At 31.4% G+C, this 72,089-nt stretch overlaps 1 protein-coding gene across 1 annotated transcript; it reads left to right on the top strand.

Annotated features, from left to right (window-relative positions):
* The first annotated feature begins 39,126 nt into the window (after positions 1 to 39,126).
* Positions 39,127 to 56,394, top strand: LOC134721863 (iroquois-class homeodomain protein IRX-6-like). Its single transcript, XM_063585124.1, has 5 exons — positions 39,127 to 39,549; positions 41,224 to 41,472; positions 45,572 to 45,684; positions 46,263 to 46,630; positions 54,553 to 56,394. Exons 1-5 carry the CDS (start codon positions 39,490 to 39,492, stop codon positions 55,227 to 55,229), a joined length of 1,467 nt encoding a protein of 488 aa, XP_063441194.1. The 5' UTR covers positions 39,127 to 39,489; the 3' UTR covers positions 55,230 to 56,394.
* The last annotated feature ends 15,695 nt before the right edge of the window (positions 56,395 to 72,089 follow it).

Below are 72,089 nucleotides of genomic sequence, written 5' to 3'. Positions count from 1 at the left end.
AACTGTGATTAAGTACCAAATAAATAAATATTATTTCTGGTGTATCGTGTACAATGGCGATCTTTTAGACGTTTAATGAACGTTTATAGGTAGGATCGATACTATCGATCCACTCTATCTGGTAAATGACGCCATAAAGGCGCACATCATTTACGTGTTTTCTTTCCGGTGACGGACAAACTCGGAAGTGTTCTATTGAATTTACGTCAATAATTTCCAAGACAATAATAATGTTTAACGTTCTTGGCCTCAGAATTTTAACATAGACTACTTCCTTTTTGTTTTCACAATAACTGTAACGTTGTCATACTCATGGCGTCATAGTTAGTATTTTCAAGTTGACAATTTAAATAATAAGTTAAATAACAAACAGATGAGAGTGTGATAGAGAAAATTGGTACCCCTGTCGATGAATCATTGTCAACCTTTGCTCTACCTCGGTTGACAATGGGTTTTTTCATGATAACAATCTGTAGTTTCCCTCTCTTAGCTATGTTTTATTTATATAGTGCCAAGTAACAAAGTACCAGCATGTTTACAATAAAATGTTATGATGTGGTCTTCAAAAATGAGTTTAATGACAAAATGACAAACAATTCAAAAGGGGAAACCACTGCCTGATTCGTCCTAAAATTAACAAATTGAAGACCTGTTGGTGACCTTCTGCTATTGTCTGTTCTATGGTCGGGTTATTGTCTCTATTAGATATTCCCCATTTCCATTTTCAATTTATACTAGTAAAGTAAAATTTAAAAAACAAATAAGACAGACAGTATAACCAACATAGACGATACTCCGAATTACAAAGCTCCTGGTTTAGGACAGGCACATACAAATTGTGGTGGGTTAAATCATGTTAGTGAGCGCTCAACCATACCTCACACTGGACCATTTCCACATTCTTATATTATAAGATATTCTTGAAATGGCATTTACAATTGTGTTTTTCTTTGTCATTGTTGCTGTTGTTGATTCAAAGGTAAAGATAGTTATGTTTTACTGGATCGTCGAAGTAAATCGATTAATTGTAGATGCTCTTAAAGTTATAGATTATATCGCAGACATGAAGGAATAAAACAAAACATTGTGGTTTCATTTGTCACTTTGAAAATGTTCGCGATACGGTGTATCTTTCTTGACAATCCTTGCATGTGAGCATAATTTACTTCGATTTTGTTTGTCTATTGCATAAAACGCGGCTATAGGTTTTGATACAAAAATGCATACTCATTTTGATTTCCAGGTGCCTTGTATAAATATTTTTGTTACATGTCTATCTATTTTGTCTGTTTCTTTTGTCCACGCATCGTTGTTAATAAAAATTGTATGCAACTGTCATACAAGTGAGGGGTTAAGCTAGTTATAAAACCAGGTTTAATCCATCATTTTCTACATAAGAAAATGCCCGTACCAATTCATCACATGATAGTTGGTATACATTCGTTTGATGTGTTTGAGCTTTTGATTTTGCTATTTGATTAGGGACTTTTCGTTTTGAACTTTCCTCTGAGTTCAGCATTTTTTTTTTAAATTTACTTTTTCTGTGCGGTGTTTGTTTTTGTTATCGTTCAAATCTTGTAATTGTTTACATACCAGTTGTTTTTGGTCTTTGTTCAAAAGGTTGTCGTATGTCATATCATACATGTACCACATCTCGTTAATAAAATACATTATTTGTAAATAATAGCGAGTTATTTCACAATTAGATACTGTGCGAAGGGGATAATAGTCATCAACAGTTCTACAATAGAAATATCAATTCATATCAAATCTTTGTTCACATGACAAATAAAGGAACAAATTAACCTGTTAATCACGTTTTGAAAGAAAAATAATCTTATTGATGCAAAAATAAATATTTTACACCTAAATCTGCTCGCTTCTGTTCATCTAAATAGTTCGTTGTGTGGTCTTCAATAGACAAAATACAACATTATTATAATATCATTAGTCAAGTACCTGTGTCGTTATAATGGTGTTTTGATTGTTCATTTTCAATTACTGATTGCTGTTTTGAAATTCTTTGAAATCGTTAAGCTTACCACTAATTCCTGTTCTTGTGAATTGTAAATAATAATCTGAATCATTGATTTCACAGGTAATGAAATCAACATATTTTACACCTGTATGGACCATCCCCCTAAATTTACCCTGATCGGTGCGGAAATATTTGATTAAATGAAATCAAAATTTTTCGATTGATGTCAATGAAACTTACATCTGGGAACGAGCTGATCTTATAAAGACCAATAGGTGCAAAGTTGTTACACACAGTATTTAATATGTATTTACACCTGTGAAATAAGACGTTTCCTTCTGAAAATATTTCCCAAAGTTTAGATGTGAATCTCATAACTTAAATGCATTTTATATTTTTAAGTATATGTAAAATAGATATCGAAACATTTAAATTTTCAATATAAACACACAATACAAATAAATTGCAAAATCAAAATGAATGCACGTAGCATTTTGGAATTACAATTAAATATACAAAACAAATTTCATCACTATAAATACCTAACGTTTAAAGGAAATCATAAATATGTAGCTCCCATGAAACGAGTCATGACATTCTTATGGCAATCAATTATAAACAGTTGTCTGCTCTATGGTCGGGTGGTTGTCGCTTTGACATATTCATCATTTCCTTTCTCAATTTTATTAGGATTAAAAGATGGCAATTCAACAGTTATTCTGATATGACGTGCTTCTTTTGCTTTATGACTAAACCCATGTTCTAAATCCAATAAAATTTGTACATGCGTATATTAACTAATGCAGAATAATGAATTTTATCAAACTGACATATACATTTGATATATTTCATGGCCTTAAAACACTTCCAAACTATTAAGTGATGCACATGTTATCACTTCTTCATTTACCAAAACTGTAATGTGTTGCAATTCGAAATCAACACACGAAAACCGGTTTATACTGTATGTTCAAACCTCCTTTCCCTGAAAAAATCACATAACCAGACGTTTGCTTGTTTCACGTGACGCCCTAGAATATACTTTAAAATGAAATGTATCTGTAAAATACAATAATAATAGAACATTCAGCATGATAAATTATATAACACATAACTGAGAGGGTGATACAGTAGATTGGTACCACTGGAATAATTATATAACACATAACTGAGAGGGTGATAGAGTAGATTGGTACCACTGGAATAATTATATAACACATAACTGAGAGGGTGATAGAGTAGATTGGTACCACTGGAATAATTATATAACACATAACTGAGAGGGTGATAGAGTAGATTGGTACCACTGGAATAATTATATAACACATAGCTGAGAGGGTGATAGAGTAGATTGGTACCACTGGAATAATTATATAACACATAACTGAGAGGGTGATAGAGTAGATTGGTACCACTGGAATAATTATATAACACATAACTGAGAGGGTGATAGAGTAGATTGGTACCACTGGAATAATTATATAACACATAACTGAGAGGGTGATAGAGTAGATTGGTACCACTGGAATAATTATATAACACATAACTGAGAGGGTGATAGAGTAGATTGGTACCACTGGAATAATTATATAACACATAACTGAGAGGGCGATAGAGTAGATTGGTACCACTGGAAACATTATATAACACATAACTGAGAGGGTGATAGAGTAGATTGGTACCACTGGAAAAAACACTGTCAACCTTGGCTTCGCCGCGTTTGATAAGGTTTTCTCGGGGTACCAATCTACTCTATCACCCTCTCAGCTATGTTTAACTTACATAATATTACCATGGAGTTAAAATGCTATTTAACAGTCAAAATAAATTATTAAAATTGTCCAGTCGTTAACGGTATATTCCACAGTTGACATATAAATAACACATAGCTAAGAGGTTGATAACGCAAATTGTTACCCCGAGAAAACATTGTCAACCGCGTCGAAGCCAATTCAAGGTTGACAATACTTTTTCGATGGGTGCCAATCGCTCTATCACCCTCTCAGCTATGTGTTATTTAAAGAGCGATAAATCAAATTCCGGGAAATATATCTAAGAATATATTTAGGATAACAGTCTGTCATTTCTTTGCCAAGGGTGGGATAGTTCTTTATTATTTTAGCAGTTTTTAAATGCTATATAAACCAAAATTGATATTAATGCTCCAAAAATAAGAATTGGACTGCTGGTATCATTAAAGATGCAAGGGGTTAATATCCCATTCACAGGGCTGTGGTTAAAACATTTGCAAAAAGCAAATGGAATTTTAATATTTGATGCCTAAATAATAATTTAACGAGTTTATAAAACTTTGACATATATCCATATATTCAAACCATTGTTCGTCGCTTGGAATAGCTGTTGTCAAACAGTATAGATACAGTAGCAAATTTTATGTATATGTATGGATTGTGAATGACTTCATACAATAACATGCGTAATATTACTTTGTATCTAAATGACAAAATATATGAAATCTCTACCTTCAAAAGAATATTGGTTTTGGTTAAGAATATCATTTTCATTCGTCCTTTCGTTAATAACTTTAGTATATAATTCAAACGGTATCAAAATGGGAATTTACGCCAACTCTCGGCGGGTTTAATTAGTTATACATGTAAGGCATATGCTAAAATGACTGCAGTACCCTTCTTGTTGACATTTTTACCTAGTACGTCTGTTTGGTTTATTCAAACATCGTTGTCAATATAATGAAATTTTATGCGACTGTCATACAAGTGAGAGGTTTTGCTAGCTGTACAACCAGGTTTGATCTACCATTTTCTACATACGAAAATGTATGTACCTAGTTAGGAATATGGCAGTTGTTATCCATTCATATGATGTGTGTGAGCTTTTGATTTTTCCATTTGATTAGGGAAACACGTTTTGGATTTTCCTCGGAGTTCAGTATTTTTGTGATTTAACGTTTTAGTACATTTTAGTACACATATGAAGCTGTCATACTATGAACTCTCGTAAAAGTTGAAGGACATTTTTATAATTGCTGTGGTTTAAAACAAATTAAGGGCAAATTGAGCCCTACCTCTTTTTATATAATAAGAGACATACGTTAAGGACATCTGTGAACCAACACCAAAATAAGTAAAATCGATCTGGAATAGTCTGAAGGTGAATTTAATTGTAAACGATCATCTTGTTTTATATTCATTCTGTATACGTATCTCTTGAGGTGTAAACAATCTTGTTATAGCCATATATGATTTTTGAAGTTGGCTGCGCACGGTGCGTTTGCAACTATATATAAATACGTAATGGATTTAAGATTTACAGAAGCTGGCCACAGATGTGTATTATATTCTGAATGTGAGATGACCAAAGGAAAACAGGGATATGATTATATTATGTACAATGAATCAAAAACAATTTAGAGGCTACAAACAGGTGACGAAAACAATAACAAAAATTAAGTTTCCTATGCAACAACAACACCAAAATCTAGTTTGCGATGGATCAACATGTTAGGTTTGGCATTCTAATATAAACTTTTAAAAGACACATCTTGTCTAGACACATGCGAGACATGGTTAAATATGTAAAATAGATACGTGCATACTGTGAGTAGATATGTCCTGCCCTCAAGACGAGTTTCGTTGGTTCTTTGGGTTTTTGTCTCACTGACAAATACGCCACACCCCATTGTGTATAAATTGACTGATGCACATTTTCTTACTTTCCAAAAATCATTTTTTTTATGAATTGCTAATAGTTTTTCCAATGATACTTTACTTTGGTGTGTTTTATTCAAGTCTCACTTTCTTGATAGAGTGCTAACTTTTTTTCAAAGATATTTTACTTTGGTGTAATTTATTCAAGAACTTGTAAAAAGACTGAGTTATTATATCACAAATATTGGCAGTGAAGACAGAAAGTTAATAACTTCTGATAACATCTTGTGGCAAATATATGAACATTTCGTAAACATCTAAACATACAAACAGGGAGAACGTTAACACTATTGTTTATAGTATAAAGTTAATGATCAATTCACATTTGAGTATCTTACTTTCTACAACAAATTATGTTAATTTGTTAATGAAAATAATAACAAGACCAAACCACGAAATATCAATTTATGTTAATATAATACTATACTTATGTATTTTCGGTTTTTAAGGTGACGTCATGCTGTTTCTAAATTTCATAAATTCAAATGTGACGTAATGTTTGTGCCTTTTCACCATCGTATGTGACGTCATTTTTATGATTTATTGCGTTGAGGCCTGGACTGAATCGGGTGTGTCTATTCTGTGTTGGTCTTACATTATGTATTCGGGTTTAGTTTTCTGTAATTAGTTAATACTTCATTTTCATTATGTATATCTCTTTCATATTCGTTTGATAAAATTTACTGGTTGCAATAGCATTAATTGTTCTAAATAATAAGGATGTTCTTATCCCAAGCATAAAAAAACGCCGTATTTGGCACAACCTTTTTCAACTTTTGATCTTCAGTGCTGTACAACTTTGTACTTTTTTTCACTTTCGATCTTTTATATCTGGGCGTCACTGGTGAGTCTTGTGTGGACGAGGCTCGTTTTTGGCGTATTGAATTTTAAACCTGATGCTTTTTGTTATCTATTAATCATGTGTTTCTTTGTCTAATATGTTCTCCTATTTATTTGTATTGTAGTCCTGTAATTTTATGTTGTCATTTCAATTTTATATTTAATATTGCCATTAAAGTGCAAGGTTTGGCATGCCACACAACCAGGTTCAACCCACCATTTTTTTCCCTTTAAAAATGTCCTGTATCAAGTCAGGAAGAGGGCCATTGTTATATTATTGTTCGTTTCTGTGTGTGTTGCATTTTAACGTTGAGTCGTTTGTTTTCTCTATTTTTGAGATATTAAGATAAGACGTGGCACGGTACTTGTCTATCCCAAATTCATGTATTTGGTTTTGATGTTTTATTTGTTATTCTCGTGGGATTTTGTCTGATGCTTGGTCCGTTTCTGTGTGTGTTACATTTTAGTGTTGTGTCGTTGTTCTCCTCTTATATTTAATGCGTTTCCCTCGGTTTAAGTTTGTTACCCCGATTTTGTTTTTTGATTATGGATTTATGAGTTTTGAACAGCGGTATACTACTGTTGCCTTTATACATCGATGAATATATAAGAGGATCGAGCTGATAATATGTTGTAGTTCTTTTTGGGATATCGGTATAATGCGCAACATCACAGATAGTCCATTCTATGCTTCTGGCGTAAATGTAAAATTTTATTCCTGGTATCTATGATAAGTTTATTATAAATTATTACTCTTGCTGTTTAGTCTATTTTTTGTAATACCAATTTGATGTTGCTCAGTACTTATTTATCCTGTCCTTTTGTTACTGTGCTATCATGGTCATTTCTTGCTTATGTGCCTTGGTTATTTGCATTCTCGTTTTTCTTTGTTTACATGTTCGTTTGTTTTTATAGCGATTACGATTAAAACACAATGTTGACTGCTGTACCCCCATATTTGACATCTTTTCCTATTATGTATGTTTGTTTTTTTCACACATTCTTGTCAATATAATGGAGTTTTATACGACTCTCATACATGTGAGAGGTTTAGCTAGCTATAAAAACAGGGTCAATCCACAATTTTCGACCGTGCAAGCTGTATGGCCAGTCAAGGTCGTTAAAAACTTCCATCCTGATCTTTTTCTACTTCTAAAAATGTACCAAGTTAGGAATATGAATGTCACAGTTGTTATCCATTCATTTGATGTGTTTGAGCTTATAATTTTGCCATGGACTTTCCGTTTTGAAGTTTCCTCGGAGTTGGGTATATTTTTTTATCCATTTCTAACAGTGAATGATTTCCAGTCATAATCATGCTAAATAGCAACAACTTTATGTATCTATCATAACCTATATAAGAAAACTGTGTGTTTCGTCGTTAGGTTTTACTGCATCAAATAAGTTAGGTATTTTCAAAACATTTAGTGGTGAAAATGTTAAAAACAAATGTTGGTATCATTGATAGAAGTTTATAGCTGTGATCGGTTAAAGGCTTCTTACGTTGTAGTAAATATTCTAAACCTTAGATAACAGCTTGCACGGCTAATTTCAAAGTTAACCTTTAGTGCACATATAAAAAAAATACTCTATCTTAATACTAACGAAACATATGCAATCCTTATAGACTGCCTTATTAAGGTGATTCAGTACAATGACTTAATATTGTTTGTGTGCAAAAATAAGCTGCATGTCAAGTGTTGACAATGCATGTTAAAATCGAACCAAAAACCACAAATATTATATAGAGACGTGGATAAAAATTAGCTGTTACTCTATTCTGACTGTTGGACTTGATATTTCAAAAAAAGACCCTTCACTTGAAGTTTAATCTGTTGTATGACTTGTTATCAAGTTTTTAATGGAATAAATATTATTGATGTGTATTAAATGCTAACTGGAAAATTACGATTCTCCACTTGGATCTTAATATGTGCAGCTATAACTTTTTGGATTTACTTTTGTTCATACGCCCATACATGTATATATGAATGTACGCAGAGAAATTGCGTTCGTTCTTAACTGGTAATCCGAAGCCAGAAGCTGTTTTGGTGGCATTTTTATTTTTTTATTTATGTAGGCCTACCATAAGGCAGAGTTTTCGTTTATTTGAATAATAAATCAAGAAAGTTCCTGACTTTAAGAACTTGTTGAAATTTTGAAAGTATAAAGACACTAAAGCAAATATGACCTTAGATGAAATTGACTATTTGTTAGGTCCATAGGTCTTCAACTGTGTCGGTTCTCAAACATCCTTGGCTTTCAAATATTTTACTTTAATATAAAAAAAGAAGATGTGGTATGATTGCCAATGAGACAACTATCCACCATAAGACCAAAATGACACAGAAATTTATAACTATAAATAACCGTACGGCCTTCAACAATGAGCAAAGCTCATACCGCATAGTCAGCTATAAAAGGCTTTCTTGATGACGGTTAAGCGCCTCTGACGTATGCAATATATAATGTGTTGTTTTCATTTTTGATATTTTAGGGGTAAATACAGTAGAATGATGTGTGTAGTTCTATGTTCTATAGAAATATTGTATGAACACTTGTCTATTGTGGAGGACCAGTTTTTGAAATCAAGTTTTTTATTCGTTTTTTCCCCTATTTTTGTGTTTTGGATTGCTGTCTCAATGACGGATATCGTACATCCCGTTTCATAAATCTTCAACCAGGCATTTGTCGGAAATGGACTTTAAATTCTTGTCAGCAGAAACAATATGATGTTTAACATAAGCAGAGGGCAGAATACCCTGTTTAGAAAGACAAAATAATCTATCTTAATGCATGTAAAATTAATTGACACTTTTTTTCAAATATTAATGAATGAAAATATGTGTGACTTTTACGTCATAATAGAACAACTTGAACCCAACGAAACAAAGAAACAAATAATCAAAATACTTGTAGAAATTAGAATGCAGTCCATTTTGTAATCTAAATTACCCAAAAAATAATGTTTATGAATTTATAATTATTGGGCACTTCTTCTACATCGATTTAAATGACATGACATTTACTTCATTTGGTCAATGACTTTTAATTTAATGGAAAAACCCTATTTCCATGTGTGTCATGCAATGACACACCTGTTCTATTTACATGTATATTATTGGTCATCTATCGGTACTAATTCTAACTGCCAATTATACTGAGAGCAGGACATAACTAATACAATAGCTGAATATACGAATAAGGAGAAACAATTGTATTTACCTCCATACCTCTTTAAATAAAATACAGCTCTAATACACAAAGAAACCTAATTAATTGAAATATTTCGTTGATTTTCTTAGACCATACCATGGTTCACTTAGAGCTCCTCGATGATCACCTTTTTATTAAAATTGTCTGCTTCGATATTAGACTAATGTATATAAAGTGCTGTTAAACATAATGAAAGAAAGAAACAGATTTAGCAAAACATTTTACGACACCTCTGACCGAAATTAATCAGGAATAAATTTGTATTTACACCAATTGGATGAATTCGATTTATTTTTACGGATGTATCTTAAACATTTGAAATGTAAACCATCACGGTCATAACATTATAAAACAAATTGTAAAGACCAAATAAATTCTGGGGTTTTTTTTAACAAGTTAGTTTCAGCTTTGGTATATAAACTGCTATATAAGACTTCTATGAAAAAGGCACTAAAACGTAAAAATAGTATGTTATTGCACTGAATCATCTGAATCAAAAACAGCTTCACCGCTACACACCTAGCAAAAAAATAGGCTTAGATTAGACTAATAAGGATAATGTGTTACATCTTTATATATTCATGCTAGAAGCTAGTACAAAAAAGACATTTCATCGTGAGAAGTTTTTCAAAATGTATAAAGCCATTCTAAGATATAAGTCTTAACTTGAATACATAAATGTTACATTTATAAAAGATTTAATTGTTTTCAATCTCCCTTGATGACCCCTATATTTCGTTCACTGTATAGTTTCACCTGTTGTCTTACATATGTTAGCAACTATTCCTAATTCCCTACAAAATTTTCATAAATAATCCGCACAATAAAGAACTTTATGCTAATATATGTATATCTTTCAAAATTACCAGAAAAATTATGTCGACAGTTGCAAAAAATCCCTTAATTCTTTTTTCATTAAATCAAATTTGGTCTAGTAATAATACCTGAAACATGGATTTGGACTTTAACAACATGTTAACATGGACTTGTTTTCTGTTATGTATTGTGTGCGTGTGGTACGGTTGTACATTGAATCCCGTGTAATACACGATAAGGATTTTAAGAGAAAAACATTAACGTTATTTTGCTTTTTCCTCTTTTCTATTTACCTTTATTGGTAACTATAGGTGTTTTAAAGCTTATGTATCATTTTCCGGGATATCATTGCTCTATTCAAATCACTTTGATTGTAATACAACATGTTATATAGAACGTTTTCCTTTCATCTTAGTATTCTTCTTTTATCTCCTTTACTTCTTTTATGTCTGTTTAGTTATTTACATATTTTGATGTTTAATCGTATGATACCGATGATGTGATTTATAAACAGATTTCACTGAATTGACTTTGCTTCACACATTTTTATTGAATAAGCCTTTTAATGTCTATACATTATTTATTTAAAATGAGCTTTGCTGTTCAAAAATTTAGAGTATATACAATATTATTTACGTCAGCTTATCATGATATGAATATGGTAATCAACGAATGAAGAACAACACTCATTCCAATGCCAAAAAAAATGAAATGAAAGTCAATACGAAAATGTATCAAGCATTTAAGACGAAGAATGTTTTAGTGCGCCAAACTAAATTTTATAAATGCTTCTGAAGGGTACTTCATTTCTATATATCAGTCGTACTTGTCAGGACATGTCTGTTGTAAACCGTGCTGGTTACTAATCGCCAAAAGTGAATTCGAAAATGGGACTTTATGTACAGGAATCTGATGTACAGTAGTTGCCGTTTGTTTATGTAATTTATACTTGTTTCTCGTTTCTCGTTTTTCTATATATATTAGACCGTTGGTTTTCCCGTTTGAATGGTTTTACACTAGTAATTTTGGGGACCTTTATAGCTTGTTGTTCAGTGTGATGCAAGGCTCCGTGTAGAAGGCTGTATGTTGACCTATAATGGTTTACTTTTTTAAATTGTTATTTGGATGAAGAGTTGTCTCATTGGCACTCACACAACATCTTCCTAAATCTATTATACAAACTTATCAGTATGTGAAAAATCATTTATGATAATATTCATTACTGTAACAATCAAAAACGTCAGTTAGCTGACTTTAAAAAGGTAACTTAATATCACTGCAATCAAAAATCCCATTTTGAAGAAAAAACACAAAGCATCATGAAAAATAAAGATGAAACAACGAGCAACATTTCATAAAACTCTTACATTAAACAAAAGAGTCCAACAAAACGCTAGTGTGAATTAAAGATAAAAAAAGAATTTAGTTCACTCGTTGCACCCATCGTGTTACTCTGTAAATATAAGTTAATTATGCGTATTATTCAAACTAGGAAATTGGCGATCGGTTTTCAAAGAAAAATGGCAACAAGATTTGGGCTATGACAAATAAAAGATGTCTGCGATCATTTGTAACAAATATTCCGTTAACAAACTCATCAAAGATAACAGGAATAAAATTGGGATTAAAAGTTTTAAAGGCGAAATAAAATACAAAATCAACAGAATATAATGATTTCTTTTTTGAAAGTATGATTGTTCACGTCCTAAAATATCACCAATCATACTAGGCTTATAGCTTATTACGACAGACGCACAGTCAAATAAAAAAAAATCTTGTCTAATGAAAATATAATGAACAATAACCTGACTAAAACTATTAATGGACAATAACCTGACTAAAACCGATGTAAACTCATATGCTCTGGATCGGTTAATAGTTTAAGCTTGTTTTGTTAAATAAACTCATCATAGATACAAGGACTAAATTTAGTAACGTGATGATTAGTCTTATATCAAATAAGGCATCCAACATTAGTAAAAGAGTATAAGTCTCTTATTCAAGCTAGAGTTTTCCTACACCATTGGTCATGTAATTCTATTCCAATTAAGCTGGTATTTTCTGGAGCACTTAGTTCTTTCAGAAATATCACAGTTTTGATTCTTTAAAAATAACCATTAAGATAATATGATTCTATACTGAACACAAATAGCGTAATATACTATCAACTGTGTCTTATATGCTCCAAATTCAGAGAATCTGATATCAGGTTCAGTTAAATCAATAAGAGGTAGCGAAATTCGTAATAACATGCTCAACTTGAATGGAGACATTAATATCAATTTATAAAGAATATTACAATGTCCTTCAAAGAGGAAATAAACAAAAAATACCTAACTTCGAGAAAAATTCAAAACGGAAAGTCCCTAACTAAACGACAAAATCGAAAGCTCAAAAACATCTAACGAATGGATAACAACGATTAATTTTCTGACTTGGTACAAGCCTTGTCCAAGGTTGAAAATTGCGGAAACCTGGTTTTATAGCGAGCAATACCTATCACTTGTAAAGTAGTTGTATAAAATTCCAACAATTTTGGAACAACAATGTGTGATGTGAACAAAACAAACAGACATAATAGATGTCAAATTTAGGGGTACACTGTCATCATTAAGTACTATTAAACAAATATTCATGTAACAAAGCAGCACAAGCAGGCATATATACAAAGCAATATTATTAGCAAAAATGAAAGACAAAGAATACACAATTTTAACAAACCACAATAACAAAATTACGGGATGTATAAATACAGAGCCAAAACAGACGAAACAGTAACAGTAAAGGTGGTCCAATATGATGTCGTAAGTTACACATGTCATTGTGAACCATTATCATGAATGCTTCAAGAGTTAAAGTTTGGAAAGCGAAACATTATACGTTTGTACATATAAACCCTATGGGCCTAAACACAAACTCCAGTAGCGTCTTTTTTTTATATATATAAAAGCAATCTTAATACACAATTACTTTATTTCGTATGTTTTCGTAGAATAAACTTGTTGTGCGTATATTTATGCATTTATTTATATGCAAAATGGAGGAGTAACACATAATCACAGAAGCTGAAGAAATAACAGACAAAATCATCCGGTCAAAAGAAACAAGACAAAAACAGTTTTCAAAACATTACACCGGAAACAAAACATTTGACAACTTGAACCCCTATTAAAAAGGCAAAATTTAAGGTGATTCAGAAATAGAAGTAGTTTCGTAGCATCATAGTATTGGTATGACAAGTAACTGCAGTGGAGAGGCGCAGTTGGGTAATTTAAGACATAGACTTAATAATCAACTCCAAAATAGGACACATTTATACGATAACGGTCATGTATGAGTCCATAGACAGCTAAAAGGATATCATTCAAACATTGGTTAGTTTAAACATATTTTATTGTTAAAAAATGACGAATTGATTAGACACAAGTTTTTCAAATTAGTAACGTTTTCTCCAATAAATACATGAATATACACATGAAAGAACATTACATATATCTGACTCTAACTAATTAATATTTTATCATAGCATTGAATAAAAAGAATCAACTATCTATCAGAGAATATATCAAAAGTCCTGGCATATCGTATCAACAACTACATTTGTTTTAAACAGCAGCTTAAAATTTTCAAAGTTATACAAAATAGAAACACAAAATTGATGTCCAGCAATTACTTCTGGTAAATCTCCCAAAAGAGGTAAAATAATCATAATAAGCCTCACACTTTTGTTTTCTTGGTATCAGGTCAATAAAACAGTGCATGTCATATTGTTCTTCTTGGGCATTACAATTGTTTAAATTACTGCTAGCACTATCAACGATTTTCATTTGATTCCGTAAGATAAGAATATTCCGATGAATACAGGCAACAGTAGTATACCGATGTTCAAAAGTCAAAAATCGAAAGAGGAAAACACAAATCCGATTATTAACTTAAATCGAGTGAAACACATCAACTATGAGAGGAACACAATTCAACCACACAACACTAATATGCAACGGAAAAAAAAACGACAATGCAACATACGTAGAAACGAACAATTAGATAACAACCGATAGTAACTAAAGGATAACTGGAAAAAGGCCAAATTCAAGGAAGCGAAAGACAAACCATTGACTGCAAATTATGAGACAGAATGAGAGTTTTACTATAAGAAGTGGATATCCAAATTCATTAGACGTAGACAAACTGAGACTGTCATGGTAGCAAAAAAAAGAAACTACTAAAACGTGCAACGGTTTTCCAAACAAATCACAGACAACTAAATACGAAGCAGCATCAACCCTACAAAACATTAAAATGACCTGGATGTCTTGGGCATACAATTATTTCGTGCTCCTCGTATAAGTACACAGAATGTGATATTCGAATAAAAGAGTCCAAATTTTTGGCGATTTGGAAGATATTTTGATTATTTGTACTCCATCATATCTTAGTAATTTGTATTCACATCTAGTTCTTATCATCACTTGAGTAGGTATGTCCAGCTTTGGTTTCTAATAAATATTATTTTAATAGTTTGGAAAAACGTTTCGGGGAGCACGTAGCAGAAAAATTAATAACACGTTACATTTCTATAATTTAGGTGTTCCAAATACAATGAAGACAGATCCAGTTTTCCATCTATGAATGGCATTCCAAAGAAACATAAAAAGGACTAATATTAGTATTCAAGATGTCCTCCTCGGTAAGCGTCGTTGGGGTTTGTGTTGAGATTTAATTTAAATTCTCAATAACTAATTCCTCTATCAAGCTCTATTACAGGAGTTTCAAGACCCATTCTTCCTAGACAGCATTCTGTTAGAAATTAAAAGACTAGTATATAATATGCTTCTTTCTAAAACAATTTACTGCATTGTCCTCGGTACTAAACAGAGCCAAATAAAGAACACATGAAGAATAAATGCAATAATCAATTTCTCCTTCCTTAATACAATATTCTACATATGCAGTCGTCATTATTTATGAAATTGATATTCTGTAACGGCCAGTCAAGTCATGTTGACATTATTTTTATCAGCAGTGTTATTGTATTTAAACCATCCTTATAGGTGAGAAGAATATGAAGGAAATTCGAAAACAAAATATCAAACAACCTGCAAAAAGACCTTTCTGTTACTTCACATTTATTGCTTGAATATACATAGTATTGTACTGTACTAAATTCAACTTATAAAATAAAAACATGTTTAAAGTGCATGATACATTTCTGTGGAAATCCTATTCGGAATCAAATTCCAATTATAGTAGAGCAGGAAAAAATCTGATTTCAATGTAATAAGGTTACCGGAGATTCTTTTACTTCTTTTTGTTGTTTTAATTCTATTATTACCATACATTTAAATGTTCTAATTGCAATATTTTATAGACTTAAAAATTGTCACACTGTTAAGCAAGAAAAACTGTATTGAAAATCCATAAAATGACAAATCGTGAAAGGAAATAAGAAATCTGCCACTCAACTTTTAGTTTTCCCACAGTTCTCGTTTTTGTTTTGTTTCAGAATCGCAGTCAGACCGGATTGAAAATTGATAACCGAGGTCCAAAAATGAAAAGCTTCGGAGACGGGATACTGACGCTGATGGCTGACAGGACAGTTAGAGAAAGCTTAATGTCACCGTCAGAAACTTGTCAAGAAAAACGACTAGGGTAATTCCAGCGTGTTAATAACTTGTAACCGCGGACAAATGGCTGTCAAAAGCATTGAAAACGTGATTGAAGATTAGAAAACAATATCCGTTGATATGGGTAGGATATTAAGTACGATGTCCTCGGACTGGCTAGGTCAAAGTTACCGTAGTTCCCTACTGTTATATTAGTTGAGGGTCTTTCTGATATTCAATGATGGTAAAATTGTCTGCATTGTTTTGTTTCAGGGTATGTTCTATCGAGCATGTCCAAATAACCGATCACATTACTGTGATAAAAAGATGATGGTCTATACGGGGAAGTCAAAAATAGTTCGAAAAATCTCCTTTCAGTTAATTGAGGTATAGCTAATGGTGTTTATAGCACAAGTATCAAGTCAATTATTCGGTATAGTGTAGATGCATTTTTTTTTTATTGAGAACGTCAATGATAGATACAAAATTAAGTATTTGAGCTAAGAATTGGGTTAACATACTTACATTTGTTTGTTTCCAACTATATATATATAAAAGTGTAATAGGGACATTTTTCACAAGGCTCCAATGTTCTCAATTAATTTTTTTGGCTCCACTATTTAATGTATTGCATTCCTGACCTATGACTTAAAAGAAAGCATTTTGAAAAATGTTGCGGTATAGATATAAAGTAAAACACGTCCGGTATGGTATGTCACTGTTAAGGTTACAGAATGATGTCTAGAAATCAATTTTTGACACTTTTAACAGATTAACACCTTTTATTCACTTTTAGGGTTTTAAGATTGCTCCTGATCAAATAATATATGAATAAATGCCTAAAGTTTCAATACTCAAATGAGTAAATGAGATGGAAACATTTTAATTCTAACACATATACCTCATGTCCGTTATATCATTCATATGAAACTATAATAGGATTTATCATTTTCATAGGTTGGTCACTTTCAACTGGTAAAATGACTTTGAAATTTCATTTTTGTATATCAGGAATTGCGAACCATTTTTTTACAGAGTCATACTATTATTCTTGGTATTTTACCCCCCAAATGTGTTCCTTCATTGCACCAGACATCAGTATACTACTGTAAACCAATTTATTTTCGCGAGCGATTTATTTTCGCGACTTTCGCGAGTAGAAAAATAACGCGAATATAATTCGTCGCGAATATGTAAACCTTGGATCTTTCCTTATTAAACTTCATCAAGTAAATAAAAAAATCGCGAAATTAAATAGCCGCGAAGTTTTTCAAGAAAGGGTAAAACGCGAAATAAAGTATCCGCGAAAATAAGTTGGTTTATAGTATTTGAATAATATTTGCTACTCTTTTATGAGGAAGGCACTTGATTAGGTTGAGCATTTGACACCTCATATATACCTTTTTGTAGCGCATTTTAAATTGGATTGAAACAACTTTTTATAACATAAAAGGAGAAATGTTTTTGACATAGTTGCTACAATATTGTCCAGTCCATTCCCAATGGATGTGTCCCATAAAGAGCCACTTTGATCGTATCGATTTCAAATCCAATATGTTATCGCTATTAGCAATGCATTTGTAAGTTCATTCTGAAAAAGATGTAAATGAACAGGAAAGAACTAGTCATAACAGTGAGCACTAAATGAAAACGGCAAGACTCGATGTACAATCAATTAAAGTGCCAACTTTTGTTTCTAAACGCTGCAAAAATCATTATTAAAGTTTATGAGAGATTTGAACAGGGTTGTTCATAAAGGTCAATTAAACGAATCTAAACATTTGAGATTTTCATTAAAACGATAAAAAAGTTAATAAAGCGTTTAGTAAGAGGAGTGAAATTAAAAGACAGACGGATAGAAACGCACTTGTAGCTAAATATATATGCACTAACATGATCTCGATGGGCCTTTTGATGCTGGCCTATTATTTTTTTCTATTCATTTGAGTCTTTAATGTTTGCTTTTCGGGCCGTTAAACAATTGAAGCAGATTCGCTTGACTTTATTTTATTTTAGTCAGAACAGAATTAAACTGGATACATTCATGCTAGGTATTGACATGCATTAATGCTATTCATTTTTAATTCACATGTACATGTGCATTATAGTAGGAGACAGAAAGTTATGTTTGTTTATAACCTGGAATGTAAACAAATTACTTAAGATATAATTAATATTATAAACTGGTTGCTCTATATATAAAAAATGTGAAGAAAGAAAAGTGTATACCAACATAATGTCGGAAATGTTTTAAAATGTTTTAATATGCTAAGCTTATACATCTCGAAAGTCTTCTTGTTGTTTATTTATTTTTTATTTTTTTTTGCATATGTTAATGTCATAGTTGCATAGTTGTGGACACACTAAAATTGTTATTTTACCTTTAAGCTTCAAGCTTTTTGCAGTATGTGATATGACCCGAGAACACAGTTATTTTGTAGTGCATTTCTTTTAGACAATAAATTCAAATTAAAAAAATCGCACCTGCTCTTTCTCAAAAAGATTTTTACAGTGTAGTGTACTACCAGTGAGACAAATAATATCAAAATTATAGAAACTACTACCAGTTCTAACTCATAATATTGACAATTCTGTATTAAGGGGGTGTAAAATTCAGTTTGACAGCTTCAGACGTGATAAAATTTGACCTTTTTGAACTGGACCAAATTACTACTTAGCATAAAGATTCAGCACCCAAATTTTTAAACACGTACTTACATCCCCGTTCTTAATATTTCATGCATTTGATATCAAGAAATAAATTGAGAAAGTGTATCAAACAAAACATGCAAGTTATACACTGTTTACACTAGGGACTATATTCCCAGACAACGAAAACCAAAGAACGATAACTGTGTCCTTGGACCATATACACATATAGTACAGTAAGATGACGTAAGAACTATACAAACTATTTTGATTATTGGTAGCATGATAGTAGTTCTAGATATATTTTTCTTCATTTATTAATTTTGTATTTTAATTTTCTGTTGTTTGATTTTAATGATTTCTCTGTGCATTTAATACCTCTTGTCAGAGTAGTATCGATCTCTATTCGTTAATATAGCAATTGGCAAATAACATCAATTAATTTCCATGAAATAAGGATGCCTTTTCTGCATCCCAGGAGCGCATTTTGGAGTGTTGTTCTTAGTTGGAAGATGTTTGATATAAATAACTGATACGTATTCTTTTATTGGAATTTTGTTGAGATTCTTTTTAACTGTTCTGTGAATTACTGCAAAATGCTGGTTGCTTTAGATACTATGGACAAACCTCCAATAATTTATTTCTAAAACTAAATGAATTCTTTTTTTTCACAAATACCTTTCTTTTCCAGTGTTTTAATGGTTAAGTTGCGACATCAGGAAAGATCGTACAACTGGCTATATAGCTTTACTGCAAAATATGCAACTATTTCTCCTTTTGTACATGATTGGCGTAATATGCAAGTTTTTCAACTTAATTCTTACATTTGGTTATAGTAGTTATCAAAGGTACCAGAATTATAATTTAGTACGCCAGACTAAATCTGATAATCTATCTGATTGAACAAAAAAGAACGCATTTGAATCATGAATATATTACATGCAAAGAGGTAACAGACAACAATAGAAGAGTTCCTCTAATGGTTGATGTGTGTGGTACCGTTAAAGTCCACAATTCCTCTAAAGTCCACAATACCGCTAAAGTCCACAACAAGTTTCCGCTAAAGTCCACAACGCCGCTAAAGTCCACAAACTTTCCGCCAAAGTCCACAAAATGACCTCCGCTAAAGTCCACAAGAAAACGCCGTTAAAGTCCACAATAACAAGTTCCGCTAAAGTCCACAAAAAAGCACCATTAAAGTCCAAGTTTATTATCAAAAGATTAATTCGCTGGTTTTTTACTCCCAACATTATGTATATCTAATAAAAAGCATGATCCCTTATTTTTTCAAAGTATTTCTTACGAAAGCGTATTAGGAACATAGTAAACATAGAATTTGTAATGAAATATTTTTCAAAGTCGAAATTTTGACTTAATCTCGAATTTTTTACCTTCTCAAATTTTTAAATTACGACTAAGTAAAAATTCAAAATTTTGATTTTTTTTAAAACTCGAAATTTAGACTTTTCTCAAACGCAAAATTTCGCCTTTTCTCAAACTCAAAAAATCGACTTTACTACAAACTAAAAAAATGACATAACGTACACGTGAGTGATTTTGATAGAAAAAAAAAAAAAAAAAAGCAGACATGCAAATTTCTCATATATCGTTTCATTTAAGCTGGGGTCACACATTCACGATTTTTACTACCGTTCTTGATAGGACCATTCCCGATTAAAATTTATTAAAAGTCTGATCAAGATCCTGTGAATCGTGGATGGAAATTCAAACTTAAATTAAAATTTGTAAAAAAAATAATTTGATCACGACAACAATCAGATAGTATTCAGGAAGCACCGATATTCAACCGTTTCTAAGCGAATTAGTCCCGATAATACCGTTCTGAATCCGCTTCTAATCCGATTTGTATTTTTCGCCAGGTAAAATTCGACCGAGTCTGTCACGACTGCGTCCCGACTCTACCGAATGTTATCCGACTGAGATCAGACAGTGACCGGACAGTGAACCGACGCTGACGGAAGTTATCCGTTCGAAAACTGTCGGCATATTCGGGATGATCAAGTACTGTCGGAACGTAATCCTATCATAGTCCGCTCTATCGCATTGCAAACGGCTTTGTCTGGTCTCAGTCGTATTGTATTCTGTAATTGTCGGGACTCTGACGTGGGTATCATTGACGAATTTCGTATTAATAATGGGACTGTTGGAACGGTTTCGGCAAAAAACGGTTCGCAATCGACAAGATCTGGATGCAATCTGGACTCAATCGGCAGAAAAACAACTATGAAAAATTACTCCGGATCATTCCCGTTCCACAGGACACCGTCCAGAATACACAAGACATTGTTCGGAATTCGATCCGATACAGCAGAATCTGTCACGACATAGCCATGATTGTAATCCGACTAGACAAAATCGGCTGAGTTGCCCCGAATGTTACGGGACGCACCTAACTGTCGGGATGCTTTGCCGAACTATTCGGACCCTTCCCGATCCGTAGGAATCTGTTACGAACTAAAACGAATGCGTTCAGACAATGATAGGACATTCCAGATAATTGAGGATACTAATCCGACTTTTTCACTTTTCGTGTCGTATTGCTATCTGATCTCAATCGGGAGCAATAATCGGCAATGTGTGAACCCCGCATTAGTTTTAAAAAAAAATTCAATATAAGCAAAAGGTAAATTACTAAAAATACTATGTTTAAAGTTAGCCACGCTCATCACGATCTTGAAGACCTCACCACGACCGTGATACGACCTTACTGCGATCTACGCGATCGTACTACGATCATCAAAATTTGCATTTTTTCACAGATCGTAGTGCGATATTAATCATGCTCATACCGCGACCTCACCACGTTCTGATTTTTTTAGATCGAGGTGAGCATGGTGCAATCGTGGTTTAGTGGGACTGGGGCTTTAGCTGGGGTCACATATTCACGTTTTTTTACTGCCGTCTCAGTTTGACTTGACCATTCCCGATTAAAATTTGTCAAAAGTCTGATCAAGATCCTGTGAATCGTGGATGGAAATTCAAACCTTAATTAAAATTTGTAAAACAAATAATTTAATCACGACAACAGTCAGATATTATTCAGCAAGCTTTTTTATTCAACCGTTTCCAAGCGAATGTATCCCTATAATCCCGTTCTCAATCCGCTTCTATTCTAATTTGTATCTTTTAAGCAAGGGTCGCACATTCACGATGTTTACTGCCGTCCTTGATAGGACCATTCCCGATTAAAATTTATTGAAAGTCTGATCAAGATCCAATGAATCGTGGATCGAAATTCAAACTTCAATTTAAATTTGTGAAATAATTTTTTAATCACAACAGCAATCAGATATTGTTAAGGAAGCGTCGATATTCAACCGTTTCCAAGCTAATTTATCCCGATAATCCCGTTCTAAATCCGCTTCTAATCCGATTTGTATCTTTCGCCAGGTAAAATTCGACCGAGTCTGTCACGACTGCGTCCCGATTCTACCGAATGTAATCCATCAGCCATCAGATAGTGACAAGACAGTGAACCGACGCTGACGGAAGTTATCCGTTCGAAAACTGTCGGCATACTCGGGATGACCAGGTACTGTCGGAACGTAATCCTATCACGGTCCACTCTATCGCATTGCAAACGGCTTTGTCTGGTCTCAGTCGTATTGTATTCTGTAATTGTCGGGACTCTGACGTGATTATCATTGACGAATTTAGAATTAATAACGGGACTGTTTCGGAACGGTTTAGGCAAAAACGTTTTGCAATCGACAAGATCTGGATCGAATCTTGACTTAATCGGCAGAAAAACAGCAATGAAAAATTTCTCAAGATCATTCCCGTTCCACAGGACACCGTAAAGAATACACAGAACATTGTTAAGCTGGGGTCACACATTCACGATTTTTACTACCGTCCTCGACAGGACCATTCCCGATTAAAATTTATCAAAAGTCTGATCAAGATCCTGTGAATCGTGGATGGAAATTCTAACTTAAATCAAAATTTGTAAAAAAAAATAATTTGATCACGACAACAGTCAGATAGTGTTAAGGAAGCGACGATATTCAACCGTGTCTAAGCGAATTAGTCCCGATAATCCCGTTCTGAATCCGCTTCTAACCCGATTAGTTTTTTTCGCCAGGTAAAATTCGGCCGAGTATGTCACGACTTCGTCCCGACTATACCGAACGTAATTCGACAGAGATCAGACAGTGACCAGACAGTGAACCGACGTTGACGGAAGATATACACAAGACATTGTTCGGAATTCGATCCGATACAGCAGAATCTGTCAAGACATAGCCACGATTGTAATCCGACTAGACAAAATCGGCTGAGTTGTCCAGAATGTTACGGGACGCACCTAACTGTCGGGGTGCTTTGCCGAACTATTCGGACCCTTCCCGACCCGTAAGAATCTGTTACGAACTTAAACGACTGCGTTCAGACAATGATAGGACATTCCAGATAATTGAGGATACTAATCCGACTTTTTCACTTTTCGTGTCGTATTGCTGTCTGATCTCAAACGGGAGCAATAATCGGCAATGTGTGAACCCCGCATCAGGATTTTGTTCCAATACAGCATAATCTGTCACGACACAAGCACGACTATAATCCAACTAGACAAAATCGGCTGGGTTTCCCGAATGTTACGAGACGCCCATAACTGTCGGGGTGCTTCGCCGAACTATTCAGACCCTTCCCGACCCGTAGGAATCCGTTACGAACTTATACAACTTTGTTCAGATAATGATAGAACATTCGAGATAATTGAGGATAGTAATCCGACTTTTTCACTTTTCGTGTCGTATCGCTGTTTGGTCTCAAACGGGAGCAATAATCGGCAATGTGTGAATCCCGCATAAGGGACATAGTAAGGCCGTTAGTTTAAGGCCCCACATAAGGGACGTAATAAGGCCGTCTCATTGGCAATAATACCACATCTTCTTTTAATATATAGTAGAAATAAAATTAGCAGTGAACTCCTTTTTTCAAAGTCGAAATTTTGGCATTTTAAATCTGTAAATGTTTACTTTAATTCGAAATTTTAACTATTCAAATCTCGAAATTTGACTTTAACTTGAAACTTTGACATTCTTAAATCTTGAAATTTATTCAAACTAAAAATTTCTGTCAACATGCATGTTCTTTCCGAATGAAACTCTTCAATATAAAATGATTATCCTTATCATATTTTTAGAACCAAACGAATTTCTGAAAGTAAATTGCCAAAATTTGTAGATCCTCGGTTGCTTTTTAATTTGCATCCATGTCTTTTCCTAAAATTGTAATACTAGTCGCTGTGTTTGATTACTAAAAGCCTATGTTTAAATAGACTAAGTGAGGAAACGACGAAATTTTCAGTTTTAAAAGTTTGGGTTTTTTTTGTTTTTTTTTTAGAAGTCGATATGTTGAGTTTAATGCCTTGTCCACACGTACATTTGGTTCGATTCGAATGTCAATCGAATTGGCTAATCGTGTTCACACACTCTTCCTTTTTAATTCGAATTGATTTGAATTGTCTAATTCGAAATAACCAATTCGCCTTAGAAATCCGTTTTTGTTGATACGAATTAAAAGTTAACGACGTTCGGACAGTACAGCGAATTACGTGTGAACGCATCATAAGAAAAGTCAAAATTTGGAGTTTAAGAAAGTAATTTTTTTAGTTTGAAGTAAAGTCGAAATTTTGAGTTTGAGAAAAGTCGAATTTTGCGTTTGAGAAAAGTCGAAATTTCGAGTTTTAAATTATTTTTTTATACTTATAGTCGGAATTCGAAAATTTGAGAAGGTCAATAATTCGAGATTAAGTCGAGATTTTTAAATTTGGAATGTCAAAATTTCGACTTTTGAAAAATATTTCATTACAAATTTTATGTTTACTATGTCCCTAATACGCTTTCGTAAGAAATACTTTGAAAAAACAAGGGTTCATGCTTTTTATTAGATATATATACTATTGGGAGTAAAAAAACAGCGAATTGATCTTTTGATAATAAAAAACAAATGTTTGGACTTTAACGGTGCTTTTTTGTGAACTTTAGTGGAACTTGTTATTGTGAACTTTAACGGCGTTTTCTTGTGGGCTTTAGCGGAGGTCATTTTGTGGACTTTAGCGGAAAGTTTGTGGATTTTAGCGGCGTTGTGGACTTTAGCGGGAAATTGTTGTGGACTTTAGCAGTGTTGTGGACTTTAGAGGAATTGTGGACTTTAACAGTGCCACAGATGTGTTTCCCTCGGTTTGTTTCTGACCCGAATGTGTTTCGGCTAAATCGATTTATGACTATTGAACAGTGGTATGCTACTATAGCCTTTATCTACCCCCAAAAAATCATATGTCGGGGGAAAACAGTACAGTGGTGGCTCTTTAAATAAAGCGGTGTCAATCAATCATGGCGACAGTATAGGTATTGTATAGGTAACCGATGATCAAATCTCGTCGATCTACAAAGAAGTTTCAAATTACTGCATCAGCAAAACATAAACTGACAAAATAGCAATAGCAGAAGTAAAAACGGAAATATAAGGGGGGTGTCAGTGTCCGTGTAGCTTGTAAAAATAAGAAGGCTTTGCAATATCAATAACTTAACATTTATTATCAATATCAAAAACTTCAAAGTAGCCTCTGAACCCTTTCAACTGATAAGAGAAATCGCATCTCCTATCCATATGAATTTTTCGGAATAGTTCTTAATGCTCTTCAAATGGTTACTTTTTTTTGCCCTTTCATTTTTTCCCTAGTGATTCAAGTGGGTCTTGTGTAGACGAAGCGCACGTTAGGCGTACAAAATTATAAGTAGATTTGTTTATGAAGACATATGTATTAAGCATGTTGAACATATAGATCTAGAATTTGATAAATGAATATAACCTTTTCATAAGAAGTCGTCATCAAACGAAAATCGATAACGATTGCTGACCAATATGACGTAGGGCACGTCATAATAAATATCTACAAACATTTCAGATCAGCAGATGTAGCCTATGTAATTAAAGGTGTACTTGATAACGATATTTACCGGCGTTTCCTGATGGTAAATTGTTAATCCAGCCGGACAGTTCTTGACATTGGTAAATCAACTACCCATGTGGATCTATTTCTATTCAAATAACATTGGTATATGTTTATTTAACAAAACATACTACGTTCCAATGTTAATTTTCACTGCTACCATGAAAAAATGGAGAAAAAAAATAATATGCATGTGGATAAAAAAAAAAGAGTAAATAGTTGACACACTAAGGGTCTTAGTTTTATACTGATTGAAACAAAATTCCTGACCAAAGATATCAAGGTCAACTGCGTAGCCGAATTTAAAAACAAATAGATTATGCCATAATGCATCGTTTCTGATTTTGCAATCTAACTGTTAAGTGTGATTTTAAAACTAACTTAAAGAGTTGTTATGCTGAAATATATTGCATGCCTTGTTGTGTCTTATTAAAATCAACGTCCTTAATCGTTTCAGTGTCCAGCTATGTACGACATAATCGTGGTTTTGGTCAAATTCTTTTGAATTTTTGTTTACTTTGATTATAGTGCTATTGGGAAGTCTTATAGAGATTCAGATAACGTAATAAAATCATAAGATGTGTATAATTGGTGAGTTTTACTTCTGGAAATGTAACATTGAAATCAAGACTGATGAAACATCAAATCAGATTTTTTTTAATATCGTGTGGATGATCTGAATTTTTTTTTTAAAGTGTTGATAATTTGTTATAGAAGAAGAACTTTTTTCCACAACGCATCAATGTGTTCATGTTTGTGGGAAATATGAGGTTAGTATATTGATGTTTAGATAAACACATAAGATCATGTATTGAACATACAAAACATGGATTGAAAATTATGGGATCGCTTGGGCTTCCAACAAGTGAAGTCCGGTTTGTCTCCAGTTTTGCATGCATCAGCCTTCCAAAATTACATCCATTTATGGACATATATTGAAACAAGTGAAAATATTAGATTGAAGAAAATTTGCATCTTAGCTCAATAAAGAACAATTCACAATAGGAAAACTTTAACCATTATGTTTTGCATATACAGTCATGAGGAAATAAAAGAACAATAAATAAATGCATATTGATTAGTGGTTGAATGTCATAAGTGAATTGGGAAACCGAGACACTTTACCTATCAAATTATGATGGCATGTATGGGGAATATTCCCATATGCATAATGTGGAAGATGTCATTTGGAAAACAGACATCCTCGCTTTGGTCATTTACAAAACAAATTTAAATAGTAGATACTAACAGACTTACTTAATGCAAACCTATATAAATTCAACAAATGTCGTAATTAATAAAGACAATACTAGGTGCCAATATATTTGAAGATTTTAAATTTATAAAAAAAAAAAAAAAGATGAAGGGTATATAGACCAAAAAGGGTAAAAGGTATAGCCAAAATCAAGGGAAGGAATCGGAGTTTTGCATGAAGGAGATATATATTACGATAATTTCCAATTGTTTTAACGAGCAAATATTAACACTGTATCCGTTTTTCATTGGCTGGTGGTGCAGCTTTATACACTTTTTTTTTATAGTTTGTTACAATTAAAGACTTTTGCTCTTATTATGATTTTAACTCTGGTGATAGTTTTCAAATATATATGTTGTTTATGACAGTTGGTTATATCGAAGCTTAAACAGTATTTATATAATATTAAGTATAATGAAATCCATAATCATTCATTGACAGAAAGCAAAAAAAGTCTCGTATACACTAAACCGTATAATGTGTACATTGATTATGCAGCAACTGGTTGATATTGCTTGTGTTGGTAACGTCCGCCTTGCTGTTAATAGATCTTTATGGGTGTGTCCGTCTAGATTCGTTGGTATTTCTATATGCATGACTTTCTAGATTTGTTTTTTTTTCGATTATTCTTTAAAGTTGATTCGATTAAGATTTCCTATCAATAGTTTTGGGTTTTTTTTAGGTTTTTTTTTCGAGGTTTTTGAGTTTTAGTGCAGTCTCAATTATATCATTAGAAAAAAACATCACATTGATGATACTTTACGTTGTAAGTATCCATCATTATATACGACTGACAAAACAGCAAATTATTAAGGTATTCATCCTTGATACATCCGGCAAGGAAAAACAAAAAGGTGTGTATTTAAGTGGTTTAAAGTAGTATGACACTGTGCATACAGGCGGAGTTGCCATGAAGTCACGGACACATGGGTTCAAATCCCGCTAAAAGAAAGACATTTTGCAAATCCCGTTTAAAGAAAGAAATTTGCATATCTTTATAAATTATATATTGTCTGGCCATTTTTTCAAACGATTATAATTGTAACGACAAACGGTATACTTGGATAGAAGACAAAATACAGTGAATTTGAGCAATTATAAGTCACCATATGACTTTCAGCAAATGTATTTATTCCTGTATGAACGTTGTTCCTCTGTTTTAATCTTGTTTTAGAGAACTGTAAATAGTAAATCAGCTACGTATTACAACGTTTCAGTTAAAGTTGATTTTTTTCTTCATTGTTACATGCCCGAATACGATTTTTCATCGATTTTTAATTTTCAATGAGTAACTCGGCGAAAGCTGCTAGTCAAGCAGAAACTGGCTTTCTTTTGTGTAGGCTTCCAATCTTTAGTTAAATGTGTACTGTGTTGTAGGATGATATATTAGTTTTGTCCCCATCTCATGGTATAATCAACCTGTATCATTATTCACTTGATCTTTTTTTACCAGTAATAAACCTATTTGTTCATTGTTTGATCCTTACCTATTACTACATGTAGGTATAGTTAAATTCTTATTCATCACTTGAATCATCATCGTATTATATAAAAACAAATTGTAACCAATACCAGGTTGATCCCTTAACATTGTATACGATTCCTCTTAATCCCCTTGCTTGTGTTTATAGATTTGCAAGTGGCCTCAAACAGCTTCTCCCTACATCATACATCACTTACTACAAAATATATTTTTAATTTTTGGTATCGACTGTTCTGATGAATAAAAATGCAAGAAACTTTTAAAACGAATTCGAACAGCTGTTTTCCGTTGGGTTTTTTTCTGCAAAATATCTAGTCTATTTGATATTTACCTGAAAATTGAGTAGGGAAAGAAATCTAGATTCTATTAACCGGAATATTTTAGTCCTTCTTCGTCAACGATCTCTCTTACTAGCGGGGAGTTAGAACTCATAATCAGGGATAACTTATTTTAAAACTTTTTCTGTTTATAGGGGAAATATGTGTCTTGGTTCTGGTCTTATAAGCAGACAATCCTTCCTCGTCACCTTATTTGTATGTAAATTTCATATTTTTTTTTAAATATTTATATAAAAGAGGGTCGAATGATACCAGAGGGACAGTCAAACTCATAGATCAAACTCATTTAAGTCTTTCATATTTTAAGTATGAATAATTCAATATTGCATTAAAACATTTTGAAAGAAATTTAAAACGTCAATTCTTATTCAGAGAGTCGTGTAAACAGTATCCATAGTTACATGACTTCTTACATTGTGGTTAATGTTAATATTGTGCATATTTTGAAGGTGTTTGTGTATTTTATAACATGTACGTTCGTGTATTACTTCTTTTAATGTACTTAAAATAATATTTTTGATTTAAAATTTGTCGTTTCTATAGAGCCGCAAATATGTGTAACATGCAGAACATAAATTCATATTTGTTCAGACATGTTCAACTACCTTTGTATTTTCAATTTTTACTTCAAAGTGTCGGCGTTTTCACTACTGACCATTCAAATATACTATATATTGTCATTTCTGTAGTCGGATGGAGAGAGGTTGTGTGTTAATTGAGTGTTTACAATGTTTAATTGAATGATTGTATGAAACCGCCCTACAATAGGAGCATCAAGTTTCCCGCGAAGGGCGTTATAAATATCCTATATAGCATTCTTGGATGCTAAAATATCCCATTATTTATATAACAGTCAGCCATGTTACAACCATATGGGTTTATGTTTAATAAGTATGCCGTGCAGTTTTATACCAACACAATATCTATATCAAGATATATTAAAATGAAAAGACAATATGTTTATTAAATATTTGATAAATTGTTTTGAATATACATATACATGAATATAAGTTGCTTGTATGTGTATATGTCCTTTTTAAATTGTCTATCATAATTCCTTTAAATGTGGCGTTGTGCGTGTTGAAGATTTATTTAATTTTTATGGATTATATATTGGTATGATCGGTTACTTCTAAGCTAAATATAAATCTATTCATTGTGCTTTTTTGACACATTTTTTAACTCAGAAATTTATTCCTGAATGACTTTTTTACCCTTTTCTTTATTTTTTTTCAGTCTAGTATTCCATTTTCTCTTTTTGTGTTCCGTCTTTCCGTTCCCAAGCCTAATTTGTTGTATCCTTCGCGATTTTCGATATAGTCCTTTATTTAAATGTTTTTGCATTTTTTACTACAGAAAGATCTGTTTATTTTAATTTATTCCCATGCTATTCATGCTACAATTATCAAGGCTTATTAATATTTTGACTTTTACAAACATACATGAAAAGAGGCTTAATCGCATCCTTTAAGGAGGACCCATTTTAATTTATTTCAATGAAATTGATTTGATACTTAATTTACAGAGCATAATACAGGACATCTGTCTATTTGATAAATTCTTTTACCAAGACGAATTAATAAACTGTCCATTCTCATTAATCCTAACATTTGTAAAGCACGAGATTTTCACAATATTATTCTTTGTCAAATCCAGGTTTTAATGCTATTAAAGAATTTTGGTGTTTGTAAACACACAATTGACCATCTTCTTCTAGTATCCGACATATTAGAAATCATTGTCATTTCTGCGCTTCAAAAAGCAGAAAACTAGCAGAATATTAAATAGCAATAAAATGATTAAGCCTTTGAAAATGGGGATCTTAATGAGTGGACATTTTACAGTATATGAATTTAAACTGTGTATGTTTACAGAAACGTGTTCTTCTGAAAATACAAACTTTGAAAATGATATCTATTAATATATTGTATGAATTTACCGTCGAAAAAAGGAACCACCGTTGTATATATATTGTATTTTAAAGTTTACAAAAATATATTAAAATAAAACACATAATATGCGTACAGAAAGCTATGATATATAATGAACTTAAAAAAAAGTAATTATTATGTATCTATGTTGTGTAAGAGTTAAATAACTTGTTTTTTTTTATATTCAAATATTTTACCATTGGCCACAGGTGAGTGTGGTTTATAAAATTTATATAAGTGGTAGCAAGACTTGAATAAATTGAAAATCGTTTTTCAATTTAGTATTTCAGAAAAGAAGTATAAAATTTCCCGTCAAATGAAATGATTTTTTACTTGAAAATGTACCATCTCGTGATTGCAAAAATATCAATTATTACGGTTTCAATAAAAATTTAAAATTACAACAATCCAACGATCTACGTTAAGTAAAACAGTGGCAGAATAAGAATTGCTGACATTTTATACATCAAATCATTCTGCTGTATTCAGTTCTCAGAGTGGTAGAAATGTTTTTTTCTATAGAAGACATTGTAAAATTATATATGCTAATAAGTACTGACAACATATTTCTATACTTTCAGTGCTAAACAACAATTGTCCATCTAAATTTGTAGTGAGTCTTTTTAACACTTTCTTAGCGTAACAACAAAAGTCTTACTGATGTTGTTAATAACAAACGGCAAGAAATTTAATATTTTGAATTTCTCAAGTGGATAAGGCTGACCCCAGCTGCCCTCCTACTTAAACTGTATAAAAGTCAATTAATAAAGCATCTTCTAGCAATAAACGGGTCCAGGTGATACCGATACTCTAGATTTCTTTTGAAGCTGGAGATTATACTTTACATTTGTCTAATTACCGCCAAATCACTCGGCCTTTATTAAAATCAAGTTATACGCGAAAAAATAAATATGAGTTTTTCTGAGTATTGATTGAATTGATTGGGAAAAGCCCACCCCTTGTTTGAAGTTAAATCTTATATCAATGTGGATTATTTTTGGAAGAATTTAAATGAAACGGATTGTGGGAATTAACCATGAAATCGACAGCTTTTTATTCTATAAGTTGACTGACATCCATCCACTGATATTACATAATTTTGATTAAAATAACTAAATAAACAGGTGTACAGAAAGCACATGCATTTGATATTTTAACAATTGAGTGTTAATTTTATTCAGTATAACCTCATTTCAAAGGAAGGTACATTTGATTTTTTCATTGAAACTCTGAATTGAAAATCTGTTTTACTTAACAACTGTATGTTGCGTCCGCCTGGGGGAAACCTGTGGCAAATTTAATATTTGATATATGAATTGTCACTTTATTCCTTTGGATATATTCTGTCATCATGTATAATTGATATATTTTACAATGTTTTATTCGAAATGAATACTTAAATTAAATGCACAATCAAAAGGCAATGATGCGAATATTTTATCGTTGTATCCAGGGTAAATTGTTGAATCTCAAGTTATTAGCTTAAGAATTTAATTCCTGCCAACCCTGAAAATGTAGACATTCTCATCTATATCATTATATTAATCAGTGTTTTTGGTAAATTTGTTAATTCCCATCTGGGACGTGATGGTTGTCTGGTATTTGTACAAACCCTCCATTCTGACATGTGCTTTTCAGTCCGTCAATATTGTGAAATTTGACCAATGAAATAGAAAAGATTGTTTGTTTAATATCGATATGATCTGCTCCAATCAGTAATAATTGACAGAAATAATGCTGATTATGGATGATCAATTAACTAAGATCCTCTGCGAGAACATTCGCAATTGCTGAAAATGAAACCGCAGACTGGTACTGGGTCTCTTTTGAAGAGGATCAAAGAATATTCATTTAATATATAGATACTACTAACACTATTAATTATGCTGATGGTCTGAGACATGTAATAAGATGGACAAAATAATGTTGGATCTATTTTATTGTTATTTTTGTAAGGAGGAATTAAAATTCCTGAATGAAAAATATTCAATTGGTAATTTTAGCTGAAGTTGGATCTTTGATAATGTACTTTTTACTTAGATCAATTAAGCTATCGTCAAACTGTTGATATCCTTTTTTAATGTAAGGAGCACTTAAACATGAAATATTTCACAGAGGCTGAGATGTTATATAGCGGTAATAAGATGTTGTATGTTGGTAATATAGTTCTATTAAAACTATGTTGGCGACAACGCTACGCTCGTAAATACGCGAGCGAACAACTGTTCTGATGCAAGTACAGGCAGAAAAACGTTTGTTGTCGCTCTCAAATAATGTAGAATTTATTTAAATCATGTATTACTCAACCTGTAGTCTTGAAATAACTTAGAAGTTTTTTGTTTAGCCTCTCGACCACACGAGATCCCGGTCTATGAAGAAACGATTTGTACTCGAATCATGAGCATTTCATTGAAAAATGGCGCCCGTGCAATTAAGACAATTATGAAATATACATTGGTATGTCAATGATTAGAAAAAATGCTAACAACTGTTGAAATTGATATTTTCTTGAAGTTTGAAGAGTTGGTAAATTTTAGTAATTTGTTTTATGTATTTAATAAAGACTTTCAAAAATATATGAACGCACAAACGAAAGCTTGACTTCGCTTCTTCTGCATGTCAACAACCCAGTAATGATAACACTTCTAATTTGACGGTCTTCCAATATTGATAAAAGCGACTTTTCACATTTATATTTTTTCAAATTGAAAGTTAATTAATGTGTATGTAGGTTTATAACGTAATGTTTAAAAGACGGAAATTACTCTCATAAAAATTAAAAAAAATGTCTAGAAAACAAGCTTGTGTTCTTCTTTCGTGTTTTTATGAAAAATGGCGATATTTAAAATGTTTCAAGAGATCCACTTTTAATTATGTAACTCATTAAGTGCATTAAATGGCGTTTTTCCATGTTAAACAAGATATTATCGTAGCCGGAAACCATTTCTATTGACTTTAAAGAAATAAATTGCAACTTGTATTTTTCTTGGCAAATTACATAGATTTTTTATTGAAAGTTTTTCTTATACCTTCATTTTTTTAAATGATGATTCTCATATTTCAATTGGATGTATTGACAGAAAAATTGATTTCTATAATAACTCATACACGGAAATATCAATTGACATTTTTAACATAGTACAGACTTTTATCAAACAAATATTATTTATAACGTGTCAGATTATAATCTTTATCAATATTTTATGCATGTTCGCATAATTTACTTAAATTTCGAACGTTTGATTGACGTAAATCAGGGTCAACTTGGGGAGTAAATATGGCTAATGAGGTGCATTCTCCTGTCATTCGATTATCTCTGGCTTTATCGTTCGTCAATTAATCACTGTTTGGATAAGTGAACTTATCAATGCCGATGATAGAGAAAAGATAAACAGAAGCGACTTGAAGTCTCCATCATTTAACAGTAAATTAATTAGGATTATTAGAAGCTGTGGGTAGCCTGCTACGTTACAGATCTTTTTGAAGAAGTTCAGAATGTAAAAAACAGAAAATGTGCAGTTTTACCCCTGTTGCACATGTTATACAAGTTTAAGTTAAATTAAAAGGAAGCTATGTTATTGAATATTCGAAACTGATAATGATTTGTGTGCAGGTTAATATTGTAATTCCCATTACTTTTAGGGTTTTTGCCTGCTTCGCGTTGATATAAAAATAATAGAGTCCTTGGATTAAAGTATCTGATTTTCGTACATGTATTCAAATGCCAATTATCATAAAAATAATGTAAAAGCACAAAAAAGCTTGCTTGTGTTATCCGTCGATAATTTGTTTCATAAAGAATTTTGATTGCTCCAGCCGCTTTGCATCTTCTCTCTGCTTTTTAGAAAGGCGTCCTCAATTTTTTATTTTAAGTTATTAAGTATACCACACTCCACCACTTATAAAAAACCATCTAAAATAGTTTTCAAAACAAAGTATACACTTTTTGAACTTTTCTGGAATTTCAGCAGGTTCGCGGCGAATAACTTGTTGATCTTAAAGATCGTAACTATTTAGTGTACTGATTTTGTGGCCGAGGTTAAATATTTCATATTTATTTAGATAGCCATTGGTATAATATTAACACCTATATTGACCACTGACCGACAGATAAGTAGCAAAATAAATAAGGGATTTATGTGTAACGATAATATTTATACAAGGGAGATAATTACAGCACCTGTGTTATGATATGTGTGTAGAAAGATTATAATAATTGTTTACAGTATTGTCAAAATAATGTTAATCACATGTAACTTATACCATAAACAAGTAAACAAGAGGTCAAATAATATCATATACACGTGTACTACATAGATGGACAGTCCTATAGGGACATGTATCTTACTTACGATCATGATCAATATATATAATGATTTTAATTATGTGAGTTATCTCTCTTTGAAATTGCTAATTGGGATGTTAGATCATTGCCTGGAAGTAGTTGCAGAATAGAGATCACCTCTTTGATTGTGGATATCAGTTTTCCATTAATGTACAAAAAGTATTGTATAAATAAACTGGTCTTTTTTTATTGCAATGAAATGTGTTCGTTATAAAAAGTATTTCATGACACATGTGGGTTTTCATCAGTTTGGAATTGTAAATCAACAGCACATATAGGGCCGATGGTATAGATTTGCTTGATAAAAAGCAATATCATAACATCTATATTGTACTTTATCAACTGGTATAAAAGTCCCCGTCTTTATAGAAAGTAAACTTGCCAAACCTTTCTTTTTTTTTAATTTCTGCCACAAAGTTTTATAAAGTCATCAAAATCATTCAGAAGTTGTGTGTCAGATATGTTTTTAATTCTGTTTAATATATTTGCTTATGGCATTTTTAAGTATTTAAGCAAAAAAAACTGTTTAAAATTGCTTGATCCTGAGATATTATGAGCAATACTTTAACCCTTAAAGTTACTAAGTGCATTTTGCAAATTAATGTCATATACCACCATTTCAATATGGGCAAACTACTTCTCTGCCTGCGCTGTTCACTTAGAATTGGTTACCCTTAGATAAATTTGGCTATTCTAGGTCCTGTTTGGTGATATAGACCTTCAACTATTTTATTTATATTCAAATAGGATGCTATACTATTAACTTTCAAACAATCGGTTTTGAGAGTCCTTGGTGGATATTCCAGAAAAGCGCTTCGGAAGCATCCAATTTATTAATATGTGTTCTTGACATTTTGTCTGTTGCTGAGACTTAACTTTACCAAAAACAATGTGTGAAGTAAATTTTGTACTCTGGATTTTGATTTCTATGTGTGTGTGTTAGGTTACAGTGACACTTCGCACCACATCCATTTAATTGAAATAGCATAACTAGATTTATGGTTCTGTTCATACCACCTCCTTTCTTTATAAACAAGGAATTGTTTTCATGATAAACGGATTCGGGATGGCTGTTTTTTCTATTAAAATTCATTTTAGAATATGTTATAAAGATGGTCCGCTGAAACGGTTTCTATTTGGCAGTAGAGTAAACGAAACATCTGTATATTGAATCTAAAATTATTTGGACACTCTCTTGTTTCAAGACGTTTTAAAGCGTAGCAGTTTAATTTTTTGTTCAATTAAATTTGTTTTTATCCTAAATGAATAAGCATAATTGTTTATAGAAACATTTTAACTTTGTAAACCTTCTCCACTTTCACGGGAGATTTATAATAATTTATCATAAGCGTTCGTGTTTTTAATGTAAAATCTGAACATTGGGTCATTAAACAGTTTATGATTTATAACTAAAATCCTTAAGAAATATAATTTTTACATTATTGACTTTCTATCAGAAATCGTGCATGCTTGTTCTTGTGAAAATAATATATTTTCGAGACTTATCATCATGCTAAATACTTTACTGAAAATTTATTTGTAATCGACTACTTTATTTAATTTCATCGACATTTGTACAAAATGAATTTGACTTGTGATCAGTTTCAGTTTTATCTCGCGAGATTTGACCGATCGTCTGCTCAGAATTATCTTATGGGCTTGCAAATGATTGCAGTTTATCTATCATAAACAAGATAACATGTTGTTGAACAGCTTAATTCCTGTAAAAATGGCTTGTTAAACGGGTATACACGATATAAATTTGTAACGCATGTTACAATGTATCAACAGTATAGAACATGGAAAACTTGTTAAAGGGTGTGTGCATATTTGGTTAATGGACGAAACATGTGTAACATGTAATAGTAAAGAGTATAAATAAGTTTAATAAAGAATGCTTATTTATTTTATTGGAACAAAACTCGTCAGTGTCTTCATTTCTCGCAACTAACTAAAATAATAATAATAATAATAATAGGTTCCCGAATTGAAATTAGTATCTTTCCCTTTCTGTTGTTTTGTCATTTTTTTTATGCTGCGTTTTTATTTGAATATCGTTTCAAATCATTATGTTTAAAATATATCCAACAAGTCTGTTTTTAACAGCATAAGTTCTTGGGGTTGTTTTTTATTGTGTATATTTTTTATGTAGAAAATTTTCTTCCATTTTCTACACATAAATGGTTAAAACCTACAAGTTTGGTATGATGTATTAAGCTTGAAGTTGGAATATGGTTTTGATTGTAACTTTCTTCAAATTGATCTATATGCTAGTATAAAGATTGGGATACATTTCTTCGGAACACATGCCTTTCCCTACCCTGATTGGAATCAGTTTATCTTTGGTATGAAGCAAGCACGTCCAAATCCCACTTCGACGCCGATCTCTGATTACTAGATTAACATTGGTTCTGCAGGTCTGACACACAAGTAACATGTGTTTATTTTTATCTAAAATAATTTTCACGTAAATTGTCAGTCGATCTTTGGTCAGATAAAGTCTGTTTCCACAATCTCATAGAGGCATTCGTCGCCCAGTTTACTTCCATAATAAAAGTTTCAATTCAATGAAGCCTAAAACGACTATGACCGACAGCAACTTAGTCGTTAGTACAATTATTGTAATTTAGATTTTCGTCATACCATAGTAATGTACAATCTGTAAAACTTTTGAAAGTGTGTGGTCTGATTATAGATGCATGCCCTTTTCCTGCAACAAAATGTGTATCTATGCAATCATACCACATCTTCTCTTTTTATATAATACAAAGGTAAACACCTCTTTCCAATGCATTTAATTCTGATTTATTTTATCTTGAAAAATCGGGAAACAATCTTATCCCATGACCTTTTTTGTTATGATTTTTTGTTTCTATTCATTTCAGTAATAAATTCATCAAAACGCGTTGAATCTAAAATAATACTTTGGCATGTTTTGTATTCGTCATGAACACTTTCTTGTTCAATGTAAGAATTTATCTTGATCGTGTGTTATTCGTGCTAATTACTAAATAACATAAACCTACAACCTCCAAATAGGAACTCCCTTCATAGATTAATTGAATGAAAAAGAAAAACTTAATTGATGCAGTTTCGGAAATCCCTGCCATCGGAAATTGTTTTAATATTACAAACTTTATGGTTCATTGGAACGTTTTATTTGGAAACTATACAGTAAAAAATTCACACGGAATATTATTCTCTGTTAATGCATTTTTGTTCCAGAAATTAATTCAGAATCGCGGGAGATTCTGATCAACGGCGTGGTACAGAAAGAATTAATTGATGTTAAAGCATAGTTGTTCTTTTTGTTTAGAACCAATTACACCCATGCCAAATCATAATTTAAGAGAAAACATGACAAATATCATGTTTGACATTCCGAATTAATTTTTAAGAGTCTATATGACATCAAAACATCGTTTTTATTATGGTATTGTGCTACAGTTCCATTTAAAACGTTCGATTCCAATTTCCGATTTCCGTTTCTTTCATATTTCATGCTATGCTAAAATTAACGTTGTAATAAAATCCGTTAATATTTTTTCAATTACCAGATAAATGTTATAATTAAGAAACAAATTGTCATGTAGATTGAATATTTTGACAAAAAGCTTTCTGAAAACTTAATACATGACATCTTGGATTTTATGCTCTTGTAGTTATATATTTATAATTTATAATGTGGTTCTTTCTAACATGATGAAATATATCTGCCTCATAATAAAATAAAACATAAAAATCTAGTTAAATTCAGTTAAAAAGTCATAATTTTAACATGTTTTATGGTAAAAACAAGATATTATCCCAGATAATCACTTGCCGGTAGCAAATGTTAATCTAATTAGTAGGCGGAGAGAAGGGCGGATCGAGAAATTTATCGTCTGCTTCTCACGCGCAATGCAACTAACCAATAGAAATTGACAAATATACACCGACTATCCAATCATATTGCATATATTTATTCAACATCAGGTAGAATTTCTAAACACGGACCTGTCATGTCGATTGTCAATTCAATATTTAACAGAGGTGGAAACAAGAATCATTCTTATGTCGGCCCTATGATTACTGATAGTACGCTATATCTTCTTTTGTGTACTACGTAGATTTAACTAGAGTTTACCAACATATTTATCAATGAACATCATGTATAGTTATCAATAATTTATGTAAACTTTTAGTTTTATCACAAGTTTGACTGAAGTTTGTGAATTTTATTACTTTTAAGAATTATAAGTGAAAACTTACAATTGTTTATAATTTTGATATTGTTTATCAAAACACGGAGAGATTTATTGATTCTGGATTTTCACAAAAATAACTTTACAAAACTGGATTGTTGAAAATACGGAACTGTTTCGGTGATGTCCCTGTCTCAATTTGGATATTCGTATACCCCTACAACGATTTCAACTCCATCCCAGGTAAGCATAATAACTTTATTATTTATATCATATATATATCAAATGAAATTAATTCATTAATTGTACAGCAAAGTTGTATTGTCTAGCTTCTTGGAGATAATTTACGAGTTACATTATTTGCAAAAACAACTAACAAATATGTCATCTTAAAATTCCGTAAATTATTTTGTTCACTTATACGTAAAAAAAAAAGACAATAAACTTACAGAGATATGTACATCTATAATAGACACCTAATAGTTTACTTAATTGGTTCAGGCAATAAAATATATTTGAATGGCAACGCAGTGATCTCTTAACAGACATCTTAAAAAAGAGAAGAGTTACAGCTAATTGATAAAAGAAAACGAGAATTCATTCATGTGAAATGAGTGCATGAGACACGTTAGAAAAGATTAATTTGTGAATTGCTCCAAAAGTGACTGTCTATTTTTATCATTCTTTAAATAAATGAACCCCAAAGTATACTTAAAAGATGTTTTTCGCTTTCATTGCTACACTTGGGTCTGATAAAATCAGACATATTCAACCAACATCCGTTTTATGTGCTAAGTAAATGCGTTGAATCTATTACCATTATCGACCATTAGAACTGCATTGAAAAAAATAAGAATCAGTACGAATAAATTGAAAACTAGCTTACAAATTAGGAAATAATGAAAATTAAGAAATTATGCAAAAGTGTATGTCTTTTTAGTTAATATACTAGTATCTGAATTTATTTGGATAGAAAGAAATTTCAATCACCTTTTATAAATGTTTTTAAATAAAATATAAATGATTAGAAATATCTGTGGATTTTGATATATACAAACACAATCAGTTTTGCAAAAATATATTTTGAATTACATTTTTACAAAATAAATCAAATTATTAGAATCAGACTTTATTCGTAGTATAAGGACATTAATTGTGTCTTTTTATTTATTTGTTTCTTTTGACTGTTGTTTCACTGGTATTGGAATTATTCCCCTGTGGTGTAAAACTGGAATTATTGTAAATGCATCAAAATACGCCAATACTATGTTGCTGCGTCTGAGTTATTTCGTGAGCAGTCTTCTAAAATAATCATTGCAAGTAGACTAAAACATGAAATATTGGTTGTTTTATTGTGGTTTTCCTACTAAACCAAGATGATAATTGTTTAGTATCAAACATTTATTTTCCATATATATTTTCTCAATTATGGGTTGTTTGCCTGTGAGAGAGCTTTCACGTGTTTACAATATTTTGTATTAAATCTTAATTACTTTTCTAAATTGTGACTTGGAAGGAGAATCGTCTCATTGGAACTCATACCACATCTTCCTATATATCTATTTAAAATTTCGATCCAACTTTTAAGCTATGTGAATTTGGTTAGGTTGTGTAAGTTTTTGTTTCAAACTTGATATCACTAATCATTAGAATTAATGCATAAAAAGGATACCCGGAATTATAAAAAAACCTACTAATTGTTAAAGACAATATTACAGCACAAACCACCAACAACCGAATTATCCAAAAGAGAAAAAAACATGCAAACAAACACAGAACAATTCTTAACACTATCCGCAGATAACCTGACTTGAGGAAATATGAAAAAGATAAATTTAATAAAACTATTTAAATAGTTATTTTATTTATTTTATAAATTGAATTTGTTTACTTAATAATTTATTGTTATCTTCACAGATCCTAATGTCTTCATCAACGACTTCTTCAATATCTTCTATATCAACCTCGTGCTGTGAGAATGGACGTCCCATCATGACAGACCCACACACGGGACAGACTGTCTGTTCGTGTCAGTATGGGTCTGGTCTACTGAGTGCATATTCCCGTGTCCCGGGATTAACTGACTCTATGTACAGTACGACACCATACCCCTCCCAAGGTTACGTCCCTCTAGGAACCGACCCGTCTGCATTCTACTCACCTTTGGTATGTATTAGTTCTTTTCGAGTGTATTACACGAACTTATTCATTAAATCTGTTTGCTTAACTTTGCAAACATATCTAAGCCCACTTCATTCAATAAAAGTAAATTTCCCTAGCTTCAACAGTGCTGAAGGGATGAAATATTTGTCAAATTTGTCAAAGTCAACGAGATACGGAAATAAGTCGGAGATAAAACCGTAATTGACTTCACTTAAAGCCACTTCTGATCATAAAAATAATGTAAATATACAAAATCCAGGTGATAAATTGCGAGTTCGGTGTACATTTCATAATCGATTTCTAATTGTTGATGTTTGGATGAAAAATGTATAATGTTTACAATGGAAAAATGTAATTTCCCTACAATAGCTTGAGGAATGTTTGGTAATTTACAAATCGATTTACAAGCTGCATTTTGTATCCCCTAAGCTTTTGTGGCTAATACTAATCTTTTTAATTTCTGCAGCTGGAAGTCGATTCCATAGAAAAAAATATTGAGAAAATCCGAAACCTTATATCAATTCCACTTTGGCTTGTTAAGGCACAGGATACTTGAGATATGACAACAACTTTTTATAATCTGAATATCAAAATAATTATTTTGATCTTTGAAAAGTTTACTCACAGAAATTTATATCATGAAGATTTTCGAGCTAAAAATCCAGGTACAATTTTACTTCAGATGAGGATTAATACATATGATGTAGCCGTTCATTTTATTCTTCTAATGTCTGTTTATTTAATATGGTGCATGTATAATTAATTTGTCAAAAAATGAATGTATATCCTATAAGCTGTACTTGCTTTTGGAATAAAGTATTATATTCTAAAATCATTAAACTTTTTTAAAGATAGACATGCTTGTCCAAAAATGCATGTATCATTAAAAAGAAGTGACAAAAAGTCAAGAGTACATTACTAATGCAATGACTATTTAAGATAATAAAATATAACTTGTATAACTCAACTTCTATTTCATTTATCGCTTGTCCAACATACTTTATTTTGTAAATTTTTACTTATTACTAAATCAAGGATGGAAGCACTGACCTGAACAATACATATATTTTGGGTTTTGACTTAAATATGGAATGATTCTCGCAAACGATATATTTATACTTTGCCGCTCAACCTAATGGTCTCGAGTTTTGATGAAAGTTATTCCAGAAATATGTGTCGTGTTTACCACAATAATTTTCTTTCTTCTATATCAACATATAGACCGCATCTTATTATATTTATATCAAGTCATAGACATTGTATTTTGGATAAGAATAGGAAACCCTTTCCAGGAACGCCCAAACCAAAACATTTTGAACGCCATGAATGTATAAGGCCTGTTTAAAGCTATATAAAAATACGAGATGGAAGTTATTTAACCTCGAATATGTATAAAAGAAATATCTTCATTTTTCGACTTTGGAATAGGATCAATTATTACAAAGCTTCCGTAAACAGGTGCCCAAATTTTTTTTATTAAATTTTCGCATAAAATAATATTGCTGAAGATGTATCTTCCAGTTTTGAATTTGAACATTTTAAGACGTTCTTGAATAATATTTTGCTATCAGGTATAGTTTCGACTATATATATTAGCACAAGAGTGCATTCGTGAAAAAAAATACAAAATCTCAGATAAGTAAGCAAGATTATTAAATTCATAAGTCTTCTCATCCTGGCAAATAAAAATACAGATATAATTTGAAAATAATAGTATTTCTGTATCCAACTTTCAGCTTTCTTGAAACTTGTATAAATTTTCCTTAGTATGATAAGAATGATTGTAAAATATTTTTTACCTCATGTTTTTATTCAATCATACCTTGTTTAAAAGAAAGTTATTTCTGTATTCGTAAAAAAATCTCTTATATCATCCTAGGTTTAACATGTATTGTTTTTGTATCCTAAATTGATCGTTCGTTGTTCTCTTGTTATTATGGATGTTTATTTATTTATTTTTTAAATTTTATGAGAGAAAAACTGAAAAACCATTTAAAAGCTAATGCACTGTAGCAAATAAAGATAAAATGACATATCCTTTCTATATTAATCAATTACAAGGCTAACAACAAATAAAACATGGATTTATCGGAAAATAATTATTAATAATTATACCTCAATGAGTTTAGAAAATTTATGAATAATCATTGATTTTTGTGCCTTTTTAAGTGTCTTTATGAAATTGCAATTCTCACATTTTTATGTAATATTTAGATAAGCGGTATAATAGCATGTCATGTGTGTATTAAATGCTGATCTTCAAAAAGTCATTTATCTGATAAAACGGCCATTTAAATCTTTTCTAAGTAGTATGGAAATAAAGATTTCATACGTTTTTGAGTGTTTACAAAAGTTAAAATCTTTTCATGTTAAAAAGAGATGATTTTTTTATAGATTCATATAACGCGGATTGAATATATTTGTCAAACATATTGGCTTCGGCTGAGTAGCATTAAAATTTATTAAAGAAATTAAAAAAAATCACAAACGCACAAATAATATTGAAAAGATATGACTACAAATTTTGATTTTTGTTAAGGAAATTAGTAATATTTTCAAACATCTGGAATCAGCAATTTTTATTTTGTAAAATATTTTGTAATTTAAATTACATCTTTAGAAACCTCTCCAATCTCAACCATTTTTCACTTTTTTTTAATACTAGTTTTCCATTATAAAAGTTTTAGTTATATCGATCAAGAGAGTTTTAAGTGCAAAAATATTAAATACACATTCCTCATACTTAGTTGTCTATTTTGACTTCTCCATACTGACGCCCTATGTAAACGTCCGTTAGTCAAATGCACCGATTTCAAATTTCAAGTGAAATAAAACTTAGCAGGAAAATTTTTCGATAAACTAACAGTTTGTTGAAAATCTGATAAAAAGACTACAAAGGCCGACTGGCTGTCTACGGAACCGTCGTGTGTTTTCCGTGCACGGTAGGGCAATTAGAAGCAATCTTGTTCACAAATTTTCTAAGTCTCTCAATCTCAGCATGAAGCTCCCTCACTTATTAGTATCTCCACAGATATTACTGAGATTTTATTACGAACGAGGCTTTTATATCAACGATTTTTTCTTTCGACTTCTTGCGACAAACTTCCGTTCTTTCTTGCATACTTAACACCCCGACCTCGCGCCAACTTTTATGAAGTGTTCCTCAAAAGTACGAAAACCGTGAGAATAAAGATATTTATGTCTAACTGTGAATAGCTTCCTCTCGAGAGATTTCTTTTGAAAAAATAGTAATATTACAAAAATAAAATAGCACCGTGAGAATCTCGTGTATCCTAATGTTATAACGAGGTATAACGAGATCTATCTAGCGTACTCAATATCAAGACAGAATCTTGTTACTGCAAATTAAAACGGATAAATAAAAACAAGATGATATGATGTCGCTAACGAAGTACGACATATCTTTTTATTTGTAGATTCTTTGAGACAATTCTGTGATACATATAATTATATGTGTATTTGTGTAGACTTTATTATCCCGTCTGTCTTGAAAGATATACTACAAAGCTTCTCTTGCACCTAAACGTATAGCCCTGAACCACTAGTATGCAACTCGGTGAGCATTTTCGAAAAGACAGTCAAATGCCCGAGTAATGCATTTAACTGTTCTTAAACAATACTGATTATCTTCAATTAAAAACAACTTTCCTTTCCCTTCATGTCTTCATAATTTAAACACTGATGTTTATTATGATAACTAACTTGATACTTTTCTGGCTTCATATAAGTATGAATCAAACAAAATATTCGTTTTTAACTATTCGTTAATATTCATTATAATAGTATATTCAAAAACGTACAATAAAACTAGTGTTATGCAAATAAAATAAAGTTCAATGATGGGCTATTTTAGAATAATATTATCAAATCAATCAAGCTTGCCTGCAATTATACAAAAATAAGATATGTTTCTTCCTTTAAATACGTTTTTTATAACTATATATACAATGTCTCTGTAACACTCAAAAGCTTTAAATATTTTATTCAAAGCAATTTAGGAGCGCACATGCAGATGAATACTCCAGTTAGAAATACACGCGACGCATAAATTAAAGATTTGAATTTGAATTTTTCATTACAGAATCCACATTATGACTTAAAGGAGAATGGCGAGTCACCATGGAGATCTTTGACACAGCCAACAGCCTGTTATCCTTACGATCCAGCAATGGCGAGTTATCCGTATGGAAATACGTAAGTGTACTTCTACATTTATGTACAAAATCCCTCAACGTATTTCGTTTTTCAGCTGTGTTAGGAAAAGCCAAGAAGCAGCAGTGAGATACTGTATAAAAAATAGTTTCCCAAATTTTTTTAAAACAAATGTAAGAACATGTTATACGCCTCAGTGTGTTCAGAACGTTCAGCATACTCGATCATCAGGGGCGGATTCAGGCGGGGGGCATTAGGGGCGTGTGTCCCCCTAAAATTTGCAAAGCAAGGGGTGTCCTTGGCTTATAAATGAATTTTTTTTCGATAATTTTACCTCAAATGGTGTTTTTTTAGTTTGCGCCCCCTAACCTTAAATCCTGGATCCACACATGATCACCATAAAAGATCAGTAGCTAAATGTTCATCGTTCATTCTAGAAAGTTATGGACAAAAAAATCATCTAGAAATATGTAACAAATGTAACTGATATCTTGAAAATACCAGTAGACATTGTTTTGGGGCCGAACAAATATATTTCAATTTAAGTTACTAGCACCCAACAGTAAAACTATTTAGGACAGCTTGAATTTTGGTTTTAAATTTGATATTTGGAATTTTAGATATGGCGGAATGGACTTAAATGGTGCAGCACGGCGCAAAAATGCCACAAGAGAAACCACAAACACCCTTAAAGCGTGGCTGTATGAACACCGAAAGAACCCTTATCCTACAAAAGGAGAAAAAATAATGTTAGCAATAATTACTAAAATGACTCTGACCCAGGTCAGTACTTGGTTTGCTAATGCCAGAAGAAGGTTAAAGAAGGAAAACAAAATGACCTGGTCACCTAGAAATAGATGTGGCGATGACGGAGATGATGAAAACAGCAATGATAAACTAGACGAAGATGACGAGGAACAAAAGAAAGATAAAATAGACGAAAATAGCAATGATACAATTAAAGACAGCATGGACAAGTGCGAGAACAGTAAGTTTAATTTGTTTAATTCTCATTTTGTTTTTAATTAACCATTTTTTTTTACTTTACTGGTTTATATTCATATTATTGTGTGATTTTTTCCTGGGTTTTATACCTTACAATGGTTCCTAATTTAAACGTAACTATTATAAGGCACTCAACGAAGTTCGGTATACATTTGGTGTTATTATTCAGCCCTCTTTACGTACTTTTTCTGTTCATTCCAATTAATGAAAGATTGGTACCATCAATTACAATGATTTATTGTAATTTCTTCTATTTATATAAACCAAGAGTTCTTGTAAAAAACGTAAAATGAATACCCTAATTGACTAAGAAAAAAAGACTCCCCCAAAAAATTTCTGAAGCTTCAGGGTAAATTCAGAAAGTGAAAACATTACAAAATCAAACGATAGACTATATTATGTTATGTATATATTGTATATGAATTCATAGAAAAAAGTACCTATATATACTCAATACTACAGAAGATATTTTGAAATCATCCTAAAAGAATATGTGCCAAAACTATTTTATAAATTGTTATATGGATGGTGAGATGTCTCTTTGGCACTCATACCACATCTTCCAAACTTTATGTTTGAATCAATAACAATTGAAACATGTTTAATTTATTTATTGCAAACATTCCTAAATTTAACTGAGATTTTATATATTGTTGGAATAATACGTTGGTACCAAATTTTAGATTAGAGTAATTTATTTTTATTTACATTTTGTACCAACAAATTATTTTAAAAAAGGAAATTTATACTTTGTTGTGTAATTACAAAAAAAAATCCAATCGTGCAAGCAGCATCAATGCATTTTTGAAAATACTAAATAATTACCCGTGCATTTAATATGCGCCATGTGCATGAATGAGGTTGTGCAAGAATGCAATTAGAAAGGTATCTTTGCCAATATATTCAATACACTTTTTCTATATTACCGATATCGAATGTGTCAATTTAGAGTGTCAATTCGAAATGCATAAAAGCTATGAGAAATTAACTGTTACTGAAAAGTTTAACGCATAAAATTACAGTTTAAACGGCTCATCTTTAATCGATAATTACACAGATGTCACCCAATAATAGTGATATCAACTGATTTTAGGGAAGATAATTATAGGGCTTCTTTCAGTTGTAAATAATGGGTCCACCCCTGTAATGTGGTCACAAACAAACAAATTGAAATTGAATCTTATCATTTTAGTCATATGCCGATGCGCATAGCACAGTCAGCTTTTGTGATTTAATGAAAAACATTCAATGATGTTTGTGGATTTAAATTCTATCCATTCACATCATTTATTGAATTTATTTAAGAAAACACGAGTCCGGTACGGCAACGATCAATCTCCGCACGTGTTAGTCTTACAACAGTCTACGTTGAGCGATGCCTACTTTTTTAAAACTGTTATCAGATTTAAGGAATTAAGAAAGACATTTGACATCTACCGATAATAATCGAAGTTTCATTTTAAATTGTCTTTTTGAGAATTAATACTATTTCGTGCGTGGCTAAGCATCTGTAATTGAAATCAATACAATGAAACCGAGACTCCATATGATGTCAATTGTCTTGTAGAATTGTCAATGGACGGTTTGTGCTTTTAAATTCATGCAGAGTTCTACACGATCATTCACGATGATTGCGATAAGTGCTCTAGAAATACTACTTAGCTTTATATTAACTGTTTTGTGACATTTTGTATGATATTAATTGATGTAAAGATATGAGAAAGCTATGTCACATGACTAACGAAACTGACAAGGTTTTATTTACCATGGGATAAATCTCATCAAACCATTTCTAGTTAATTTTATCAGTTTAAGTATATTGTAAATGGGGAGAAAGTGGCTCTGTAAACATCAAACATGAAAATGGAAGCTAGGATGTATTTAAAGTGAAATACATGCATTGATATCCACGATGGAAAATTGTAAAATCATAATAATACTGAACTCTTAGGAAACTGCAAAACGGAAAGTCCCTAGTCAAATGGCAAAATCAAAAACTCAAACCCATCAAACGAGGGGATAACAAAAGTCATATTCCTGACTAGGTACAGGCATTTTATAGGAAAATAAAAGCATTATATACGAGTCGCTGGTTATGTGTAGGACAAGCTTTCATAAGTAATGCCCAATATCAACAAATATAAACTAAAATATAAAAAGAAATAATACGAAACAAAAGTGACGCCAACAGGAACCAAAACAGGCAATGGTTTGTTTAAATGTTCCAAATAAAAAAGTATAAAAAAAAATACCAAACTGAAAGAGATCATCTCCTTCAACATTACCAAGTAAAGCGCTTGAACATATCAACCAACGGAATGAACGAACGATTTAATTTGACAAATTATGAATTGTGAATTTATCTTTATTTAAATAAAGGCAACAGTAGTATACCGCTTTTCAAAACTTGTAAACCTATAGACAAAAAAGCAAAATCGGGGTAACAAACTCTAACTGAGGGAAACGCATTAAATATAGGAGGAGAACAACGACACAACATTAAAATGTAACACACACAGAAAGGGACTAAGCATTAGACAAAATCCGATGAGAATAACAAATATAACATCAAAACCATATACATAAAATATATTCATTAACTGTATCGAAGTACAGACTGATGGCTTCTAATTGCAGCTGAACATTTTCGGTGGCTGCAATTTTGAATATTTTGCTTCTTGTATTATCCGGTATGATAAGTTTATACGAAATCATGTACTTGCCATTTTGTGCCGCTGAAATTACTAAAACTGTTTATTTTTTTTTAAACTTTTGAAATTATTTAACTTATTTTAATTTTTTTATTTTACACATGTATAATATAGCATACGTTTCCTCCTTTCAGAAAATATATAATTGATAATCTAAGGTGTTAAATCTCTCAGCCAGAGTTGACCGTAGCTGGATTCTATTTTTTGTCTCTGTATGCCCCCTTGTATGCCCCCTTTGGTCCCATACTTGAAACTACAACAGTATAGTTCAAGTATAACTGCTTAATGCATCGTGACATGTCTATCAGTAATTTTTTTTGGGGTTTGAGCATTCCTAATTGGAGGCCTCGGTAAAATCCGGAAAACGTTTCAAATTCACAAAATTTAGAAAGTCTCATTTTCATTGGTTTCTCTTTTGCTTCAATCTTAAACCCCTTAGAACTGTTTAAATTGGCCCATTATGTTTAAATTGGAAATTTGGCACGTGTTTTCATCATTATTAAAAGTTTAATATCGGTTTGGGGTAACGTAATTATTCGTGCTAATATCCAAAATGTTAAGCAAAAAATATTAAAATGACAACTTTTTCATTTTTTCTATTAATTTCTAAAGTTCAGACATTGTTATATGTCAGATTAATGTCATAAACAAGATAGATTATTAATAAAACTTTTCAATTTTCGAATTCAAGAGACATTTATTTCTTTACCATTACTACTCATTTTTAAACACACAGACTTATGTCAAAATATAGTACGTCTGTATGGAAATGCAATTGCTTAAAATTTTCTTATTCTTTAAAATTTTCTTATTCTTTAAAATTTTCTTATTCTTATATATCAATATCTACGTTTACCTCGGTTTTTGGTTTGTGACCCGGATTTGTTTTTTGTTTCTATCGATTTATGAGTTTTGAACATCGGTATACTACTGTTGCCTTCCTTTATCTGGCAATATATATCAATACCATAAACTTATAAATGAATAATCGAACATTGTTTTACTGGTCAAATCATATAACTAATTTCAGTGGTATTAAACTTAGTATTATAACAATGCATACCATTTTTACAGTATTTTGTTAAGTATTTCCTGAAATGATTAATCTGAATAAAATTTTGCGAATAAATATCATCGTTATTTTATTTAACAAAGCCATGTATACATTCCTGGAAAACTTTTCAATGAACGGTATAAATTTATATTTAATTTTGGTGCAAAAAGTGAAATTTGGTACTTTTTGTAACAGAAAAGTAGTGTTTAACTCATTTGCTTTAAGGGTTTCTAAGCTTATAAAACAACGTTACTTTCCAATATCCAAAAACCATCTCACGCTTTATATTTCGCCATCAATATTTCATTTCAAGATCACTAAAAAGCTTTTTTTCATCAAGATCGCTGCCTATCCATCGAAAAGTAACATTAATCGTAGAAGATCTACATTTGAAACATGAAAAAATGTAGTTTGTTTATTTCTACGAGGTAAGGTCTGTTTTATCTCCGTCGAATTGTTTTGATGCGTCGGCGTCATTATGGCTTTACATTAACCACCTCCTTTCCGTATGTATAAATTACATATCATACTTATGTTTTCTAACTTCTTTATCCAGGAAACTAATAATGACAACTCATTTTATAAAAGGATACATTAATCAACTTGTAAACTTCGGAGCCTTCTCGACTGTTTGACAATGGATAAAACAAGATGGCGGACGTCATTTGCCGTGTCAATGTCACGGTTCAAATATTACGTTATGTTGTATATAGACCTCAAAGAAACAATGACAAGGCGACAGACATAAATTTAGTTTTTACAAATTTTGAAATACAGCCGTCTTCAGTAGAAGAAATGGACATGTTGGATCGGTGATTACTTTATGACAACAAATAATTATTACTATTTAGTGCGTGATTAATGGCGATGTTTTTAGTCATTGCCTAAGGGGCCTTCAAAGACTCATGTCCCATGTGCTATACAGAATATCGCTAATTGAATAAAACTAGAAAATTTATTATATTATACAAAAAACATGATTTATTTATTAACTTTTATTATTGTTTTGTGCAATTGTCATTATTAGAGTTATATGAAATACATTAAATTATCAACAACTTACAATCGTCATAATCATAAGAAACAGGGGCTTTTTAACAAAAAATGTTTGACAATAATTGATCGTAAGTTAAAATGAAATATTCATGACTTACAAGTATTTTCGTGTCGCAGACTTAAAAAAATATTTTCAATTGTGAATGTGAACGTCTGAAATTTAAAATCAGATATAAATGTTTGAGAAAAATAAGTAGTTTTCAAATCTCGTAAATTCATATATTAATAAATATACAAATCATATGCATGTAAATAAAAGTAGGGATCCCAAAAACTCGGAACGGAATGTGAGCGGAAACATCGGCATGCACCATCCATCATTCGAACCCTAACAGTCAAAACTGTCAGACCTTACAATTCTGCTATTTTGAGATCTCCAAGACCACGTAAACATTTACATCGATAGTTGAGACACAAACTATGATTGTTAAACTTTAATTCTGATATCTTTGATGAGTTTATTAATGTAGTGTCAACTTCAGCCTTTCCTGTAAAAGTCAATTTAATATACCAAGTCAGGAATATGACAGTTGTTATCCATTCGTTTGATGTGTTTGAGCTTTTTATATTGCCATTTGATAAGGGTCTTTCCGTTTTGAATTTTCCTCGGTGTTCAGTATTTTTGTGATATTACTTTATACATTTACAAATTAACAAAATACAGGTTATAAAATATTTATATATATCTTTTTGTAATTAATGACATGTTCAGATAGGAACACGTATGAATATCATAGTGATATTCAACACTGATTTTTTTTATCCCTTTATACATTAATAAAACCTTTTCATCGTTGATTTATAAAAAAAAAAAGACATAATTTCTTCGGTCTCCTTCTTTATTTAATCGTTTAACTTATTGGATAAACAGTTTTGTTAAGTTAATCTAGAAATTAAGGAATGCATAGTCGAAGAACGTATACTCGAAAATGCTTAAATGTACTATTTATTTATGAATTTTATGGAATGATACATTTACAAATTCTACAGTTGGTTACAAATTATATTATAATAATAATAATTCAATTGTAACAAGTGTGTTTTAGGAGAGAAAGAAAAATATAGGCATCGGATACTTAATATATATTAGATAAAAGAAACTAGTGGATAAAAAATAAAAGTAAAATATCCGTACAAACACGAAATATATTTTCAATATTGTTAAAGCAATATTAAAATAAATTCGAAAAACAAATATTGTTTTATGTAAATCAATAAATCCAGAATGCAAGTAAATATAAATGTATTTCATTCACATTTTCTAACGATCTGTTTTTATTTTTATTTTATTTTTTCCAAAGTTTCTTTATTTTCTGATATCTACATCTTTTTCATTTTGTACAATTTTTTTTTACTAAAATATGTGGCTCCTATTAATGGTGTAAAAGTGTGTATTAGTCCAATAAAAAGAGATGCATTTATGAAGTACCCGGATCAGAAACCTCTTAGTTACTGCCTACCTATAAAATTAGCTGCACGTTTTTCGAAGGTGGTGGTCCATTTTTACCTGAGTATAAATGTATTAAATTTGTCCTCTAATCTGCAGGTGTTAAGATTATTGATTTTGAAACCACTTCTATTAGTCTTATACTACTTAATCTTTTAAAGAATGACTTCAGACACTTTTATAAATCAATTTCCGTAATAACATATTAAACAGATTGAAATCTGTAGAATAATCAGTCATCATATGTTTTAAATGCTTAATTTACCTATACACAGAAAGCATACAACTTTCAAATTTAAAAGGCAGAACTTTCCAGCCTCTGTCATATCAAAGCTTTCCGTAAACGGTTGTTCCGGAGATCATTCAAAAATTAATATAACACCTGGGATATAAGGGTTCAACAAAGAAATCGGGAGACAATTAAAGGTATAAGAAGGCGTTCGATTTCAGGAAAAAATATTTTCTAAGTGCATTACTATATAATCTGCATTGCGTTTGTATCTAAGTTGTTTGAATAAAGTGCAACAATTGAAATTAAAATATCAATATGTCTGGAAACTAGAACAGCTTTCACATATATTGTTGAATTATTTATTATTACAATGGACAAACCCAGATTAAAATGTCAAAGTTTTTTTTTAAATTGTCTCCGTTTTTCTCATCATAAGCTTAATTTTAGGTTTTGAGTATTCAACAAACGTGATATGATACATGTTTAAAATCTGAAAGGTTTTTAAATGAAACATTTTATTCTTTAAAATTAAACTAATGGATAATCACATCGCAGGGAAGATTACACGTTACGGTAGACATTTCAATAATATTATTTAAGATAGAATAAATAATTATAGAAATGCAACTTGTGGTATATGGTTTAACTGATATTTAAATCAAGCTTTGCACTTGTTAGATTTAAATGATAAATATTGACTTTAGATTTTCAGTTTATAAATCTAGCATATATTTGAGAAAAAAAAGCAATCCCTTCATGTTATCATAAGAGTGTCTGGTTAACATGCTAATGTCCTTTTTAGTTTCGTTTTGGGCTCACGGCGAAGTTCTTTTTTAGTTATTGGCTAGTCTGCTAATGACCATTTTGGTTTCTGTTACTCCAATTTTTTGTTTGTTTTCTCGATGGCTCGTAATAAACTGTTTAAATTCTGGCTGGTATGTTAAGGTTCTTTTATGTTTTTCTGATCTGTTAAAGTCCTGTTTGGTTTTAGGTTGGTCTATTTTGGCCCTTTTAAGTTTGAAGCATTCAACATTTAAAGAATTTTACATCAGCATCGTTTGGTTTCTAGCATACCAGATGACGATTTGTTTTAGAAACATCTGCCTTACGCATTGAAATCATTGTCACATGAATGTAGCGTAACTTTTGTCTTTTGTTCAGGGAAAAGAAAGACAGCTGAAACTAAACTTAAAATATTGAAAAGGGTCCAATATTAAACCAAATGATGAAATTAAAATATAAACTGAAAATTCTTCATAAGGTTATGCTCATATAATATAGCGTTGTGTTGTACATATACTGAATTTCATCTCAAAAACTTTTCTGAGAAGTATTTATAATTACATTGTTGTAGTTGTTAAATGTTTATTTTCCAAGTCTTTAATTTTCGATTCATTTATTGCAGGTTTACTTTCAAATTCTAAAACGGACCCAGATCAGATTGATGTTACTACCTTTGGAAACAGTACTAAACAAGATATTCTTGGACTTGAACCGATTGGTATCATAAAAGATGAACCAAATGGGCTTCCCCAAGGATTTTGTGGTCCAGTAAATGACTTAAAGGCACCAACGATGGGTGTTGTTAAGCGTCTAGATTCTCCATGTTCAAACAGCAACGATTCAGGTCTAAGCGATGTAAATAACTCTCTGGCATTAAATGGACCTGTTCTTGACAGTAGTGATGCTTTAAGACCAAGGATATGGTCATTGGCCCACGTAGCCACATCAACAGCTATTCCTACCTCTTTATCAGCAAGTATGAAGGATCAAAACACTGCTATGAACTATTCTAAACCTGGATCTTCTTTCACAACTAACACTTCCTCTATGCGATCCTGGATGGACAGTGCTTTTCCAGTTGGATCATCCATGTTTTCACCTAGTCCTGCTGGATATACAAATATTTCGGGTTCTGCACAAAGTGACAAATCTCCATTCTCAATAAATGGTTCAGCTTTCAATGGTGTGTCGTCTTCCGGAAGCTCGTCTTCGCTTCTCCGGCCGTATCCTTCTTTGACCTCTCTGTATTCACCTTCTGGATCAAGAGGTTCCGAAAGGATACCAAATGGTACAATATGATAACAAAAAATCTAATGCATTTGTTAAATATTAAAATGACAAAACATTACAACGAATACAGTATGGACTATGTCCATATATTTCACGGAATGAATCTTTCCACTAAAACACCATCTTGCCATTTTTTTGTTGTGATATATATCAAACTTGCCATATTAAGTGCTAAATTAGTCACATATCATTGGATTAAGACAATATCGATGTCAATAAATTTTCTCTACAGAAAAATCAGTGTTTGACACAAAGATCACCAATGATCGACTTCGAGTCAGAAACTAAATTAATCATTCCTTTCAGGCGGGAAATATAGAATGCAATATTTATAACATAGCCAGGCTAAGATCTAGGAGGTCAAAATATAGGTTATATTGAGACACGAAATGGACATCAAATGTCGGATGAGAAAAAGCATTAAACAAATGAATAACCTAATATACTTAAATTATTAGTAACGGCAAAATATTCGAAGTTTGTAGTTAAGAAACAGGGTATTTGTTGTAAAAATGTTCATATCTAATTCATTTTCTTCTAAGATGACATATCGAATATATTTAGTATTAAAATGTCATTATTAATTATTTGTGGTTCTATTATATATGTTTTAACAAACAATTATCTATCAAACTGCATGCTTTACGTTTCGCAAGTTGTATAAGAAATTAAACTAATAATATTTCCCGTACAACTAATAAAAATAATTTGTAGATATTAATTCTAGTCATTTGGTTAATGTCTGATATTGCATAATAAAGCTCTCTCTTCCTTTTTGTCTCAAAATCAAACTTTTTCAGTTTGATTCTTTTAATGATAAATAGATTTGTCATTTGTTTTAATTATAGTATTCTAACGTCGAAATAAAGTTCATGTAAAAGTGCTAATTAATTTTTAAAACAAAAAAGATGTTTAAAAAAAGATGTTTTTTTATAGAAAACGATATAATATTTGTTTTTACTTTTTGTAAATTCATTATATGTTCCTGATAACATTTACATGTATAAAGATTTAAAATATTTGTTAGTGTTTTTTTGTTTGTTTTTAACATTACCGACCATCTCATGGGTCAGGAGTGAACTTAAGGGCAGAATGTATTATATGTTATGTTATATCAGACACATCTACAAAACTTATTTATTTGTTTAATAAACAATAAAGTTTAAATCATTTTCTCATTAGTTTCATTGTCTTCGAATTCATTTTCCTCAATGCCATATTTCACAATGTCATATTCCGCCATGCCATATTTCACAATGTCATATTCCACAATGTTATATTCCACAATGCCACATTTTACAATGTCATATTCCGCCAGGTCATATTTCACAATGTCATATTCCACAATGTTATATTCCCCAATTTCATATTTCACATTTGTTTCTTATGATTTAAGTCCTTTGTTGGTCTGTTTTTCTCACATAACAATAACGGTTCCAAGGCACTATCTACGCATTACGACTAATAATGATGCTTGAGGGCTTATATTTGGAAGTTGGGAACGATTTCAGTGGCGGAACCCCCTTTTTTTTGGCCGATCAATACATTTGAATGGGAGCATATATAGCTGAAATCCCCCCTTTTTACTCTGGGTTGGGACCCCCCTTTTTTTTAAATGGCTGGATCCGCGCCTGGATTTATTTGATAAACTCATGGTTGTGCAACATTCAGTTTTATGTGAAATATATTAACATAAAAAGCATCGGAAAATTACACAAAAAATCACACCTAAGATATCAGTAATGTCCATGAAATCATGCATGAGTATAAGCATGATTAGAAAGAACAAATATCTAGCTCAACATGCGTCAACTTTTAAAACATCAAAAATACCGAACTCCAAGTAAAAATTCAAAACGGAACGCCCTAAATCAAATGTGATATAAATGACAAATGTCACTGTGTTCGTATAACCAGTAACGGTACTATCAACCGCAAATGTTTTTACCGATGGTAACATACCAAACTTATATACATTTATATTACCAGTAAGTAATTTATTTGCAATCTGTATGTTCCATTGTGTTATCAGAAGTAAAATATTAAGCGCATATCATTAGTTTTGTTACATGGTTGAATCCAACAAAAAGTTGTTCCAATATAGAAGACGAACATTTATATTCCATGTTTGTAAGATTTGATCTATCTCTTGTTAAAATTGGGTATATATAACACGGACATTATTGACTGTATGTCACACTGGCAATACATGTGAGCATCTGAAAAGTTTGCAAGTAAATTTGTTGCTGATAATATATAAATAATTCTGTTATGAATAACCTCATCATAGATACCAGGACTAAATTTTATTATATACTCCAGACGCGCGTTTCGTCTACAAAAGACTCATCAGTGACGCTCGAATCCAAAAAAGTTAAAAAGGCCAAATAAGTACGAAGTTGAAGAGCAATTTTTTTTTTAAATACCAAACTCCAGGGAAAATTTAAAACAGAAATTACCTTATCAAATGACAAAATCAAAAGCTAAAACACATCAATCGAATGGAGGTCTACGTCATATGCATGACAAAGCAGCAACCTTACAAAGTATACATGATTGTATGTGTGGTTTGTACCAATATATTTTAACATTTATGCGGATCTAAGACATCTTTACTCATACGTTTTGAGTTTTGTGTGGTACAGACACTGTTAAATTTTATATTTAAGACATCTATCTGAGGTCGGTTAATTTTCTTTTTTATTCCGTTCATAGTTGCTACATATTCCAACATTTTAAACACAAAAATGCAGAGTGTTTAAATATAAAAAATAAACGTTCACAATATTCAAAAACAAAATGTATTATGACAAAAATTGGCACAAGATCTGTTATCAAAACAACAATTAAAAGAACACAGAATATCGTGATCAGTTGAAAAAGATGAAAAATACCGTAGTCACCAAAACACTTAACTACTCAGAATATTTGATATCAATGCTAACAAGAATTCGACATAACCTGTGGGTAAATTTAGGTACCATAAAATCAGACATGAAAAATTAAAGATGAAGTTTGCAGTTTACCAACTGGCTGGACAATCTTAATATGTATTCTACACGTTCATCCTTGTTTGTATCAAGATTACAAAGAATGACCTTTTATATAATCATAAAGCAAGTATTTTTATATCTTCGGTTGAACACCATCAGATTCTTCGTCGTTCCTAACTTCCACAACCATATACACACTCAATAATAGAAATAAGATGACTTTAAGCTAATGTCGACCGAAATGTGTCGAACAAAAATCAGGTCTTTTAAGTACAATTCAACGTTGAATACGTAGTTGAGACACAGTTAAATGCGAGTAAGGGCTTTGACGAAAACATTTGCGATTTATATTTTCGGTCTCGGTAAATCACTGTTGCTGATACTCCTTAAAGAGACAACTTCAGACTATAATGTATGATTTCAAACTCGCTTGAGCGGCAGTTTCATACTCTGTAACATACCGTTAACTATTTTATGTATTATACAGATTTTCAAAGTGTTATGTGGTTTAACTTTAGACGATTTCAGTTCAGACATAATAAAACTTTTTAGGACTAGGATTTTTCAGTGATTATTTCATCAGTTTAACAGTCTGAAAGTATTAAAGTTTTTCTACAGTATTTGAGTAAAATCCTGTCGATTTGCGTTGTAAAATTATTGAATATAATGATGTGTACAAAATTAATTGAATAAACCATATTGTATCTTTAAAGCATACAATTTACTAGATTGGAAATGCCTCTTGGATGAACTTGTATCATGTCATTCTTTCCCTGCAGAAAATAAAGATTGCACATAAGTATTCAAGAAACTTTCTAAAAAGTAAAATTACAAAAAATACTGATCTAAGAGGAAAATCAATTCGGAAAGTACATAATCAACTTGATGTTATAAGTGGTATTGGCACTGTTCAAACCATTTCGCAGCAAATACATTTTGTAACAAAAATAGTAAAACAAAAATAATAATTCGTTATATCTTTTGCTGGATATTTTTGGATTGTTTAGGTTTTCGTACGTTTAGATGACATATATAAAAGATAGGGATCTTATTTGTTTGTTTTGTTTAAATTTTCAATTTTCAAAATTCTGACGAAATGCAGTTAAAATTAAAATTTTAATTGATCAATTGTGCTTCCATCCTATAACACTGATGGTCAAGTGAAAATTTATATATGATATTTCTGTCAAGTTTTAATACTTTGATATATTATTCAATGTTAAATTATTATCATTTCTAATTAAGCTGTGATCGGACATTGTATGGACTTTATGACCATTTATCAGAGGTAAATATTTATTAATCTTCTGTTTACAAGGTGACTGATAGTTAATTATAACTATCTTGTCCAACCTCAGCGTGATATGACAATAATACCTGATATGATCCCTTTAGTGACCAGTCTCCCATGCTGTCAATCCTTTTGGGACCAGACCTAAAACAAGAATTGTCCATTTCAATGACCATAAGACGTGTCTATTTCACGTTTAAAACCAAATTTCCATCTTGAACAGATGTCCAGTTTTTAAATTAAAGCGATAAACGTTTAATGTTACAGAGAGATGACCAGGGCTGATGTGGAATTTGATAAAGATGGTCCGTAGCTTGTTGGGCTATAACACAAAACTAGTAACGTTAATTTGAGTTGAAATGACGTCGAATCTTCAATGAAATTTTCTTTAAAACTAGGGTGTATACAACTTGAGCTGTAAACTGAAAGTCTGAGACATTACACTATTTCAACATTACACTGATTTAGAAGTTTTTGGGAATCTCAACTCACTAAATACACTTATAGTACATACATTTATGAAGTTGAGATTATAAAATCTTTTTTTTTACTCTTAGAAATGCAAATTATATAAAATACCAAAATAACAGTATTGCGACCGGGGCTCATGTTTTAAAGGTGACTGGGTTTTTCTTCTTCTTCAATTTAACGTTCATTCTGTGAAAAATTGCTGTTATTCCTAAACCATTCCATGACATATAGGTAACAGAAAACTTATATGATATCTTTTTAATTCGTAGTTTTACGCCAATATATCCAAGTTCAATATATAAAGCATACAGAAAATATGAAGCTACTTTCTGTTTGTTAATCAATATTTCTAATAAAAAGAAAGAAAAATAATTGTAGAATATATAAATTTATACTTTCTTTTCGTTAATATGAAAAATCGTCTCAATAACTTTGATGCTTGATAAATATATAGGTGTTCCCACTGACTCTGATTTTATTGTTTTATTTTTACTAGTATAATGCAAGAGAACATATTATTAATTAAAAGATATCCGAAATAAAATGTTATCAAGATATGTTAAGAAACTGATATTAACTAAATATAAATCGAATAGTTTGACAGATTTGTATATCATGTATGACCAAAGTATATCATTGTATATTTCATTAACTTTAAAAAAAATTATTATGAAATATTATCATAGGAATTGATAGATTCTGTTTAAAAATTGAATTACAGATTTCGGTTTGTGGTTTGTCCTTTTTTCAATGCAGGGGACAAACAAACGGATCTGAAGATACTTACAATCCAGAGTCTATTATTTTTGACCATCTTTATGTATGTGAAGATAATCAATAAAGCGAATTCGTTATTGGGCTGGTTGTCATTTTCTCTTTTCTTATTTGGTGGTCATGTTGCATGAATTTTCCAGCCTTCTTCAACTTGCAAATTCCAATATAGGATCAGGTACTTTCTAGTGATTATTTGGTATTATACCTATAATTCCGTAACAGAAACGAACGATTAGTTCAGGACAATTTTAACAGGCAAGATGTCCCAAATACAATATTTTTGTGCTTTCCTGACGATGATATATTCGTTGAGTTTTGTTGGGCAAGAACAGCGTTTAATTTTAATTGACTTATTTTACACACATGAAGTATTTACAATATAATTTAAATTTTATCATTATTTAGTCGTACATATTTAAAGAGGGAAACACGTCCATATATTCTGCCATGTACCATAAGGTTTTAAAAGATACTGTTTTATGCGTATATAATATTATATATATAAATATATATAAGTTGTCTAGAAAATAAAACCTAAATGTTAGAATTTAAATTGACTCTTTGTTTCCTCTCCGAGCAGGACAGGAATATTATTTGTAATGAGTTATCAGCGTCATATGTAACTAGTAATATAAGGATACCGTTCTACTTAAATAAATAGTTCATCGAAAAACGTTTTTTTTTACTTTAAAATAAAACAAAACGGAGACAACATGTTCAAATAATTTAAAAGACTTCTATCACGAATCATTCAGTATAAGAAAATACATAACAGTGGACATCATATGAAAATTCAGTACATTTTAATATTTTAAATGATCCGCCTCTCAACAGATTTGTTTAAAGGAATCATCGAAGACAAATATAAAATATAATACTGCATTAGAAACATGAAAGAGCGATTAAATAAAATCTAAATTATTGGAAATGTAGGCACACAATATAAGTACATTTATGAGCAAACATATTGAATAAACAGGTTTAATAAAGAAATATTATATGTTTTATTGTTTCTGATACATGTGCGGTGAAATACAAGCAGCAGCAACACAGCACATACAAGTTGACATAATTGCGACAAAATATATAGTATAAATGTTGCTACTTTCTTAATGTTAGTTGTAGCTATAGTATGTTATTGTCTTGTTGCGTATTCACATGTATAGTAAACCTCGTGTTAATGATCAAATAACCATTGGTTGTGTTGTAAAGAGTTTTATAGCCTGTTAAGACAAAACTTTCGTAGTCAAAGGGGTTTTTTTTCTTTATCTTTCTAAATTTACTAACTGGAGTGTAGAATTAGATATAATACAGAAAAATGTACACTGATGGAAAATAATTGTTGTTTGCTTAACGTTCAGTGTACTACAGTCGTACCTGGTTAAATATGAAAAGTACATTGTAACAATAAAATAAAAAATATTTCATAAACCTGTGCTTGTTGTTTCGAATAAGCAGCGTCCTTTTAAATCGACACCAAAATTTCTGCCTGAAAAAATTATAAATATTTGCATATGATACATTGTAATTCACACATTCAAAACAAATTTCCCACCTATTTTATTAATGTGTGAAATGACCAAACAAACTTTAAACAAAATTCACGAAATATTTTGGACTATAAATATGTGACCTTGTGCTCTAAATTAAAGCTAGACGAAGTATCAAATTAGGATATCAAAAACCTATAAGACAGTATATATTAGTATAGATACTTAATTTTGTCTAATCTTCATCTACATGTGGTCATGTAAATATTTATTTGTGGTCGTCTGCTCTTCACATTAGAGGTGTACCGAACGTCTTAAACCCGTAGGGTATATCCTCGAAAGTATAGAGAAACAAGCTATTACCGTCTTAAATATGGGGGTATATTTTGTTTGATTATTATGAGAACATTTATGTATCACTTTGCAACACCTGAGTTTGTTATTATTTCATATTAAAGTAAGTGTTCATCATATTCAGGATAAAGTGTTGATCTAATGTTGTCAGACTATACTAAGGTCATGTTTTCTAACTGTACAAATAATTTTAGAAGAATTAAATCCCGGACTGTCAATATGTTATCTAAGTATATACAGTTGTAATTCTCGTTGATTATTATAAAAATCAACATTTATTTTAAAGCTTATATTGTTATTATTCCATTTTCTACACTTGTAACAGGCCTTAATTATACTACCTTAATAAGATTTATTTTATATGAACATGTTATGACATATTATGCTGAGTTATTAGGATAGTTTTGTTTAAGAAATAGGGTAATTTTGGTTTCCATTTTAACACTTATACTTATTTCCAACTTCGTTTAATAATATATTAATGTTAAATCTTTAAAAAATTATATAGAATAAATAAACTCATCATAGGTACCAGGACTAAATTTTGTATATACGCCAGACGCGCGATTCGTCTACCAAAAATACTCATCAGTGACGCTCGAATCCCTATAACTTTGAAAAAAAAAAAAAAAAAAAGCCAAATAAAGTACGAAGTTGGAGAGCATTGAGGACCAAAAATCCTAAACGTTTTGCCAAATCCAGCTACGGTAATCTTTGTCTGAAGTAGAAAAACCTTAGTATTTCCAAAATTGTAAATTTTGTAAAATTATACAATTGAATTGTTATGTTGTTACTATGTTGCAACAGCAAAAAAAATATTTATAAAATATGTATAACATATGTTAACATATGCGCTAAAAACATAAATATCCTTGCATTTGATAACATCCATGACTAAAAGATTCAGTGTAATTTATCCTAAGGTCTAAATATTATTGAGGTTGCACATCAGGCGGTAGAGCCAAAATGCAGCATTTTCTTCAGTGTGTGTGCCAGAGTTTGCAGGGAACAACGTTGCTCTACCACGTATTTTCTAAACATTTACTTCAGATTCTAATTCGGAACTTCTTGTATCGGAACTATTTATCTAAGTTTTGGTTTGTAACATTGATTTTCTTTTTCTCAATGGATTTATGACTTTTGAACACCGGTATACTACTGTTGCTTTTATGTTTTCTCCAAAGTTCTTTGTCACAAATTGGGATTAGGTCTTTCATAGAAAACAGAGTTTTCCTTCATTTGGTTATTCAAACTATATATAATTATAAGTGTAAACAGCTTTTCGTTGTGTTAAGGAAGATTACTTCACGAAGATCAAATATTACCGGATTACTTGTCCTTTAATTGTCTTAACTTCATGTTTTTGGTAAATTGGTAAATAAGTTCTTCTGTTGCATTTACTCACCATTTTGATAGGCAAGGGCCGACCTAGAGCTCGATATTTGTTGTATGTAGCATTCCGTCTGCGACTGTAGTTGTTTCTGTTCACTAATCAATTAACAGTTCAATTATTGTTAACTTTTTGTTACGATACTGAATGGATTTCAACTTTGATGTTGACGACTTTTTACCTTTACCCTTCAATAGTTATGGTTCTTTTAAATGGTAAGTGTATGTCTGTCGTTTTCGTGTAATAATTAATTAATCGTTCAAGTAAGCGTTTCAAATTTTAAAAGATTATTACTAATGACAAATTAGATTTCCAGTTTGATATACACAAACTTACAGTTCAGGTGTTATCAATAGTCCATTATTAACCTGGAAATGTTACTTAAGAGAGGGACGACAGATACCAAAGGGACAGTCAAACTCATAAATCTAAAACAACGCCATGGCTAACAAAAAAGGGAAAAGACAAACAGACAAACAATAGAACACATGACACAACATAGAAAACTAAAGAATAAACAACACGAACCCCACCAAAAACTAGGGGTGATCTCAAGTGCTCCGGAAGTGTAAACAGATACTTCTCCACATGTGGCACCCGTCGTGTTGCTTATGTGATAACAAATTCGATAAATAGTCTAATTAATGTCGATTCCATACTACCACTTTTGAACTGTTCATCCAATATGTTTTTCAATTGTGATATTGTTTTATTGATGACAAAATAAAGGTAAGTTTCAATATTGATGATTTTCACTTTAAAAATTTAACACTTATAGATTTAGTTATTGTTATAGTTATAGTACATTCATTATAACATTACCGAACTGACAAAGAAATAACACGGCGGGTGCTGCATACGGTGCAGGAAATGCTTACCCGTCTGATTTCACTCCCGGTTTTTAGTGGAGTTCGTGTTGTTTCTTATTTATTATTTATAACTGTTGATGTAAATGTCCTTTGGTTTTGTGAGTCTTTGTTTACTTCTTGGTTTTCATTGTTATTGTCTTGGTTTAAACTAACTGTCTGTCGCACAGATAACTTTACTTTCCGTTGCCATGTCATTTTGATTGACGCTAGAAACCCTACACCTGCTATAACAGAAACAACTTGTTATTTGCCTCTGAGTTTGTTCCCAATTTATGTAGGTACGATTTGCCATGTTTTCCTTCAGTGTTTCTGTGTAGTTATTTGTAGATTGTATTTTCTGTTTATCTTTCTTTTTGACATGCTATTGAACTTGTTTCTGTTTGCAATGTGATCATTTCCTCCTTGAATACTGACTGTTTTATTTAGGTCAGAATGATGTCCGTCTTTCTTGGATGTAAGGATCATAGCAATGTTTTTTTTTCAAATATTGCTTTGGAGTACATTTTGGTCTTCAAACATTTTAAACAGTTACATATATAAAATTGGTACTGTTACTTAAATTAGCTACAACATCTATAGCACCATACAATTTGTGTCAAAACACACCATAAATACCTTGTCGATGTTTACCCTGCCGATGCACTCGGTCTTGCTCATTCACCTTCTAAATTCTGAAATTAATATTTGCAAGATGCTTAATCTCTAGATTAAAAAAAAAATATTTCCGTTTGGAGGACGTGTTTTTGGTGGGTTTTTTTGGCATTATCATGGGAACTAACTGGGACAACATCCCTAATGCGCCTTGAAATGAGGAACTCAAAAGTCACGTGTAAAGAAAAAATCTCTGTGTAGTGATATTGGACATGTTTCTATTTTTAGCAAATGACTGAACTTAATTATTTGTGGTGATTAGGAAAGTAGAGGAACATAGAATAAATGTGTAAAAACTATGGAGCTATTGAATGTGTTCAAAGTATTAAATTTTCAAAGAACTTATTGTGTTAAAAAGGGGATATTTTACCTCAAGGAACCGCATCACAACAGGATGTTCGGGGTTTGCTAATTTACGGAAAAAGTAATCTCACTTCGTACCCCGAAAATTTAACCACATATTTGAAAATGTCACAGCTTCGAAACAAGCTATCATACATATCCAAGTTAACGATATGGGCGGAGCTACAGGAAAAAACGTTACCATTACCGCCTATGTAAAAACAATTAAAGATTTTGACCCAACTGTGCAACTTTTCTTGTCTTGTCCTTTATTCATATGATGCTGACTTCAAACAGTAACTTCTCAGAAAGAAAGAAAACAAGTTAACAATATATTTTAAATCTGCTTTCTGCTATATGGATGATGGTATATCACTAAATTTTTAAAAATTTGGTGACTATCTTAAACATAGCTATTTCGTCGAACTTCAGATAACGGATTTAATAGTCTGCATCATATTTACTTATATCTAGAAATTGATGATGAGGGTCATTTGAAAACAACAATTTACGACAAAGGAGATGATGCCAGCTTCCCATTTGTGAACTTATAATCTTTGTAGCAACATTCCAGCATCGCCTGTATACGGAGTATATATCTCCTAGTTGATACTATATTGAAGGGCTTGTGTTCCTATCCTGAGAGGGCTGCAGCTAAATAGAAAGCTATCAAACTAAGAGTGCCTATTGGTGAAGTTGAAATCGAACCTCCGTAAATTTTACAGAAGCCATCACGTGTTGGTTGTTTGTTTTGGAATATCCGTTTTACAGATAATAGCGGATATGTTCCAATAGTCGTAACTACAATCCCGTCCTTTTTTCCCCGAGCGTGATATACTGAATGATGTTTATTAATTATTTACTCACATTGGCAACATTTAGGGTGCCACATGGAGAGTAGCTGAGATCATTCCCAGTTTTTAGGGGGGTTCGAGTTACTCAATCTTTATTTCCTATGTTGTGTGTTAGTACTGTTGTTGGTCTGTTTGTATTTTTCTGTTTTAGTCATTTTGCGTTGTCAGTTTATTTTCGACTTACGAGTTTGATTGTCACTTTGGTATCTTTCACCTCTCTTTGTGAACATCGAAAAACTCCTGTCACCTTAATTTACTTACATCTGTTTCAATGAACAAACACATGATTTATACAAATACCTGTTTGCAGATACTTTCAGGTCTCAGCTAATGAGTTCCACTAACGAAAACTAGATTTTTCGAAATATGCACAGGGTGCATCCTAATAGATTCGAATTCTTGTTATTTCAACTTTCAAGAGTTCATCTTGCAAAAAATATTGACTTAACAGCAGCAACGTGTACTTCAAACATAAAAACACTATAAGGACATGTGAAAAACATATAATCTGTGTTTGCACATCAATGTTATGTTTTATTCATTTATTCTATCAGACCGATGTTGAATATTGGGAGATGTAATCAATCCAGAATATTTTCATGGTGTATTAGGTCCTTAATTTTCCCAATCGTGTTGGATAAATTGGCAATATTTACAATTAAAATTAGTGTTAAATAGACGCACTTCTACAATAAATATAGTATGCTTACAAAACCGTAGAATCTCTTTTGATCTGTAAATCTTCAATATGGCTTGTATTATAGACCTGTCGGCGGTGTAAATCATCTGTAAAATTCCCCCGTACTCTGTTTTCAAACACTGACAATAGATTGTGACAAGATGGTTGACAATTCCAATGTAAACCCATTACAAACCCAGCAACGTGATTATTATCAATTACCATTAGTTCAAAACCCAGTAATTACAATGATAGGACGGATTCACTTTTTACCAGACTCTATAAATTGATCCGTGTCATTGTCAGGTAACAATGATTGAAATGAGGACGATATTTATCTGATCCGTGGGGTGGTGTATTGTTGTCGAGAATTATATCCATGGTCTGCACTTCAATACTAACCTGAACAATTCAGATATCAAAATTGAACATTTCGTCAAATAACAATGCAACTGGAGTTTCAATTGTTTGTTGCTTCCGACATCTTTGCAACACTATTCTAATTTCTTTATTTTATTGGACAAGCAAATATGGTTAAATTTAAGGTAATTTTATTAACATCCTGCAAGACTGGAAATTGAAATTCAGTAATTATTTACGTTATGCATTTTATCCTGATTCATTGATTTCATTATGGTATTAATATGAACGTTCAATAACAAATTACATGTGAAGATTTACAGTGTAATTTATATTGTATCATCCTGATTATTATGAACTGTTGAATGTCATACATTGTTAATATTGTATGAATTGGCATATCCAAAAGAGTTATTACAATGTAATAAAGTATCACAGTGATAATATTCACAAGGATGCTGCGTTCTTGAGTATCTTATTTTTAAACGCAAAAATAATTAAACAAGTTAGTTTAATCGATATATAACAGGTTTAGTAAATGTAAATGTTCATGTTTCAATGAGTCCTTTCAATTGTATATGCATTTTCATGCATATCTATATTTATACTTTGTGGGAACATGTGCCAAGGGTGTGGATAGGGCTGAAAATATGAAAGTAGCTGACAATCTTTAATCCATTTAGTTGTTAATGTGTTGTTTTAGTGGATTTTTTAAATGATAGTGGAAGTGAGAAAATGGAAAGAGGAAGAAACGAATTGATCATTTTGTGTCGTTCTGTTCTATATCTAATTAACACCAACATGTCAATATTTTTATGTAGCAAAATATCCTGCACTTTATGATGTTTTTTTTCTGAAATCAAGGTCAAATTATTTGAAAAAAACACTATCCTAAATTATCGAAGCATTACAATTCTGCATAAACCATAATATATCTTGGTGTTAATAAGATACACCAAACTATGTAGCACTCTAATGAGTATAACTAATACTTATACATATCCTAGTTATACACCATGTAATTTTTAAGAAGGATACTGTAATATGGTATTATCTGTGTTTATACGGATTTGGCTTTACTTATTGGACCTTTTGGATTATAGCTCATCTTTTATATACATTGTAAGTTTTGGATTTCAAATATTTTGGCCACGAGCATCACTGAAAAGACATGTATTGTCGAAATGCGCATCTGGTGCAAGAAAATTGGTACCGTTAATTTTATTCATAAAAAAGAATATTTGGTATGATTTGCACTTTTTAATATAGGCACTGCTATAGGTAAGATTACATGATAGCATTACTGACCCATCTTCATGGACATAGGTTATATCTGTAACTAATGTTTTAGTTTGATATGACAGAAGTCATATCGATTGTTTATATTGACAAAGATACTTTATCCTCATCACAAATGTTGAGTGCACATATTTTAGTTATTTAATAATTCTGCTGTATTTGACAAGTTAAGTGTCCCTACATTTTGATAAGTGCCCCAGTAACATATGGTCCACTATAGTGAAGAGACTTTTACATTGAAATCATATCTTTCTCCGGATATTGTCTGTATCAGTGAAACTTGTATCACTAATGTTCAAAGAAATTGACATGATATTCAACAAGTTTTTGATAAAGCGATTTTTATTAATCGTTATGTAGTTACATGACATGTCACGGGTGCAGAGTGTATATCCAACACAGAAACATTGGATAAATATGTTCAACCCATGATCAAAACGGCAGATCATCATCGCCAAATTTTTTTTCAAACAGACACCAGAATATATGCCTTCCTCGTGTTCAACCCATGATCCAGTCGACAGATTATTATCGCAAATTAAGTTTTAAAAAAAACAGACACCAGAAAATATGCCTTTTACGTAAAAGTGTTTTTAATTGACCCCTTATGTCATCTAATTTTAGTCTCGATTCTGTAGCTCGAGGTATTAAAGTCTTAAAGTTAGACTTCTCTACGACCACTTTAAGACTAGATTTGCTTTTATCCATATCCAAACACGCACGCATAAATTAAATTCGCAAGGAACCTATTGAACCCGTTTACTTTTGTATTGCATTATACTTAACTAATTGGTTATTAGATTATCTGATAAAAAAGGAATTAGAAATTAAAGAAACGACAAAAGCGGACACTATTAAAATGAGTCTTTATACAGAAATTAAACAATGGTTTACTTTTATTTTTGTCACTTTCGAGACGTACTGTTTCGAATAATGTTCCATCTTTACACTGAAATTCCTTGTAAACGGTCAGCATGAATATGTTTATCAAAATAAATATACTTAGACTCCGTGATATTGGGTTCTTAGCGCTGCCATATTTATATTGTTTACAGGAAATTGAACGTAATCTATTTTTAATCACCATTATTAACAACATCAAACGGGTCATGTGACTAAAATGAAAATCATGTTACATGGAGACTAAGCAAGAAAAATTCATAACCAAATAGCATTGCGTCTATGTAATACTACTAATTTTACTTATGTACAATACCATGCATAAACGGATAACTCTAGTTGATTCATAGCATAAGAAAAACAAATTGCTTTTAAACTATTCCAATCTTCTTACAGGATGAGTCCAATAAGAATAGTTTTACATGCTGGTCTTTGGGTGTACCCTGACATAAGATTGCACGGCATATTATTCATGAAAAACGAATGTTACACGATGGTCACTGGAGAACAAGAAAGCATACGACAATCAAAAGAACACACAGAACAATACAATAAGAGAGAAGGTATCACTAACGAAAAGCAGACGATGAATGATAGTGTCACTAAGAAAAGGAAGACGATCAAAGATAAATGATCTACCATTAACAATATATATTCGAAGGTATCACTAACAAAAGGAAGACGATAAATAAACGTATCACTTTTAGTAAATTAAAGTAAATTCCCAAAAAAACTGAACGCATAGGAAAATTCGAAACGGAGAGTCCCTTATCAAATGGCAAATCCAAAAGCTCAAACACATCAAACGAATGGACAACAAATGTTATGTTCCTAACTTGGTACAAGCATTTTCTTATGTAGAAAACGGTGTATTGAACCTGTTTTTATAACTAGCTAAATCTCGCAATTGTATGACAGTAAGAAACGATGAATGAGAATATCAATTACGACAGGTAAACGATGAATGAACGTATAACTAAAAATAGATCAACGGGAGACGATCCGCGATGAATGAACTTATCAAATGCAGAGTTGATGAATAAATGTATCACTAACAACAGATAGAAGACGAATAAATGAAAAGCTACACCAGCTAGACGATGAATGAATGTATCAGTTACAGACGATAGACGATAAGGGAACGTATCTCTAACAATAGATAGACGATCAACGATGAATGATCTACCAATAACATAGGATAGACGATGAATGCACTAAGATAGACGATAAATAAATGTATATTGACAATAGATGTATCGATGATGAATGGACGCCGAAAGTCCCCCAATAAACTGAATAAACAACATATCGCATTCTATAGATCGACGATGAACCAACGTATTCAAAATAAAGTCGATGAATAACCGTAGACCAACGATTAAAGAACAGAAATTCGATAAAAGAACATATAAATAGACGATTATTGAACGTATCCGATGACTTGCAATATATGGACGATAAATGAACATTACTTATTACTCACAAACATTAGACGGTATATGAACGTGTCCTTCACAAACAAAATTTGATGAATGGTCGTATCAATAACAACAATAACCTCTGAAAACATGTAATATTGATAATTTGAGTTTTTAAATATTTTGGATATTTACATACATGCAGTGAATAAGCTTATTTACATCATACCTTGTAATATAAAAACAAATATTTGGGGTTTTTTTTCATTTTTTCTTGCTTTGAATCCCTTGTCCGCCATTGTTTTATTCTGTCTTTAGGTGACAAAGCTTTTTTTCAATTCAGGAACCTCTTAAATTGCCTTTTTTTGTCTTCCCTCTAAAGAATTTCATGTTGGTCATCTTTATCAAATATGCCGGTTTTAAACAATCCATATGTATTATTTTCCACACTGTGTCGGTAATTTTTATAAAAATACAAACATTGTACCGAGTAATTTTAAAAAAATACAAACAGTCTAAATGACTTCATTCAAAGATTTTTGAATAATTTTACATACAACCATTAATTATATATGTTGTGTATCTCTATATGCATGGTCAGAAAAGATTATTTCCGTACATAATAATATGTGTTCAATTGTGTAATATGTTGACCGGAAGGTCACAAACGTATGGTAATACAAAATTTCACCTCTTATCTAATTAGTGTTTTGGTTCAGAATACCCTTATGTGT

The sequence above is a fragment of the Mytilus trossulus genome, chromosome 6 (assembly GCF_036588685.1).
Source record: "Mytilus trossulus isolate FHL-02 chromosome 6, PNRI_Mtr1.1.1.hap1, whole genome shotgun sequence".
Lineage (NCBI taxonomy): Eukaryota > Metazoa > Mollusca > Bivalvia > Mytilida > Mytilidae > Mytilus > Mytilus trossulus.
This window is presented reverse-complemented; position numbering and strand designations above follow the sequence as displayed.

What these genes read in the sequence shown, in the direction of transcription:
- LOC134721863 (XM_063585124.1), top strand. Translation starts at nt 39,490, where the DNA reads ATGTCCCTGTCTCAATTTGGATATTCGTATACCCCTACAACGATTTCA. An exon ending in CGATTTCAACTCCATCCCAG is followed by an intron (nt 39,550 to 41,223) that starts GTAAGCATAATA and finishes TTATCTTCACAG; the next exon opens with ATCCTAATGTCTTCATCAAC. An exon ending in AGTTATCCGTATGGAAATAC is followed by an intron (nt 45,685 to 46,262) that starts GTAAGTGTACTT and finishes TTGGAATTTTAG; the next exon opens with ATATGGCGGAATGGACTTAA.